The sequence below is a fragment of the Thamnophis sirtalis genome, unplaced genomic scaffold (assembly GCF_051295495.1).
Source record: "Thamnophis sirtalis isolate CommonGarterSnake01/CBP01778 unplaced genomic scaffold, rThaSir2_p1.2 scaffold_2, whole genome shotgun sequence".
Classification (NCBI taxonomy): domain Eukaryota; kingdom Metazoa; phylum Chordata; class Lepidosauria; order Squamata; family Natricidae; genus Thamnophis; species Thamnophis sirtalis.
In genome coordinates, this window is record NW_028261382.1 from 134,977,993 (window position 1) to 135,035,603 (window position 57,611).

The following is a 57,611-nucleotide window of genomic DNA, read 5'->3' on the forward strand; positions in this document are numbered from 1 at the left end:
AAGAGACTGCTTGTGCCACGCCCTTCTTGCAGAAGTCAATGCTTGGAGTAAAGAGAAACGAACTTGGCAGGCTGGATTGCTGCCAGAGTTTGTTTGCATTGCTGCCAAGGTTTGTCGGACTTGCTGCCAAAGTCCTTATCTATTTGTTTATTTGGCTTTCAGCCACCGAGAGTCTGGACTTGCTATTAAAGGACATTCTCATTAAGCGTGTCTTGGCTTTCATTACCGGATGGAGGAGGGGGTCAGAACAATTATGAAATATGCATTTTAGCTACGTGCATTAATATTTACTAAGTGTATATAAAATATAATTGTAATTCTTAAAATATAACTTCAAGAACTACAATACAGAAGTTATATACATAAACTCATGACTATCAAAATATTGTAAAGTTTCTGATTAAACAGGTATACAGGTAAGTCACTAATGTAATTCAATATGTAAACTTAGCTTCTATATTGAATTTATATGCAATCCAGAAAAGGGATTTAAGTTAGAGTCCAGATCCTTAAAATAACAAAGAGGTGGCCAGGAGCTGACTGTAGAACAGATACCAAATTGCTGATGTATAAGTTCCAAGTCAGGCTAAAATGGAAGAAGAAAACCATTCAGTTTCCACACTAAGATCTTGAATGTATACTACCATTTCAAGGAAAACATCAAATTGCTTTGAAGTACTAAGTCTCATTGACAGGAAATCAGGGGAATTATGGACTAAAATCAAACAAATCACCAAGGAGGAATGTGAAAAGGGACTACCAAAGACCAAAAGAACAGAACTGGATCTCTGAAGAGAACAGAAGAAAAGCAAAAGCCAAGATAGACAAATATCTCAGCAAGAAACTTAACGAAAGATGCTATGAACTCTTAGAAGAGATTAAGAAACAATACTACAACTTTACAATTTCTTTAAAGGCATTGCAGATAGAGACAATAATGGGAAAAGAAAAAAATCATTTAAAAGATCTCTGACCTCAAAAAGGAAGATACAATCTCAGATTGGTATGCTAAAGAAGGCCAGTGGACAGATACTGTAGCAACAGATTCAGAAAATGAAATAAAGATAGAAGAAATATACTGCAAGGAAAATATGACAGCAGCCAAGGTTCCTTCAAAGATACTATATTCCCTACCTACAAGATCCTCTAGTAATAGAAGATGAAGTTACGTACACACTCAGCTCCTTACCAAGTTAAAAGGTTAAAGGAACGGATGAATTACCACAAAATATGGCAAACAACATAGGAAAAATCATAAAGTTTCTAACCAAGCTATGCCAGCAAATCTGGAGAAAGCTTTCAATATACATTTCAATACCAAAAAAGTAGATTCATCAGAGTGTACAGACCGTCACACAATATTCTTAATTTCACATGCCAAAAAATAATGTTCATCCAATATCATCCAATGCAAATAGAGCCTACATGGAAAAGGAGATGCCAAGTATTCAATCCAGCTTTAAAGACGGCAGAAGAACATTAGGCATTGCTTCTTCTTACTGGTTAATTGAGAAAGTCAAAGTATATCAAACAGAAGCCACTCTGTTCTTCACTGATTATATAGAAATGCTTTTCGATTGTCTTGATCATGTCAATAAAAAGGTTACAAAACATTAGACAACCACAGACTGTACAAACAGATCAATCCAGAACTATATATTGAGTTGCAAATGACTAAACTGAAATTATCATATTTTGGATCAGATTTAGCTTTCTTGAGAACTCTGTAATAATACTGGGAAATTTAGAAAGAGAAGAGAAGAGGTATACCAGCAGCATGGTGGATGGACTGAATTACAGCTGCCCATTACTGCTTTATACTTTATGAATGCACAATTACGCGTGAAGAGACAATGTGTCTATCTTAATACACTCAGATAATTGATTGAAGTGATTGACATTTGCATTCAGTTAAAATAGTATAGTGTTTAAGGTTTTGAATTAAGATCAGAAATGCCTGAGTTCAAGTGTATCTATGGAAGTACCTGAATAACTTTAAGCTAATTCCTACTTGTCAATACAACATACAGGTGAAGAAAACTGCGGAAGAGTATAATTTACAATACCTACAAGCTGCTAGGTGTAGGCAGCAAATAAATATAATAAAATAAATGTTTCCTTTTTAGTGCAGTGTTTTTGCATGAAATTCGGGCTAAGTGCATTCCTCATTCAAAAATTGATCAGATCCAGAAAAGATTAATTTCATTGAGGTTTGTGAGTCTTCAATCTAAGCCCAAAATGCACTTATCTTTATTAAATGTTTTCTACTTCAATTAAATCTTGCCTATGACTTTTCAGAATCCCCAAAATTTAATACCTTATATTAAAGATAATTTTTCTTCAGTAAAATGTGCTTTTTTGGCACTTTTTCATTTATCAGCTGTGCCAAGGATATATTTCACCATTATTCTCATTTATCATTTCTTCTGATAATCAATATTCTCTCTGGTTGATTTTACTTAGACAAAATAGAGGAGAGAAATTTTAAACGTAACGTTCATCAGCCTTCTGGAGAGTATACTTTAAAAAAAACAGAAGTATCTATTAGTAAGTTAATAGAACATATTGTGTACTCACCATATTATTTAGTATTTTGAAAGCTTGCTTCCAGAAAAGGTTGCAGTTGGATAGCCTAACTCAAAAAGCACAGTTCTGGTTTTGATACATAATTATTGAACAAAAGCATTTAGCTTTATTTTATCTGATATTGTAATAACTTCTAGCTCCACAAATTTTTCCCTGCAAATTATTGAAGGTGTTCAAATGTGTATTTTTTGTAGATTAATTAATTTAACACATCAATTTTCTAATTTACTAATAAGATCATCTTAGTCATGTGGAACAGCATACAACTTTCCTTCTTAAACTGCTCACTGTATATTTTTATCATATACAAAAACTAAATTGTTCATACAGTATGAGAATGATTCCAGATGGATAGACTCTGGTGCTATCAATCAAAATACACCACTATACCATTCTTCACATTTTTCTGTGGCAGGCAATAGGGCATAAACACCAGTGGGGTGTTAAGGGTATAGAAATCAGTGACTTGAGGATCTTTGCAGGTCATTCATTCCCAGAGCTGATCGTATAAAAGTTCCTCTAGAACTTGTAGTAGCTAAAGTAGAATTCTCCTTGCTGCCAGCCCATGGATGGACAGTAAAGATAGTTTATATAACCAAGGTTATTGTATACTATAAGGTATAAATGGTTCAGTTTATACCAGGGGTGTCAAACTTGCGGCGTCACGTCATCACATGACATATTGCGACTTTCCCCCCTTTGCTAAACCAGGGATGGACGTGGCCAATGCATAACACATCCAGCTTGCAGGCTGTGAGTTTGACACTCCTGGTTTATACCACCCACAGTGATTGGATTAACACAATCAGCTATGTAAAAAATAAATTACATTTCAGTGCAACATCTGTCCCTTCCTTCATTCTTCTATCTCTTGTTCCAAATAAGAAGACTATTATTCCACAAGAAAGCATGCAAAAATAAAAAAGGCATGACTATAAGTGTAAAATTCTTCTTCCTGGTATAAGAATCCAGACTTAATTTCTAAGATGGACAGGAACTGTGAAAGTGCTTGACTAGCAAGACTATACAAAAAGAATTGCTCTTCCACACAATAAAATATTTGTCTCAAAGACAAAGTATAACTAAATAGTCTTGTGGTAGCCCATAGAATAATTGAACAGCAAAGAAGTGACTAATCCATTACAATATTTTTGGACTCATTTTAAAGAAAATGACATTACACCACAAAGTCTGAAGTGATTTTTACTAATCTCTAAGAGACAAGCAATATAATCTAATTAGAGCCACCATATTTTTTCATTACTGTACTGTTTCAGCATGCAGAAATTTCCACTCAATTCTTTACTTCATTTATAAAAAGATAATTTGAACATTTTAAATGGATCCTTTTCAATGAGATTTCATTAACAGCTTGTTGAATGCATAACAATTTAACCTCATCTCATATTCTTATAGTTTTAATACGGTATATAGGCTAAAGAATTTCTGTTTATATAAAAGGCAGTAGATATTTGAATGGACTGAAGATTGATAAATATACATAAAGCATGGTTATTTTATGAATCTAGGACATGAATATGTACATTAAAATAAATGTGGAAATAGATATAAACTAAACTTCAAAACCACTAAAGTGGCAAGATGGAATTTGGATAATTATACAAAACAAGGAAGTTCAAATAATAAAACACATCATGTTTTTCAGTTAAGCAAAATACGCATTTTTCTCTATTACGGGATGTCCTGAGAGAGAATAAGATGTTTTCTAAACATTCTTTGAAAAGTCAGTCTGAGGCTTACTCTGGATTTGAAGATCAACTTTCTGTTTACTAGAAAACATCCATCCATCAACCAAAGCCATAAGCAACATAGCGATTCTTGTGGGTGGACATTTACTAAACATTAAGAAGCAACAAGCATTGGAGAGACATTCTGCCAGGAAATAGTGATCATAACAAAGTTCACAAATTGTATACCTGCTCCATACCCCAAGCCCATGTATTATTTTTAGCAGTCTAAACTGAAAAGGACAAGATAAGCCTTTTTATTGTGATATCTACTGCAAATTCCACAGAGATCTATGAATTTCTGAACTTCTATTCATTCTATTTAGTCTGAAACCCCATGCACAATCAATGTGAATAAACCTAAATTTATAGGAATTTGTTTTTAATTTAACTTATACAGAATTGAATTGCCACCCTTTATATACATAAATATAAATATAATCATTCCCACTGATTTCAGTTAAGATTATTACCACACATGAAAGTTTAAAAATATAGCTTGAAAATTATATATATAGGCTTTTTGTAGATTTTGACGGGTGTAGCTATGCTGGTCTTGTTGTATTCGGGTCTTTTCCCGTATAAGATTGAGATTGTCTTGGCAACAGAGCCCAAAACCCAGCCTGAAGATGGTGAGTGAGACCTCGCTGAAACGTTGCCAAGACAATCTCAATCTTACACGGGAAAAGACCCGAATACAATAAGACCAGTGTGTGTGTGTGTGTGTGTGTGTGTGTGTGTGTGTGTGTGTGTGTATCTCCAATCATGAATGTTCAGAATTGAAAATAATTATCTCAAAAAGAAATTATATTTAATTATACATCATGCAGAATTGATTTACTGCATTTGGTCTCTGATTATCATAATGGATGTGATCCCATTTCCAATTAAAGATAATTAAAAGAGCTGTTGATAGGTTGTATCATTTGTTTTGCAAGTCTAAAATATAATATTTTGTTACATTTTAGCAACTTGCTTGTCTGGAAGCTAAAACTGAATTTCAATATTTAATGAAATCAGGAATTCTGAGTAAGTACATTGCTCTGCTGTACAAACAAAAAAGGGATATTTTTATAGCTTGCTATTTAATTCCACAGAGTGTAAAATGAATTTTGTCTTATTTAATGCTATTTCTTCCTAGATTCTTTAGCTGAAATCAGAACATTTGAAGTGTAGAAGCAAAGTAAGCCTGCAGCAATACTGTATGTTGTCTATATACTGCTCTCTAGTGGGTATTTGTCAGAAACAAAATAAGTCACTGGGATTATTTCAAATGCAATTTATTCATTCTTCCCTAAAAGCAACCAAAATAAAAGACATTATATAATTAGTCCTTTCCCCTAATGGATTTTTCTGTGATGGATGGGTTTTCATCATTTTTCTCAAACGTTGAGAGCGCGAAAGCTACATTTCATAACCCGGGGATAGAAAAATGCCCTCTAATGAATTAAAATGGATTCTAGCACTGGTGGCTCAGTGGCAAAGACACTGAGCTTGTCGATTAGAAAAGTTGACAGTTCGGTGGTTTGAATCCCTAGCGCCATGTAACAAAACAAGCAGTTCAAAAACATGTAAAAATGCAAGTAGAAAAATAGGGACCACTTTGGTGGGAAGGTAACAGCGTTCTGTATGCCTTCAGCATTTAGTCATGTGGGCCACATGACCACGACTTCAGACAGCACTGGCTCTTCAGCTTTGAAACAGAGATGAGCACTGCCCCCTAGAGTCAAGAACGACTAGCACATATGTGCAAGGGAAAGCTTTATCATTATGTACAGGGAGGAGGGGTTTTCCAAAGGGCCTCTTCTATCAAGCATGTAGATTTATAGTGGGTGATATCCGTCAGAAAGGCACACCCTAAGTTTTAAAGGGTTTTAAATTTTATCTTGAAGGGAACTGGCAACCCATGCAGACTTGCATCAGTTAGCAGCCTAGCCATCATATTTTGCATCAGTTGCAGTTGCAATTGCCAGACACTTTTCAAAGGCCAGCCCACACAAAGCACATTTGATAGTCACAATGAGATGTAACAAAGGCTTAGATTGCCTGGCTCAGGAACAGGCATTGTTGGCACATTACCTATAGTTGTGGAAACATACTTTTTACCACAGCTGTCAACTGTAAATCCAGTGACAGCTGCTGGTCAAGGGCCATTTCCAAAATGGCAATCTGGTCTTTACCTCATTCAAAACTGGCTTCACTTCAATCACCAAATCCATATTTCTCCTTATCAACAGGTCTGTCATACTTCTGATAACAGCCTGGATTGGAAGCAATTAATTCCAAAATTATATTAGACTAGTAACATTCTTTTTCAACTGACATTTATCTTTCACTCAATCTGATTTTACCTACTCTCTCACCTCATTAGCCTAATACATCCAGGGTTCAACCTATTCATTGATTAAATAAAGGTACATTTCATTCTGTGTGATTAATAAATCCCACAAAATGGTGGCATCATTCAAATTCACACTATTCAAAGTGATATATCTGTGAGAAATAATAATTGGCCCCAGCTTGATGCAAATAGGAAATGAAGAAAAAATAAACATAATTTTTATATGCTATTAATGGAATATGATGTAAAGTTTAAAAGAATATACTTATAACTTAAATTTATTTTTAACAATTACAAAATAGTAAACAAATAGAAAGTAAGACAGTGATCAAAACAAAGGCAGATACATATTGAGAGCATATATACCTTTTTATCATATCAAATTTACAAACGGGAAAGAAAGAAAGAAAAATTTATGAAAACAAATACACATTATTATTTGTATTCTGTTTTCTTCAAGAATCTCAAGACAGAGTGCCAAATGCTCTCTCTTCTTATTTTCTAGGTGAGTCATTCTAAGCTACAGACAGCAGACAGTCCAATTGACCAAATTATTCTTTAAGGCTGTACCAGAAGACACATTTCCTCTTTTAGAGACATAAATGTCACTTCAATCAAAGCTGATTCTAAGTGGTATAAACCCAACTTTATAAATTTAGCTTTAAAAGAAAATTGAATAGTGTAAATAATAACCATTGATCAAAACAATTGGAAAAAAATGTAAAACGGAATAACACATTCATGGATTAGCAATTAAAATGCCTTTCCTCATCAGAGGGAGTATCATAGCTTCCCCAGCCTTGCTTGTGTTCCCCACATTGAATTTTTTTCAATAGACCTCACTGACTGTTCAATGAATCATTTTACTACTAAACAGCATGACAGCAAATGGAGAGACATCAAAGGCACACACTTAACCATCAAAACAATAGTTAACATCCAAGCACTAACTGTATCTATTTGGATACTTCTATATCCTACTTAGTTTGAAAGTGACAAAACAAACAGAAAGAAGAGCTTACACTGTGGTCTGTTGAATGTAATATCCTCAAAATCTTCTCATATATATTTGCATCCTTTTCTACACAACTTTTCAAAAGCCTTAAAGAAGCCTCTGAATTGAGCTTGAATTGACTCAATTAAATTGAGACTGGCGCTGGTAAAAGAATTTAGATTTTTCTGTAAACTCCACCTAAAATTTCTCCACTTGCTCCTTAATAATATAAGTTCATTCTAACAAGGAGTGAAACAGCTGTCCTACTTTTCAAAGGACATGTAGTGCTGCTTCTTATGCTGAAATGGTGCTATAAATAAAAAGTAAAACAGTGCAAATTCTAAGGACAGCAATTCTTGGGACATCCTTCCAGATATCCTAATCAGCTGGCTTATAGTAATGCAAGTTGGAGTAAATAAACAGTAAATAAATCTTACATATCTCAAGGCTCTAAACTAGGAAACGTTCGAAGCTTGCCTAAGTCAAAAGGAATAAGATTGATCATTATGAAAATCTTACTGCAATTGTTTGCTATTAATCGTAGCTTGACTGCAAATCAATTCACTTTAAAACACTTCAGTTAAAAATGGAGTTTAAATTATATTGAAACAACACAACACATAATTATTGATAAGCACATTTTATTTAATCCAACAGGACTGATTCAGAGCAAACATTTATAAATGAACACTATTCAAAAGATAACAATGACCAATGCTCCAGTTTTCTTGCTCATTCCAGTTATCTGAGATTGCTTGTTCATAAGACCACGCAGGGCTGTCTTAACAGCATTATGCACCCCGGGCAAAGCAGTGTACTGGGGCCTACGACAACTACTCACAGAAATAAAAATGTAAATGGTCAATAAAATTAAACATATATTAATTTTATTAGCATGTTATCATTAATTTAAAAATGCAGTAAAATGTAATAAATATGTTGCTGTATTTGTATAATACAAGGTGCATTGAAGAATTTACATACACAGATTAGTATGGGGCCCCTATGTTTGTGGGGCACATGGGTAAGTGCCGATCAGGCCCATGCGTTAAGACAGCCCTGAGACCACAGTAGCAAACATTCATTCATAGAAGGAAAAGTGACAGAGATGAACAAACACAGGAGACTGGGCTAAAAACAAGAGGGTTAGAACAATGATTGAAAATGAGGGAAGAACCTTTCCCTCAAAACACATTAAAATAGTGCAGGCAGGAATTTAGTAGACAGATACAGTTGGGAAAGGGGAAAAAAACATGACAGAAGGAAGGAAATGGAATGCTTCAAATTTTTAAACCTTCATCTTGCAGTATTTATTCCACATGTTTGTTATCATGAATTGCAAGTAGTTTGAATTCAAATATGAGACTCTCAGATGTACAATTATTTCATTTACATATAATGGTTATGTCATTTAAGTATATTATCAAAATTAGAGTACCACTTAACCCTACCTTTCTATATACTCAAGAGATTTATTTTTTTTAAAATCAAACATTTAAAATTATTGTATTATTACAGACAATTTAGTAGATAAGAAAAATAAGTAAATATTTCTCTATCTTTTGTAATCTTAAATTTCTGTCAGCAGCCATCTTGAAGAATATGAACAATAAAGTTTAAGCCATTTCAGTGCAAAAAATGAATGCAAAATCAGCAATATTTTTTGTTGTTTGCATTTGTAACTGAAGATTAAGCTTGTTTTGGTATTTACTTATGAAGCCTGAAGCAAATAGAATGTGTACATACAAAAATAATAATCAAATGTATTGATGCAGATGGAGCTGTATTACTGGAAAGCTGTCATTTTTTTTCCATTAATATACATGAATTTGGGACTCACAGTGGAAGCATTATGTTAAAGTTTAGGTTTTAGATTAAGTTCACTGAGCTCACAAGTAGTTGGAAAGTTAGTACAAACTAACAAAAAAAGATGTTTATTCTTCCCTTATATATAGGATAATACTCACACTCTTGAGTTTTCCATTTAAAAAGATTGTTCCTGTAATGTAGATGTTCCATTCATCTCTGGCACATGCATCCCATTCCTGTGCATTAGTTACCAATACTTAGCAATATCATATTGACCTATATTAGAAGACACACATGGTCAAGGATGTTGAACAACAAGATCCTCCCTATTCACCAGAACATCGCACAGTCCATCACAAGACTGAAATCCCATAGACCAGCATGGAAAACAGCGAATCACTTAACATCTATCCAGTTTAACTTCCGGAATGCCTGGAGAGAGGAATGGTCCAAAGTACCTTCTTGTGGCCTGACCATTAGTGATCCCCCTACTTAAACCACCTGGTTTTGATTCACATCACTTTGTCTGGTCGAAATTGAACAGATGCTGCAGGAAGTGCCTCTGATCTGTATCAGTATAGATGGAAAGATTCCCTTCTTGTGATTGTGGTGGTCATATGCAAACTATTAAACATATTGTGCAAGATTGCCCACGATATGTGTTCTCTGATTCCCTAGAATAGTGATGGCCAACCTTTTCGTTGTCGCGTGCCGAAAGTACATCCACGAGACAGTGCACTCCCACATCCATTAGGAAATGTGCACAAGATCCCCCCCTACATGCCTCGCCCCCTGTGCATGCATGCATGACCTTCGTACATGCGCCCTGATCTCCCTTACCCAGTTTTGGCTCTCAGCTTGGTGCAGGAGGCTTTGCAGGTCCATAATTGGGCACGAGGGGCCGCATGCACCCTCCATGCACCCCATTTTGGGCCTGGAAGGCCTCCTGCACCAACCTGGAAGCCAAAATGGGGCATGGGGGTGCTGTGTGATGCCCCAAAATGCAATGCGAGTGCCCCCATGCATATGTGTGTGTGCGTCCCCTGCATGCATCCTGTGCATGCATGGCAGAGACCGAAAGACCAGGTGGCCAGTGGGAGGTGCATGAGCATGCTCAGTGTAGCTGGGCTGGGGCGACGGATGGTGTGGCCACAGAGAGGGCTCACCATAGGTTCGCCATCACAACCCTGGAAGATCTGCATGAAGCCAGAGGCGATCACCAGGATAACTGAATTGGACACCCAGTTGGATGTTTACTTCCCTTCTGTCATGTTCTCATCATACACTAAATAAATAATTCAAAGGGATTAAACAATCCATGAATCTTTATATAAAGGAAATCCTTGACTTAGAACCATTCATTTAATGACTTTTTGATGTTAAATAGTGCTGAAAAAATGACCTACATGGCCCACATTAATCACAGCATCTCTATGATCACGGTCGATGTGCAATTTGGGGGCTCCTCCTCCTACGCCTCCCAGTCTGGAAATGGGTGCAAGTTGCACACAAGATGAATCTGAGGCCTTATTACAGACCAACCTTGTATTTAAAAACAGGAGTCAGAAACTGGGACCTTTATAAAAAAAATATTCTTAAAAGCTTGTTATTTTTCACATGGTTTCTCACAAATGGTTCATTTAATCAACAGTTTACTTAAATTGATGGCTGGGGTGAAGTGTTTCCCCTAAACAAGTTTATTGATGGGTACAATTGAATATGAACTCAATTAATTGTGAAAACCCAAGAGCTTTTTTTCTGACTCTAGATTGCAGAAAATTACAGTTTCTAACTTGATTCTAATTTCATGCTTCTGAAATTAGAGAAAACTTGCTCATAATCTGCTACTGGATATAATTCAATAATGAGCAATAAACCACTGCTTAGTAAAAGAGAAGGGTTTTTTTTTCTATCCTTGCTTGGGCATATCAAATAATATTTTAAAGATATTCGTAGGACTTCATATAGAAGACCAGTAGCCTCTCATGATTTTCAACGATGAAAGCCAATTTTCAGCAAAAGAGGAACAATGAATTATATCCCCTTGTTTTTACATTACACCTTTGCTTCAATTGTGATAAAATGTGGCATGTGCTGTCAATTTATTGTATCTTAACTGCATTCATGCATAGAATTTAGCAACTAAATTCTAAAATTTAGTTAGAATTTGGTTAGCTAAAAAAACTACATTGTACTAAATAATAGTTAAAATGGAATTAATAGTTTATCTTAAATTCAAATGAGAAAAAGAGAAAAATTGATTGATTCCGAAATACTATTAACTACATTTACTATTAAAAAAACATGTGCCAAGGTCAGCAACTGGCTGATCTGTTGCTAGAAGACATGTCCTATAACATTGTCCTATAAATGAATCTTTGTTCCTCTGTGTGTGTGTGTGTTTGTGTGCGTGCATGAGCAAGCACACATATACACACCTGTGACTCAATGCTGATGCCTGGCAACTGCCTAGAATAATTTTCTTGGCATGATTCTCAAAACTGGTTTGTCAATTATTTCTTTCAAGACTGAGGGCGAATAACTTATCCTTAGAAACTCAGCTGGTTTCTAAGTTGAACCTAGAACTCTTACATCTCCCAGTTACTAGCCTGGTGTCTTAATCATTACACCAAACTGCTCTTCCTACAAATGCCCCTTATTGATTTTTCTGTAATAAATATTTTAAATGGGAAAAAGTTAAATAAATCTGAAAGGTACATCAATTATATTATCCCCATATAATTGAAACAAGAATAATATTTTGAATCAATAATTTCACTAAACTCCAATTAAATTTAGGCCACAGAAGGGGCACTGTACTTGTCTTTCTAATCCATAGCTTAATTTGAAATTCACTATCTACTATTTATTCTGCATTTCATTTTATTTTATACAGCTGCCCATCTTGTACCAAATTCTGGGCTGTGTGCAATCAAAAAATAAACATCTATTTACAATAAAAATATTAAAACTAAAAGATCTGGCACCATAGCTAAATTTACCCATGCAATCCACAATAAATTAATCTCACTCTATCCCAGCACTTGAGGGAAAAGTCAGGTCTTGAGTGCCTTTTGAAAGGTTAAAAGTGTGGGGGGCTGCCAAACATCAGGGAAGGAGTGTTCCATAGGGCAGAGTTGCCACAAAAAAGGCATGCTTATTGAGTCCCATAAGATGACAACATTAAAGGGAGGAGACTAGAAGCATGCTGCCCTATGGGCAGATGTCCTGGTAGGATGGGCAGATGTCCTTAAAGAGAGGCAGTCCAACAAATTATTGGACTTATTCCCCAAAAAACATGCCCAAAATACCTATTGTTCCATGTAAATTACACTAAAGTGCTCCTCTTCTTTTGCTTTCAATCTTTCCCAATATCAGGGTCTTTTCCAATAAGTATTCTCTTCTCATTGGTTGACCAAAATATTTGAGCTTCAGCTTTAACATCTGTCCTTCCAAAGAAGTAGTGAAGGTTGATTACCTTAAAGATTGACTTGATTTGATCTCCTTGCAGTCCAAGGGGCTCTCAAGAGTCTTCTCCAATACCACAATTCAAAAACATCATTTCTTTGGCACTTCAGCCTTCCTTATGAGTAATACACCATTTGAGAACACCTATTGCAGAAAATTTTCTATTCTCATATATAATAGTAATCCTGGGAAATAGTTAACCCCATACAAATTGGCTAAGGACTGTTAACTCCCATTTCATTTAATGTCCTATTTGCTTGGAAGTTGTTTTTATCCCCCCCCCCCCACTAAAGGAACAGCCGACTTCAGTACTAGGGTAAGAGAAATGATCTTTACTTAAATCATGGCTAAGTTATATTAAGCTTACTTTTTTGCAATACTTCAAGATTCTGAACGGATGAACTCTGTGTAATATAAATAAAAACAGTTTCATCTCTGTTGGCTGAAAAAAGATAAGAAGTTTTGCCATCCAGATTATGTTGTTTGGAAACTGAAAAAAGCCAAGATGCCATTTTTTATTGTTCTTGTTAACAGAAAGCACATTCTTTTGTTGGCCACTTGCCTCCAGCTATTTGTTATTGTTTCTCTATAAGGGCTTTGCAAAGCATGAACATGTGCTACCCTGGATTAACCCTGCCGGCACACAGGCACCCATCACATGAGGCACTGCCAATTAAACTGTCAAATGGCAAAAGAAAGCAATATGTCAGTCTGATAGTAAAGTTTTCATTTTCTTGTAATCCAGAAATCTTTATTTTCCGCTACTCTGAATACAAAAGAAATCAAGGCCCATATCTTCAGATTTTTACAGGAGTGAGCAACCATGTCTTTACTGAAGATAGATATAATCTGCATTTTTTGTAAAGACATGGAATGATTTATGCAATCACTGGTACAATTATGCTGCTCTTTGCTTCGGATAACAGGAATAACAATAGCATTTAGGTTTGTATAGTGCCCTTAGCACTTTACAGCACTCTCTGGCTGATTTACAAAGTAGAAGCATTATTTACATATTTCCCTCAACAATCTGGGTCCTCATTTTACCAACCTTGGAAGGATGAAAAACTGAATCAACTTCAAGCCCCATTAAGACTGAACTCCAGGCTGAGGGCAGTTTGCCTGCAATACTGCACTTTGAATCTTCAATCAGAATAGAGCTGGAAGAGACCGTGGAGGTCTTGTAGTCCAACCTCCTGCTGAAGCAGTAGGCTCTGTACCATTTCAGACACGAGGCTATCTAGTCTCTTCTTAAAAACCTCCAGTGATGAAGCACTCACAACTTCTGAAGGCAAGCTTTCCCCTTGGTTAATTGTCTTCATTGTTAGGAAGTTTATTCTTAATTCCAGGTTGCTTCTCTCCTTGACTAGTTTCCATCCATTGTTTCTTCTCTTGCCCTCTGAAAAATAACCATTTTGCACTTTAACCACTACACAACAAAGGCTCTTTAATCATCTTTGCTACACTGCAAAATAACCTTATACTGAATCAAACCATCAATTCATCTAGCTTTGTATTTCCTGTACATCAACTGATAACAGTCAGGGTTTTAGATCGAAGTCTTTTGCATGTATACATGTCCTAGGAATTTGTAAAAGTCTCTTTCACATACAAACTAGCTTTCTAAAAATCCATAAATATGTCATGAGCCACAAGCAAATCTAATGTGTTATGCAAGCCCAGCCAATGATTTGATGCAATCATGCAACAACCCCCCCTTCCTCATTTAAGTGAACCTTCATTCAGTTTATGATAGGTATAACATGCAAAAACTGGGGGGGGGGGGGTATTTTGGAATAAGCATGCTTAAAATAGCACATATTTGTTTTCCTGCTTTTCCTGTATTGCATATATTTGTTTTTTCCCCCAGGTCTACAACCATTCCCGAAAAGTCTTCCCCTAAATCTAAAGCAAAGCTGCAACCACACCATGAAAACCAAACTGAAAAGTCATTATCTAGGGCAATTAATGGGATATTCATCACTATGTCTAGAGTAATTAAAATAATTAATAAAATATTACTGCATCTCTTTAATTTCCTTCTAAGACCACAGTTTATAATCCAAGAAAGTTTATGAGGTAAACCACCAGCTGGTCTTTTAAATACCATAAGGTACTTTGATGGTTCAATTCTCAAAACTCAAAAAAGCAAATTCTCTTAAGAGAACCCTCCCTCTCTCCCATCCGTCCTTTTCCACAAGCTTGGTGCGTTCGTTGTTGGAGTACTTTGCCACGTAGCTTAATCAAACCTGGGAATGATGGAGTTACAGTCCTTTCTAAACTTCTCATTACTTTGATTGAATTTATTGAAAGTATCCAGCCGGCAAGACAGACAGACAGACAGACAGACAGGCGCGCGCACGCACACACACACACACGGGAAAAGAAGGAATCCCACTCCCTCCCACCCCTTCCTCCTCCCTCCCAGTTCCAAAGGTGGTCCGTCGGAGTAGCTGCTCCGTTTTACACGCAAGAGAGGCGAAGGTCTTTTTATCCCGTTTTCTCTCGGGATCCGGCGGCGGCGGCGGCGGTGGTAGCAACTATGAAACTTCCCCGGCCGATGTTTTTTTTCCTGTCCTTTGGGCTGCTCCTCGTCCAGCAGCGGGCTGAGATGCCCGGACGAACTTACCTTTACGACAACCGCTACGCTGGGTAAATCTACTTGGTTTTTGCTCCTTAATTTATCACTCAGATTTGATAACTGACGTTTAAACCCAGTTCTCGCCTATTAGAGACGTGTCCTTTGTGCTATCGGGATAAGTATAATGGAATACAGTAATATCAGGCATTTTAATGAAATAATGTTATCCTTTAGTATTACTTTTTTTTGGCACAGCATGGTCTCTCCTCCTGGGATTTAGGAAACTTTTTAAAATCTGGCTGCTCCAGAAGGACTAATGAGACAAATGTGTAAGAGGAAGTGTGCAGTGATGGTTGCATTTGTTAATAGTATTTAGAGATAATGGGGTGTGTCAGGTGTTCAGAGTTAATGTCCATTGGTATGGCATGCAAGCCTAGAAAAAGAAATAAAGGAATAAATAATAAAATAATGAGCAAGCAGAGTTGTGTTTGTGGGACTATATTAACCCAGACTGGGGGAGGTAGTTTTTCATTTTAGTGTGGTAAAAAGAAATGTGAAAAAAACAAGAAAAATAATTATTTTTGAATAATTTCTAGACTTTCAGAGTTATCATTAGTATTTTTATTCAAAGATAGCTCCCTTAAAAGTATGCAAAATTCAGAAGCAAAGCTCATCATACACACTACATTGTGACATGAATTAGGGCAAAGAAAGGTTTGGGCACTGATCATGGTATTGATCAGAATGTATTACTTAATTTTCCTTATGCTTATTTTGACTTTTTTTTTTAAAAAAAATGATGTTTTATTTATTCTCCATCATTTTCTGATTGGTTGCCATATTTTGCCATTTTTCAAACCTTAATTTTAATCCTTATGGCTTTTCAGCTACTGTATTTTTTGGACTATAAGACGCACCAGCGTATAAGATGCACCAAAATTTCGAAGAGATAAGTAAGAAAAGAAAGTTTTTGTTCTCCCAGGCCCCCAGGAGCACTCTGCAGGCTTCAGCAGGGCTGGTTTTTCACCGAAACAGGCCCATTTTTACCTTCCACCAGCCCTGCTGAAGCCTGCAGAGTGCTTCTGGGGAGTGGGAGAAGGCAAAAACGCCCCCATTTTTCACCCCTTTTTCACAGAAATGGGATGCGGGGGCAGGGCTTGGGGCTTGGGGCCAAAAATTGAGGCCTTTTGAGGCCAAAAATGGCTGTATAAGATGCACCAACATTTCCACACACTTTTAGTGGGGAAAAAGGTATGTCTTATACTCTGAAAAATCCAGTATCTTCATATAGCTTAGTTTTATGTAGTGCAGTTCTGTTAATCGCGAAAAGAAAATGGCCTGAACCTTTAATGGGTATAACAGAAACTAAAGGGACTGAAATCTAACTGAAAAAGAGTTCTCTTATGTCCACACCCCCATTATCTATATAAATCAGTTCAGGAGCTGTTAAACTAATTGAATTCTAAATATTCTGGGCAGCATACAACAAAATGTGAAATAGTTAAAATTATAAGCTGCTAGACCATTCAAAATGGGGGTTTGTATAGTATGATGCTCTAATTATGCAAAATATGTTACATGAAAGACTATACGTGCACTGACTTTTATATCAAAGAAATCACTAGAAATATATAAAGACTGTACAAGTTCAAAATAGTGGTTTGGTTTATACTTTGAAGCTTCAGGATATATAGATAGTCCTCGACTACGATCACAATCGAGCCCAACATTTCTGTTGTTAAGTGAAACATTTGTTTTGTCCTATTTTACAACCTTTGTTGCTACTGTGGTTGATGAATCACTAAAATTGTTAAGTTAGTAACATAATTGTTAAGGGGATCTGGCTTCCCCATTGACTTTGCTTGTCAGAAAGCCACAGGTCATCACATGACCCCAGGACATTGCAACCATCATAAATATGAACCAGTTGCCAAGCATCCAAATTTTGATCACATGACCACAGGAATGCTGCAATGGTCATAAGTGTGAAAAATAGTTATGTCACTTTTTTCAAACTTCAAACGATCACTAAATGAACTGTTGTAAGTCAAGTACTACCTGTATTTTAACTATTTTTTGTCATTTATGTTTCTGAATATATCCAATTTTGCTCTGTGCCCATATATTATGTAGTATTATAGTCAACTATTCACTGTATTGGAGAAGGAAGGATTTTCTAATTATTTTGTGTTTGCCAAGTACATACTTTATCCATTAATGATGATTATCAGTAGAAACCCCCCCTGTGAAATATAAACATAGTATGCAGAGGTAAGGAATATAGAGCACAAGTAAGGAATACATAGGTATACAGTGAAATGTAACTTTACCTCAATAAAAACAATATATTTGTTATATATTTTACAGAGAATGGTAAAATAGATAAATTCAATAATTTGTTCATCAGGTTATGTTAGCTACACAGATATCACTCCTTTTTTCACATTTTCATTTAATCTTGTGGAGTTCAAATTTTAGTATTATAAGACTCAGACCAAGTTTTTTGAATATTTTTCATGCATATAGTGGTGTTCAATATAGCTGACAAGCAACAGCATTATACATGGGTTGTAATGTGACATGAGTTGGTAATCCTTTTTTTAATATCTGAAATGGGCTCTGATCAATAGAAACCACAAAGCTCTCTAGTATGAGAGCATATAGGGGGAAAGGCATACCTGTATAGCAAATCTGCAGTTCACCGTCTAGTATGGGTTGTAGTTTATTAATAATGCATTTGAGTAGCTTATCAAGTATAAACATAATGGCCATTATGTTACTGAAATTGTTTTTAGAGGTTATTGCTTTGCATTTCCTTTTTAGATACAGATGAAAGCCTTCTTCAACCTGTTTTCGGCAGGTAGCAGTCAAGCCAAGGGCTATGCTGAAGAGAGAATTCTAGTGAATCAGAGCAAAGGAACACATCAAAGTGTACAGCACAGCTGAAAGATTCTTGTATTAGGGAAAAGCTCAGTGCAAATAAGTATGCTAGCAGCTGAAAGCAAGGCTGGATTTCCTGTTCCTTGCTCTCTTGTGCCAAAATGAGCTGATCTAGTTAATCCAGGTTAGCATAAATGCTTCATAATAAATAATACATGCCAGAAGAAAGCATTTCCATTGCTCAATCTGCTTCAGAACTGCTCAGCATGTGCTGAAATTCAATGCTAGTGTTTGCCTTTGATCAGGCTTGCTGGGAATTACGGTAGTTGAAGATCAAGCCATCTGGAGCATACCAGTTTAAGAAAGTTTAATATAGATTAAAGCATTTTTATTTCTGCTCCAGGGTTACATCATTTTAGTATTTTATTTTCTTGCTAAAATAGTATCCTATTTAGGATTTCATTTTAATATTATTTTACAGGCATAAGGTGATAAGGATTATACCAGAGAATGACCAAATGGCAGAGACATTGAAGATTCTTTCTCAACAACTTAAAGTGAGTGTGTGCTTTGCATTGCTATGTACTGTATCCTAAGACGTGTAGAGTTTTCTGCCTATATAAATCAAGTGATCTGAAATGAGATTTTTCAGCAGGGTTGGTTGTGGATCTGCAAACATTACAGAGGTACAACTCCCAACAGCAGTAAGCAGCATGACTGCTGATGAAGGATATTGGCAGATACAGTTTGCAAATATTTGCAGGGCTACAAGTTGTCAATACATGGTGTAAAGAATTAGTATAATATAATACCACCAAAAGCTGAAGGATTTTGAATTCTTATGGTTCTGGTTAACCAATTATAGTCTTTAACTACCGTATTTTTCAGAGTATAAGACACACCAGAGTTTAAGATGCACCAAGGTTTTGAAGAGGCAAATAATAAAAAAAAAGTTTTGGCACTCTGCAAACCTCCCAAAAATGGCCCTTTTTTTGCAAAAATGGACCTGTTTTTTTTTAAAGGGCATGAATAGCCCTTAGGAGGCTTGTAGAGTGCTCCTGGTGGGGAGGCAAAAACGAGCAAAAAAACGGCCCATTTTTGCCAAAAAAATAGGCATGGATAGCGTTTACGAAACTTATAGAGTACTCCTGGTGGCTGGGGGAGGCAAAATTGAGCAAACACCAGGCTGTTTTTGCTCATTTCTGCCCTCCCCAGCCCCCAGGAACTCTCTGAAAGCCTCCTACAAGCTGTGCACAGCCATTTTGGTGAAGGGGTGGGGTTTGGGGAGGCAAAAAATGCTGTATTCAGTGGATAAGACGCACCCAGATTTTCAGCCTCTTTTTTGAGGAAAAAGGTGTGTCTTATACTCTGAAAAATACGGTAGTTGAAAGAGATGATAAAAACAAACAACCTTTGATTAAAAGGAATCCATAGCCCCCCAAAATTATCTTAGATTATTTGTCCTGTTTAGCCTGGTGTTATACTAATTAGATTGCTCTAATCTAGGAACTATGGCTAAATAAAGTCTTCACATTATTTAAAGCATAAGTCTTTTAATGCAAAACACTATTAAAACTCTACCATTAAGCTTTGATCTCTCCAGATTTTTATTTTTACTGCAGGGTGCAAAGCACTTGGGACATTGGCAAACAGAAAACTTGGCCCTGAAGAACTGCTGTGTTTACTTGTGTTCTAAATTGTTACCATGTTTTTGAACTATTTATATTGTGATATGACAAGCCACCCCTCTAACTGTATTCCTGCTTTTTTGAGCAACTTTCTTTATGAGTAGTACCTACTACTGAGTAGTACCTATATGTAGTCATATTTTAATCTCCTAGCTAGCTTTCTAGCAGAATATTTTGTGAAATATTATCATCCACAGGTGAAAGACATACTTTTTTTGCAAAGAACTGTATTGGAACAAGAGTTGTTAGAATTACACCAGCAATGCAAACACACCTGGAGTTTGCTAAGTGGGAAAGTCTGATGTGCTAAGATTAAAACGCACTTGAAAGCTAAAACAAAGCCATGTTATGCAGTGCTTATTTACAGGATTTATTTCAGTATTTTTTAAAAAAATAAGATATAGGACTGAGTTAAAATAATTCAAATTTGGATTGGTTTTTTCCCCATTGAAAATGAAGTTATACAAACCCTAATGCTCAAAATATGTGTACTTCTCGGTGTGCAGAAAACCTCAGCAAATTGTTTACTAAAGATTCAGCAATAATCTCTGTTATTTATTGAAAATGTTAAGAGGATACTCTCTTTGATCTCTTAATATCATGGGTGTTTCCAATCTAGACTGAATAAATATGAATTACAGGTTGGTTGCTGCACTACAGGTGGACCTGTGGCAACCAAGCAGCCTGTCTCTCATCTCCAAGGGTGCAGTTACAGATGTACATCTGTCAAGAAATAGTTCACAGATTCTTCAGTTCTCCTTAGAGCAAGCAAACATCCAATATACGTAAGCATGGATTTTAGTGGCCGAAAGTCTTTTGTATTACATTTAAAAATCTTCTTCCTAAGTTTTGTTAGAAGCAATAATCAATACGCTAGCATGTCCTTGTAATTAAATAATTTGAGAATATATTTTAAGTGCAACTTGAAGAGAAGTCAGAAAGAATTCCTGTGATAAGCATCTAATTATAGAGTCTTCTTTATATTGTAGACTAGTGTCTCAGTGCAAGGGCCTCCTTTTGTTTGTTAAAAAAGCAATAATTGTCACTAGCACAAACAAGCATATTGTAACTTCAAGTATCCACATGTTTTTAAATTATGTGTGCTTGAATATATATTTATTATGGTGCACTATGCCAGCCAACACCTGTCACACTATAACAATTAGTGGCATGACTTAACAAGCATTTATCAAATTTCTCTTTTTGATGGAAAGGATAAGGATTTGTCTGTCAGGGAAATTATAATGGGTAAATGAATCTTACTTGATTCAAAAAGCTGGCATACAGGTTCTTAACTTTTCCTTAATGTACCGTATTTTTCAGAGTATAAGACGCACTGAATTATAAGACACACCAATATTTTGAAGGGGCAAATTAAAAAAAAAGTTTTGGCACTCTGCAGGCCTCCCAAAAATGGTCCTTTTTTGAGAAAATGGGTCCATTTTTTTTTCAAAAAAGGGCATGAATAGCCTTTAGGAAGCTTGTAGAGTGCTCCTGGGGGTGGGGAATTGAGCAAAACGAGCAAAAAATGACTTGTTTTTTTGCAAAAATGGATCCATTTTTTGTCAAAAAAAAAAAAGGCATGCATAGCCTTTAGGAGGTTTATAGAGTGCTCCTGGGGGCTGGAAATTGAACAAAAATGGCAAGTTGTTTGCTCATTTTTGCCCTCCCCAGCCCCCAGGAGCACTCTGGAAGCCTCCTTAACGCTATGCACGGCCATTTTTGTAAAGGGAAGGGGGTTTCAGGATGCCAAAAATGCTGTATTTAGTGTATAAAATGCACCCAGATTTTCAGCCTCTTTTGAGGGAAAAGGTTTGTCTTATACTCTGAAAAATATGGTACTTTTCTTGACATTATATATTCAAACTTTCTAAAGGTCTCATGGCTAAAAGAATCACCTTTGAGCACAAGAAATTGGCAAGATTTTAGCAAAACCATAGCAGCTAATTCTGGGATGCTTAAAAGTATTCCTGGCACACTGCTGGCACTTCTTTCTTGACAACGCCAGCAGATTTTTATATTAAGAAAAAGAAATGTTTAAAAAAATGAAACTTGTCAGCTGCAAACCAAGCAGGCTAGATGAGTATGAACCTGTCCAGTTACTTGACTGATGAAGATAACAGGAGTGACTATAGAAGGATTCAAGAAAAGGCTATGAATCCCTGTTTAAGTTTTAGGAGGGGAAATAAATTGGCAAACAGCCTTCCCAAGCAACCCAGGTAATCTTAAAATTTCAAAAGTACTCACTGTTTTCAACAGCAGTGCTGGAGTCCATCTTCAGGGAACTTCTCTCTGGGTGAAGATGGGCTCCAGCACGAGTCCAAGAGATTGGAAGACAAAAACTCTGGTCCCAGTGACCGACCCAGATTGGATCCTGTCCTGTAGTTATTGTTTCATATGAGCATGTATTTTAATTACCATTCGTAGATGAAGAAAATATCTTTTAAATGCTAGTTAATTAGTTTTTATTTGTTTTTTCAGTCAATTAAACCACATTTCTCTGTTGGTTTTTTGTTAGCTTTGGGGGTTTGTTTTTTTCAACTTACCTTTTTTTAAAAACTTATTCCAATTTGCTTTACAACATGCTATATTTATGTTCTTACAATCAATTTTCCTGGGTTTATTGAATGTCATAAATAGTCTGTATAGTGTTAAAATATTTACTTTAGCTATATACTGTAACTTTCCATTATTTTATATTACATCATGCATTTATTTAAAGTGTTCTTTTTTTTTTTTTTGATAGAGTCCTCATATCTGATTTGCAAAAAAATATAGAAAAACAAAGTGATTCAAAGCCACCCAGGAATCGTAGATCATTGCCAGAATATAGTTATGAAATATATCACTCCCTGGAAGAAGTATGTATTATATATTTTTTCACTCTTATGTTTTTTATTCTTATTTAAGAAATACCTAGAAAAATAGCAAAAATAACATTTTTCTTTAACAAAAAATTAATCTTTGATATAAGATTTTAAAATTTATATATTGGAAAACCTAGTAAGAGACAGAAAACTAAAACTGTTATTTTCTGTTGTATTTATTGCATATAATTATATTTATTTTATTCAATGACAAAAGAAAATCATACATATATGTATCTTTTTCTCTTTTTTCTCAGATTCAAAGTTGGATGTATTATTTGAACAAAACTCATTCTGATCTCATTTATATGTTCTCCATTGGCAAGTCATATGAGGGAAGACCACTTTTTGTGCTACAGGTAGATTTTGACAAAACATTATTGGTGCAAGATAAATGGATAAGAAAATATTTATAGAAGCAAAATTTGATATTGTATATCTGCCCTATATTGGAAGTCACAAGCTGAGGTCCCAGGGTGTCACTTACAATCCCTGAAAACCTTGAGTGGACATCACAGAAATCTGCCAAAATTTGCCAAAACCTTATATTATTTTTAATGTATTAGAAGAGGAAAAAATAAATGCAGAAAGAATTCATACTAACTCCACTTAAATAGACTCATCTAATTTTTGCTTATTCCAGTATTTTCCAATATGTAACCACAGCAGGTGACTTAAAGGCCAGTTGTGCTCTTTCCAAAACATAGCAACTCCTATTATGGTGATGCCCCATGTCAAGATAAGCTGGAAAAAGAGCCAAAGGAGATTGAGAAGGTGGCTCTGTAGCCTTGGAGGAAACTGAGGAAGAGCAGAGTCAGTCCAGGCAAGCCTTTTCTGAATTAGTAAGGCCTGCAGACAGGGAGAGCAGGAAGGACAGATCTCAGGAGAAGAGCAAGGACTATCCCCTCCTGATCCTAGAACAAGGAGGGAACAGAAACTGCGAGATCAACACAAATTGAGATGGCTACGAGGGAGGAGAGTGCCCCACAAGGCACATCTGGGGATTGAGATGTAAGGAGGGGCTTTTTTGGGGAACAAGTGTTGAATCTGTGGAGCCTCGGGTGCACTTGCCAACACCTGGAGATTGCTGTATTCTGTCTTGTGGGGCTTGCCCGGTTTGCCTCCTTCACTGAACTTCTTGCTCTGGTTACTGTTTGGCTAACCTGGCTTATTGGACTGTTGGCCCTGGTTGCTTTGTGGCTAACCTTGCTTACTGGACTACTCGCTGCCAGAGGCTTCTGAAGGTGTGAGTGAGAGCTTTGCTCCAGGACTTGTAGTGAACATGGGGATGTTTGTGGGGACAATTGGAACAATAAAGGGGAGTTAGACCTGTTCTCTGATTGTGTTGCTTTCGTGCCATGCCCCAGGTCATCACAATTATATATACACATATAAAAACACAGATTCATATTATTTTTTTAGAAATGTTAGCTATAAACAGTTCGTATATAAAAATCTTTTGCTTTGCTTGAAAAATAAGAATCATAGACTTGAAAATGACCTTGCAATCTAATCCTAGGCGATCAAGAGGATCTATTCAAAGAACAGTTCCAATCTATTGCTCTGACAGACATACTGCTTTTGCAAGTTGCTATGATTCCTACAGTCTTCTGTTCAGAGGAGATATTCACTAAAATTTCCTTAGTGGTAGTCAGCTTATCAGAGTTTAATTAATGAATCCTTATTATGTAAAAAGAATATTACCTTTTGTTCCCAGTTCCTTATCTTGGTGTGTGTGTGTGTGTGCATGTCTCTGTGTGTGTAATTTTTTTGAATGACATTGTGCAATTACTCCTTATAATTTATGTGTTGGTATTCAATTTAGAATTTCCAGGATAAATACCAAAGGAGATGCCTAAATGGCAACAAAATCTTGAGAAAGTTTATTAAATAAATGTCTCCAAATATACTCAAACCATGGGGGAGGTTCTTCGGCTGCAATAAGCCCAGGTGGTGAGAACAGTCTCCAGAATTTGACTCATGAAGAAGATATTTCCCCTGGACAGACATTTATCCCTCTCCCCCACCTTTAGCAATTGTTAGCCCTGGGATGGGATAATTAACTAAGAAGAAATGGACTGTGTGTATGCAGTCCTTGGTTTATGATAGCAACTGAGATTGGAATTTACATTATTAAGCAATACTATGATAAAATGTGATGCCACATATATTACTTAGCAATGGCAGCCCCCAGCAGTCTTCATTGCTGTTGTTAACAGAATCCCACTATTTGTTAGCCAATGACCCACCTTGATTCAAACCATTCCCAGCTTGGTCCTTTCCAGCCCCGAGTCTCAGAAAGCCTGACTCCTCTTAAATTGCTCTCATCCTCATCTCTGATCTTTCAACTGTCCTGCATAGTGGTTGTCCTCATCAGTTATCTCAGGCCACTAGATCTGTTGAGGACTTGCACCTCAATCCCTGTGCAGTGAATGGTCACTCTAGCACCACAGTGCAAAACCCAAGTGTTTTGCACTGTGGTAGAACATCACCCTGTGTTCTACTGGCCCTGCCACCTCAGCTGACCTTTGCCATCTGTAAGACAGATGCTGACTGCACCAAATCTTGTTGATGCTACCTGTTCAGGGTTCTTCAAATCTGGAGGGGAAAGCTGTCACTTACTAACTTACCAAGGTTGAAGCAGAGATTTGCCAGCAGCCTGAGCCAGGGTAGAGTAACTAATTTATTTATTAAGGTCATGGAATGGAGCCTGTTAGCTTCCGGTTAGTGCTTATTAGGGAGGCACCACAGAGAAAAGCCGTTGAAGAAGAGAAAGCTTGTTCAAGCAATCTCTCCACTTAGCAAGAGGGAGAAAAAATATACAAAATACAGGTCAAACATAGGTTAGTAATATAGTATGTTGTTCTCTTGAAACTATTGTAAAATGAAAGTACATATTTTTGTTAGATAACAAACTCAGAAACGAAACATATAGGAAACTACATTAAACTAATGGGGATGTACTTCTAATACAGTATTTCCACATTCTGTTTAGCATCCTTTAAAAAGGGGAACATTTCACTAAGTTGCCACCTGTCATTGGAAGAACACGTGCTTCAACTTTTTAAAATCCATCCATAATTTTCTTTTTCTCATGCATGTATTTTTACAATTGCAGCTAGGCAAAAGAACAAGGGTTTATAAGAAAGCTGTATGGATTGACTGTGGAATTCATGCAAGAGAGTGGATCACTCCAGCTTTTTGCCAATGGTTTGTGAAAGAAGTAAGGATATTTTTTAAAAAAACTATCATCATATTTTGAAATCAGGAAAGGTTCTGTCTATTATACAAAGTATGTTATCAAAGCAGAGGTGAATTGTTACGATATTTAACTAGGCTTTGGATATCTATATCTATGATATTTCAACCTTACAGTTGGTGAAAATCTTGTTAGCACTATGATACTTGCATTTAAAAAGTCTTTGCTAAATAAGAATAAAATTGTGCAACCTAGGTTATAATCTCCCTGTCTTAATGACAATTATTGATAAATCTCTAATTTGATTATTATTGACAAATTCACAGAAAATAAAGATAATAAAGAGCATAAAAATAATCTCATTAAGAATATTGTTGTTGATGAAATGAGTTCCCAACTTCAGTCAAATAAATTTATAAGCTTAATTTTCTTTGTCCAATTGCTTGGTCTGGGTTGGGCAGTGCAGAGATTTGCAGCAGCATAAATCTCTCTGTTTATTAAGGACTTCATTTACTATATTTATATCCTATATTTTCACAAAATTGAATAAATGTGGTTCAGGGTCTAACTACAGCAGATAACTATTTTTGAAGTTAGGAAATTCTAGAAGGTGTTATAATATAAATGAGAAGTTGCAAGGTGTTCTCTTGTGAAGTATGATATACACATGTTTAAAAGATTAGGAGCAATTGAGATTAAGAAGTGTCTTTTGATTTTTCCTATATTTATTTTTTACTTAGAAGAATTCCATTACTTGAGGATAGTCTGTCTGTTTTTTCTTAATATGTTTTGCATTTGGAAAGATAAAAGTTGTTGAGAACTAAGAAAAGCAGTGGCTTTGATATTGCATAGTTCAACATTATTGTCTACTCTCAATTATAAGGATTTCAATAATTGTATTATATATAAATAAATTATTTGGAAAATAATTGACTATGGCCTAAAAAGATCTCTAGCACTTAAGAAAAAATATTCATTGAAAAAAAAATAAGGTAAAGGTAAAAATTCCCCTCGCACATAAGTACTAGTTGTTCCCGACTCTAGGGGGCGGTGTTCATCTCTGTTTCAAAGCCGAAAAGCCAGCACTGTCTGAAGATGTCTCCGTGGACATGTGGCCGGCATGACTAAATGCCAAAGGCGCATGGACTGCCGGTTATCTTCCCACTAAAGGTGGTTCCTAATTGTCTATTTGTATTTTTACTTGCTTTCGAACTGCTAGGTTGGCAGAAGCTGGGACAAGTAATGGGAGCTCACTTCGTTACGCGGCACTAGGAATTCAAACCGCCGAACTGCAAATCTTTCTCATTGACAAGCTCAGCTTCTTAGCCACTGAGCCTCCATGTCCCTGATGAAAAAAATATAGATCTTACACAACTCATTTACCTGTCTTACCTAGATTCATTGTATTTCCTTTTTATAGTTTTTTTATTTTAGTTAGTTAGTAGTTTAGATCTTGTTTGTCTTTGACTTATGTGCCAATGCTTCTGCCAAGATAGGTGGGTGTTGTTTCCCGTTGTGGTCCTTTTCAGGTTTTTAGTTTAACAGTGGTATAAAGGAAATGGAGGTACACATTTCTACTGTTGACTGGTGATAATTATTTCAAAGTAATTTTAAATAATAGAGAAGGGCAGAGCCATACATATCCCCTTGATTTTCTTGATATAGACACATTATATGCTTGTCGTATGTTAATTTATTATGCATATTCTTCAAAATCAGGGTGCAGTACAACATTATCCCCACAAGGAGGCATGCTAGTCATGTTTGTCTATATAACTACAGATGCTTGCAGTGCCTTTGAGCAATAGCTTACTTAAATGAAATTTGGAGTTTGTGCAAGATGCTAATTGGATGTCTGGAATAATGAGCTCAGTTACTGTAACTAATAAGTACATTAAATTACATTATCTTCTATCAAGATAAGTGATTTGTTGGCTTTAAGGCGAGCACTGTTCTTTTAGTAAGCTAAAAGAATAAAACTGAAAATTCTTCCTCCTTAAAAATAGTTCATTCCTGTTTTTCACTGGATGAAGAATGCTGCAGTGTTAGTTTCTGCAGTTGCTATTATCAACTGAAAAGTTCAGAAAGCACCTTCACCAATTTAGTCTTTTAAAATATGCTTGCTAATGCTGCCGAGTCACTTTTTTGAGATGGGCAAACATATAAACGTGACAGACAAACAAACAAACAAACAAATCTCATGAACACACAAATACAGCAGAGGAATACCTACCTTGCTGGAAATCTATTGGCCAAAATCTTCCAGATTCCAAACAAAGTTCTGGTTATTATTCTTTAGCAATGAGTCTTTATCTTAGATCCTCATTCCATTGGGGACAGTCTGAGGCAGATGCTGTTTGTCCAGTCTGAATAAATGGGCAAATTGAGAATCCCTTCTGCATAAGAAGTAAAGGGAAGGGGAGCTGGAAACAGGCCTTCTTCATTTTGGAATAACATCTCTCCCTTCAGTTATAATTTTATAAAGCAGTGAAACCTATGGTTTCCCAACAGGCCTTAAGGTGAAGAGTGCAATTAGAAGCATGCTAAGGTAGTTTTATTTTAGTTCTGAGTTGACTTGATGTATTTTATTTATTTTGTTTGAACATCTTTGAATATAACATGTTTTATTCTGAGCTATTTGGAATTTTTAGAAAAGGCAGCATAAAAATACATGTCTAGCTATTTTTAAGAGTTCAAGAAACTGGATCCCTGTTAGTTCAAGCAAGAAACACAACCAGTAGTACTATCTTTATTACAAGCTTATGTTAATATTATAGCGCAAGACTGAAAATATTTCTCACCTCCTTTCCTTTTACTCTCCAGAATACTAGCGAGAGTCCCTTCTGAAATGTTTCCCATTTCCTCCTTTCTTCTGAGGACTAAAATATCTTTTACATGTCAGTTGTCCAGTATGCAGTTCTCCATCCTGTTTCTCCACCAGAGATTCCTAAGTGTTAGTCAGTCAGTATCATTTACTTTAAACACACTTGCTGCCATATCTCCAACTGGATGTAGGTGTTGGGGGTGGGCACCACAATAAAGAAAAATCCAAACTTTTCATTGGTTGCATTAGAAAAACACTAAGATGGACATTTAACATTATTTACATATCTCATGGATATGTAAATGATGTTAAATGATAGCAAGATATTGAAGTGGGGAATGAATCTCCCTGTGTCTTCTAGAAAGGCTTATTCAATTTCTATGCAAGAGACTACACAGTCTCCTTAAATGTATGTAATTTCAAAAGCTCTCTATTATTTGACCCAAACTGATTCTGCTCCTGCCTTGCAAAGTGCCCACAGCAACAGTTCTGACTGCAAAAAATTTGTGTAGCAATTTCTCTGGCTGTCTTCTTGGATGCTCAGTTCCTTGTCATGGACTATACAGTTCCAACTTGGCCTGTCTAAATCCAGGCTGCTTCTTCCTTCTGTTCAATTTTGAGGCTTGAGACACTCCCTAGACAAGTCAGCAATTTTCTCATTGATGAAACTGCCAGCTTCTTTCTTTTCTCATTGGCCAAGCTGCTGTGGGAGAAAGGGAGACTGGCACAGCCAGGGGGAAGACTTAAATGAGCCATCATTTTGGAATCCTCCCTCTGCCAGTCACTCTCCTACAGCTGCCAACCAATGTTCCTTTTTCTTAATAGTAACTTTATTAAAGATTTTCATAACAAAAATAAAAACTAATGCACATTTTTAGAAAAGTTAGAATTTTTTTTTAAAAGTAGATGGCCAAGAGTGGTATGCTCTGGGCTCCTTCAAATAAATAATGTTAACTCTCAGTATCTTGGAAGTGTACCTTCTCAGTGTTTAGGAACAAGGTTCTCCCTGAGATCCAGATTGTCCCTACTCTGTTATTTAGAAGAGTCATGAAGTCCTCTCTCTTTAACCTGGCCTTTAAACAAGGGAAATTGACTGGATGTGATGGTCGCTCACTGGTACCCAAGGAAGGAGATTAGCTAGTGTCAGAAGCTCAGTAGTAATCTTTTCTCACAATTAGTGCCATAAGAACAAAGAATGTTTTGAGAAATAGGAGCCTAATCAATTGATTGTTGTTTAAACTTGCATTGACAAGTTATTTTATTAGGTTAAAAATTGGCTAGGATCTCTGAAAAAAAATCACATTACAAAATTTCTGAACTACACATATTATTTCAACTATTTTTATGTACCAGGCTCTTCAGACATATCAAAATGATTCAGCCATGAGAAGAATGCTAAATCAATTGTATTTCTTTATCATGCCTATTTTTAACGTGGATGGATATCATTTTAGCTGGACTCAGGTAAGAAATAATTCAACACGAGGGTATTAATGAAAAATACTAAGAATATCAATATTAAAGAAGTGTGTTTGGGAAAAAAAGGTTTAAATATTTAACTTCTCTCTCTGTGAAAAGATTTGTTACAAGCATAGCATAGTTTTATCTGTATATATGTTGTATTTTTATATTTAAAAATCTATGCCTAGGATCGATTTTGGAGGAAAACAAGATCAAAGAATTCAAAGTTTCACTGCCATGGAGTAGATGCCAATCGTAACTGGAAAGTAAAATGGTGTGGTAAGTCTAGAAATAGATCTTTTATCATTGGCCAATTAAATTAACAATGTGTATATAATTCAGGTAAATATACAGTAAATATGTAACTTGGATTTTGATGATATTGTTGGTATTATTTCAGGATCAAATCCCTTTTTATTTTTGACTATAGTATCCCTCTTTGTCTCTTAGTTCTGGCATTGGAACTTTTACTTTTGATCAGACTGGCTTCCCAATCAAATAAACATCCAAACTTTGGCCTGTTTACAAATATTTTTTTCATATCCTACATCTCACATTGAGACTTTGAAACAGCTAAAACAATATCTAAAGAATAATAAGAATTTTAAATGCTAAAAATAGAAATGGTTAAAAATAATTCTAATTTTCAGGGAGAACAATTATTAAATCTTAAAAACAAGGTGGACTTTTGCTAGCTTCTAAAATATAGTAATGAAAACACTAGAGAAATATGACTTTGGAAATTATTCAAAATCATTCATTCTTGAGTATCCTCTCAGCAGACCAATCTGTAAGCTCCAAGAAAGAGCTTAACAAACAAGTAGATAAACTAGCAAATGTAACAAACTACTAGATAAAGTAGAAGAATGTGGGTTGGACAGCATCACAACCAGATGGATTTGTAACTGGCTGACCAACGACACTCAACGTGTAGTCCTCAATGGAACTGCATCTACATGGAAGGAAGTATGCAGTGGAGTTCCCCTGCTCTGTTTTGGGCCCAGTACTCTTCAACATCTTCATCAATGATTTGGATGAGGGATAAATGGGGAACTCATCAAATTTGCAGATGACACCAAGCTGTCAGAAATAGCCAACACTCCAGAAGACAGGCTTAAGATACAGAAGGATCTTGACAAACTTGAACATTGGGCACTATCTAATAAAATGAAATTCAATGGTGAAAAGAGTAAGGTTCTACATTTAGGCAACAAAAACGAAATGCACAGGTACAGTATAGGTGGTACCTTCCTCAATAGTAGTAACTATGAGACGGATCTTGGAGTCCTTGTGGACAACCATTTAAATATGAGCCAGCAGTGTGCAGCAGCTGCCAAAAAAGCCAACACAGTTCTAGGCGACATAAACAGAGGGATAGAATCAAGATTATGTGAAGTGTTAATACAAGTGACGTGCGGTGAGGTTTATGGCTGGTGAGGCACTGACACAGGGGTTTCAAATTTTTTTAGACTTGTGGACTTCAACTCCCAGAATTCCACAGCCAGGCATGCTCAGTTCCGATTTAAAGCGACAGCATTTTTTCTCCTTTGCGAAATACATTTTCCTTCATTCTTTTTCTTCTCCCTCTCCCTCCTTCCTCCCTCTCTTCCTCCCTCCCCCATCTCTCAAACAGACACATGCACACAGAGAAGTTAGATCCCTCTCTCACTCACTCACTCACAAACACAAACACAGAAGTTGGATTGGATATATTTTCCAATGGCTTGAAAGCAGCTCCTCTGCCATACCCCCCACATTCCCCTGCTGCCTTCCGATCCGAGCCTTTGATTGCAGGTGGAGCCACGTTGCCTTTTCAAACTTGTAATCAGTGAAGCTGGGCTTATATACTTTCATCCAGCTGTGTGTGTGTGTGTGTGTGTGTGTGTGTGTGTGTGTGTTTGAAAAGGCAACGTGGCTCTGCATGCAATCAAACTTTTTGAATTTCTCCCCCCTCCCTACACACGCACCTTTTCCAGCTGTTTCAGAGAGGATTTCAACTCTGCTCTTGCCTGCCATCATGAAAAGAAAAATAAATGTAAAAGGAAAAAGGCATGAGCTCTGAGGTCAGACTGAGCTAGCTGCTCCCAGAGCCTCTAAAAAGCCTCTAAAAATGCCCTCTACAGGAGGCAGGAGAACCACGTGCCTCATCTACATAAGGAATTTTTCGGCTTTTAACCCTTGCTTAGCTCTGCTCGAGTGATCATAGTCAGACTAAATGAGGCACCTCGTTCTCCTGCCACCCCCTGTAGAGGGCACTTTTTAGAGGCTTTTTTACACAGTTAAGCACTAAGCAGAGTCATCCACTGTGACTCTGGCAGCAACTACCTCAGCCTTTTTCCTTTTACATTTTTTTTCTTTTCATGATGACAATGGTGAGGCCCTGCCTTCCCTGACTGCACGTCCCTGGTTAATACCACTTTATAATGCCTTGGTAAAGCCACACTTGGAATACTGCATTCAATTTTTGGTCCCCATGATGTAGAAAAGATGTGGAGATTCTAGAAAGAGTGCAGAGAAGAGCAACAAAGATGATTAGGGGACTGGAGACTAAAACATATGAAGAACTGTTGCAGGAACTGGGTATGTCTAGTTTAATGAAAAGGACTAGGGGAGACATGATAGCAGTGTTCCAATATCTCATGGGTTGCCACAAAGAAGAGGGAGTCAAACTATTCTCCAAGGCAACAAGAACAAAAAGCAATGGGTGGAAACTAATCAAGTAGAGAAGCAACTTAGAACTGAGGAGAAATTTCCTGACAGTTAGAACAATTAATCAGTGGAACAGAAGTTGCCTCCAGAAGTTGTGAATGCCCCAACACTGGAAGTCTTTAAGAAGATGTTGGATAGCCATTTGTCTGGAATGGTATTGGGTTTACTGCCTAGGCAGGGGGTTGGACAAGAAGACCTCCAAGGTCCCTTCCAACTCTGCTATTGAATGAAAAGTTCATGTGGAAGACGATGGATCCAGATAAACAGATGGGGAGTTCCAAATTAATAATAAATAATTTTAGAACACAGCTTGAAATAAGTTCCAAGCTCCAATTAATTACAGTTCCTAACTTGCACAGACAAATAAGTATGAGACAGTGACATTTTAGCATAGCACAGAAACAGAAATGAGAATCCATTTCTGGAGAATTAAAGGACTCAAAACCCTGATGTTTCTTTTCTTTTCTTTTGCTTTGCATTTTTTAATTTTTAAGGCAGCACTATTTTGGCAATTCTGTTTTCTTTTTCTGTCTAGAGTAACAGAATACAAATACAAAATAAATACCTTATATATAATGGCAACCAAGGACAAACCAATTAGCAATAAATTAACAAAATATCACAGCTTTGACAAACCTCTAAATCTCCATTTCTTTTTATCAGGAAAGGAAAACTATATTTCTCCATTTATCCAGTTGGTTAGAGCTGCTGTAGACAGTAAAATCTAGAGGTCAGAGCCTCCTTATTCCTGAATAGAGCCCTTTTTTGTAAATAATACATATGGGACAGCAAATCTACATCTTTAGTTACAAGTTACTGGAGTTTCTACTGTTTCTTTTAATAGTAAATGCTGCTTAGTTGAAAAAATAAGGATCAAGCTAACTTTGTAATAATAGTTACATAATACTTCGTTATTAGGTAAATTGTGGAATGTTTCATCTCATTTTTCTAAATACTGAAGATATTATGTGAGGAATATTTTGACAAGAATAATGAACAGTTGTCAAAACACAAGAAAATTTGCTGTACTATTATGCATGTGTATTTCTCATGTGAAGCAGATCCATTACTGATTAAGGATATTCCTAAATTGTTGATCAGAAGATAGATTACATTTTTCTCATAACCAAATCATTAATAAAAAAGAATCATGTTGGCTCAAATAAAAGGTCCATCCACTTCTACTCTTAATTTACATGAGTGCTGAGGCTGTAATCAAAGTTTTAAACAATATCCAATTCAGCTTAATTTATGTCTTGGCCCACTGGGAAAATAACTTTTGACTCATACAGAATGCCTTTCTTCTGCTCAAAAAATTATATGCAAGTGAGATTTAATACTTGAATTGTATCAGCCAAATTTGTTTAATTAGAACAATGGTAGACAATTTATATAACCTTGGAGTATCTTTTTCTGGTTCCTGAATAATCTTATCAATGGAATTAGGCAATAAACTAAATAAGAAGAAAATAAGTTTCCACTTCTTTTTGGTAGGAAAATAAGAAAAATAAATGTGTTGTGCTGTAGTACAACTAATTCATCTTTAAAGGCCTTTTAAATTTCAGACAAAAAAGATTAAAATCTCTATTCCTATGAAATTGTTATTCTGCCTTATCCTGTCATCATTATCAAAACTTGCCACCTTGGAATCAAAATATTTTCTGAACTATTGGGATTATGTCCATTGTCATTGGTCCAAGATAGATTATTTTAATTCCTCAATATGTTCAAAAGACAGAACCCCAGTCTGGTATTATATGTGCGCTATGACCATGTTTTTGTTAGGTTTAACTTTGTGTAGATCATCATCATTTCTTTCCTTCTAACATATAGATGAAGGTGCTTCCCTTCATCCCTGTGATGACACATACTGTGGTCCATTCCCTGAATCTGAACCAGAAGTGAAGGCTGTTGCTCATTTTCTTCGCAAACACCATACTCAGATGAAAGCCTATTTGTCCTTTCATGCGTATGCCCAAATGCTATTGTATCCATACTCTTACAAGTATGCAGCTATTCCAAATTTTAGTTGTGTGGTAAGTATAGAATTCAAAGAATTCTGCATGTTTGCATGCCAATTATGCCTTTTGTTTTAGTGAAGATAATGTGCTTCTGAGTCCCACTCCTTTGCAAATGAATAATTAGAAACCTCATAAGAATTCAAATGTATGTTGTCCTATCCAAAATAAGGGAACAGAGTTGGTGTGGAGGAGAAGGAAAACTCAGCTATTTTTAGCTGAGCCAAAAATATTGAAAATTAGGTTTTTCAAATGACTGTATTAGTTACCAATTTTTCCAACAAATACATTCCATAATGATTTAAGGGATAGTGGTTTTGAAAGATCAAATCATATTTCAGGGAGACAGGACAAGTGAATATATTTTAATGGCAATGGCATTGACATATAATGGTTAGTTCACACATTGTTTTATGTCAATATTGTATATGGTTGGATTGATTTTGGTTGCAATACAAGACACCAAAATCCAATTACTGTATCATGGTCGATAAACTGATTTTAGCTCCAGCTTATTGTATAGTAAGCCATATTGTGGCTTACTTAAAAATAATGGCTTAACATGATATGTAAACTCAATCATTGTAAATCTGCAGTATTACAGTGAGAGGAATAAAGTGAAGGAGAAAGAGGAATCTTATTCTGTATAATAGCCAATATGTTATGGCCCATATGTGTGCATTATGCCTACCATACAGTGATCATTGGGCTGTATAAAAGATTTTCCACACAGAAGCAACTGGATCATTCTAAAACATGTAAGGGGATACCCTGCAGAAAGGAAATGTATCTTGCAAATTTGTATTATTTCATTTGTATTATTAATAAATACACACACAGTATACTCACACAAATACACAAACATCCATAATTCTGACTCTTTCCTGATGGAGAAAAAGCTCATATTATAAGAATTTACTCATAGCCACTATGATCCTTTGATCTCCTTTTCAATTGTGAAATTGGAAGAAGCAATGTATTTCTTAAATGTTCTTTCAAGCATGGAGAACTATATAGTTGGGATCTTCCATAACATGTATGGAGTAAGGAAAAAAAGGGTAAGAAAACAACATTTTTATTCCCATTTCAAGACTTTCCATGGCTTGACACAAGACCAACCTTCTCAGTGTGTAAACTGTTTTCACCTTCTTTGCAAAATCAACAGAAAATTCCCTTTCCAGAGATGGGTCTCATCAGAACAATGGGCGAACCAATGCAATCCTTATATACCAACATTTTAAAAATGTACTACTCTGCAGGAACTAAACAGTACCTCACTATGCATATGCAGCCTGCAGCAGGAAAGCAAAGCTCAAACATTAAAAAAAGTCACAAGAGCTTGTTACTCTAAGCTTTTGGGCAGACAGAAGGAACATGATAATAGAGAATAAGTCACAATCAAATATTGAGAACATTTGCACAAATAAGAAATCCCTAACTGACAATGCACTTATACAGGGAAGTCAACAAAATACAGTTTCAATTTATATACAGTATGGAGCAACCTGCATTGAATAGCAAAGCAAGATCATAAAGAAATTTTCTTTCTCTTGATTCCTTTGCGACCAATTTCACAAGGTCCTCAGATTTATCTTATGTCGATGTTGGCCAGGAGAAGAAAGCTTTTCCATGGACATTATCATCTAGCAAGGAGAGGATTCTTTAATAATTTGTGAGTTGAAGACAAACAGGCTTCTATCCAGCTTACAACACAGAATTGTGCTACCAGTCACTCTCTGAATTAATGTGTTAAATTATTTAGGTCTTGGAACTGGAGAAAGGGATATACAACTCTCATTGTACGTGTTATCTAGTGCAGACATATTCTTTTGTTTATTTCAGTTTTTAGTTATTGGGAAGTTTTCATTCAATTGCTAGTCATGTAAGATACCATGATCTATGACACACAGTGTATTACCTTATGATATAGCATCTTTGGTTTGAGCTTTAATGTGCCATATCAATGCAGTCATTGTGACTGTAAGCCAACTCAGTAAGCTATGGTTAAAATAAACCATTGCTTAGCCCAATATGTAAAGTTATTCTGTGTACTACAATTTAAAAAAGGATGCTATTAGAGCTCGTTGCAATTTGTATATACAATATTATCTGAGATAAGAGTCTGGTAAAGAATCAGCAGCAAAGGTATTTCTAAGGCCATGCAACATTAAAGTTATTCTTGTTAAATATAGCACAAAAAGCTGTTTCCTCAAAATAAAAACAGTGACAGTCAAAACTGAAAAACAAGTTTTTGTTTTTGCTATACAGTATCAGTATCACACTGTGAAGCCCAAAGCTGCATAGCTCCCATTTCCCCTTTTACAAAGACCTGGGATTCAGAACAACTGCTGAGTTCTTTTCAACTCAGCTCATATAACCACTGAAGGAATCTGTCCAAATTAAAACTGAATTTTGCATTTAGGTCAGTAATTTTTAGTGCACTTCTCATCCCACAGATGTGGAACTGCAGGCAAATCTCCATTTGGAAGCCTAGAATATATATCTTCTTGAGAACAAAAGTGTTACCCTGCAGCATAGTCAAAGCTAGTTTAAAAAAAAATCATGTGCTACTTCACTTCCCATTATAGCTACATTTTTAGTCCCCCTAATTGTTTATATAGCTGCATCAGCATATTGTACTTTATAAAGTTTAAGAACCCATAGTTTTGCCCTGAGTTTATAATTCAGTAAAAAGGAAATAGAGGAAGGGGAAAACAGAGATGAGAAATAGGGTAGCAATGTAGTTGCTATAGTTACAGGTTTATTGCTGCAGTTTTTTATTCATTGATCTTTGGGTATATGGACTGAATTCAATGATTTTTTTTTTCAGAGACAGTTTGAGGGGCTGCATTTTAAGATATAGTAGGGCAGGCTGGGAAATCTTTTTGATTCTTGAGTTAAGAGATTGTATCGACTCATTGGAATAAATGAGAATTGAACAAATGCATTTTGATTAGACACTGGTGCAGCGATTGGTTTCGCACATTTAACTAAACAATTGTACAGTATTTGATTTTTCTTAATATGGCATATGCAAATAATCCTCAGGTTTCCAAACCATGCTATATGGGTTATTTGTATGGCAACTGAGCCAATGAAGTTTACCCAACAGAATATTGTAACAAAGTGTGTATTTACCCTAATTATGTTTATTCACCCAATTATATCTTGTATCCATTCGTTTGCTGTCACATTGTTTTATGAACATTAGGAAAAGATTTTTTAACATTACCATTAACATTATGTTACCATTAACAAACATTAACATTATTAACATTTTAACATACCCAGTGGTTCAAATGTAGAAAAAATAACTTTGCTTCTAAAAACAGTAACAAAAGAACAATCTTAATAATTACTTCATAACAGTAATTACAGTGTAATAGTGCTACACACTGAACAATTTAGGAGAAAAAGTTATACAAAATAAATCGATTATCATGAATAGAAAATGTTAAGATTTATATTTTATATGCATTTGTCAGCATATTTCAAAACTATGAGCCTTCACATGACAATGTATAAATATTAAATGGATTATAATATGCACATAAAGTTACTATTCTTAAAACAGATAAATTCCCTCTAAAATGAACAGAATTAAGAATCTTTTTGACAGGAATTCATATTCAAATAAGTGTTCAAAGCTTATAAATATAAATATTATGAAACATTAATGATATTGCTTCTTCCTAATTAATTTTAGCATATGATGCAATATTTTTTTTAATTTTTAAAGGGAAGCAAATGTAAGCATCTTCTTAGATCAATACTAAGAAGTACCCTGTTTCCCTGAAAATAAGACACACACACACACACACACACACACACACACACCGGATAATAAGCCCAATTGGGCTTTTGACCACATGCGCTAAAATAAGCCTTCCCCAAAAATATTGCAACACAGCAGCAGCCATGAGGTGACCACACTCACTGCCTCCTGCACCTCAAAAATAATAAGACCTCCCTGAAAATAAGGCCTTATTTTTGGGGGGTGGAGAAAGAAAATAAGACCCTGTCTTATTTTGGGGAAAACATATTAGAAGACTGTTTAATGGGTGGTACAACCAGTTACGAAGTAAATTATCATTTTGTACAGTCTTTGCATATTTCTAGTGATTTTTTTAAATATAAAAGCCAGCATATATATTTTCACACCATTATTTTAAGTAACATATATTGCATAATTAGAGCATCATGCTGTAAAAATTACCATTTTGAATTGTCTAGCAGCTTATCATTTTAACTATTTCACATGCTTCCCAGAGTAATTTCCCCTTGAGATGGGCAGTTACATAAATTTGATACATAAAATAAAATAAAATTTTAAAAAGTAAATTCTGTAACATACCGGTATTTCTCTGCAAATCCTTTGCTTTTAAACAATTCTATTTTCTTATTTTTAAGTGTAGTCTATTATAAATACATTAAACTCTAGTAAAATAATGTTCATACCCATAATCAAAACTGAAGTATAAAAGCTAGTTTAGAAAACTCAGAAATAAGTAGCCTGAAAAATATAATAACAAGGGACAGGTAGCGAGCATCTCTATGGTCTAAAGAGGCTTTTCAAACCAAATGTACTGCATTTACAGGGGGGAAAAGATGCAAACATTTGTATCTGAAATTCACTACAAACAAGGTTTGGTTTGGATTTGATATATAGCAGTCACTGGATTTCTTTCATAAATACTTCGTTGTTTGTTTGTTTGTAATAAACCTGCATATTAAAAGACTTGTATCCTGGAATACCATGTTTGTTTGTATCCCTTTATTATTTTTATGAATAAATCAATGCAGCGAATACATCTAATACATTTTCTTCTTCCTATTTTTGCCACATCAACAATGCTTTGAGGTGGGTTAGGCTGAGACTAGTTTAAGGTCACCTACCTATAGGTGGTTTTCATGATTAAGATGGGATTTGAACTCACAGTCTTCCTGTTTCTAGACTGGTGCCTTAACCACTAAACCAAACTGGCTTTCATATTGTTTCGAGTTCTAGTGTTTGGCACAAGAAACTATCCAAAGAGTTCCTATACATAACTTTATCTATATACTATATATATATCTTCATGGCACCACAGGAAAAAAACAACAGAGGAACTGTTTTTCAGGCTTGATTGATTACTAAGGTGTATACAATATTTTGAAAACAAATTATTGCATGAGATAATACCCTAAACCTGTAGTTCTCATAGGGAGAATGATACTCTTGTTAAACTTGGTTAGGATATAACATTTAAAAGTGAGCTGGAATATTAAAACAAGTAGCCAGTCTCCCCTTTAGTCTAATTAATTGAATGTCCTTGGTATTGTGGGGCAGTCATCTTAATGTAATCTAAAAGAGGAGATAGAAAAGCTTAGACTTGCACTTAGAATAACTTTATTGTCACTTTGAATGTACACTAATTGGCATACATTAAAATGAAATTTTGTTGCATACAGCTCTCAGAGGGTCTCCACCTGCAATATACACTATATAAACATGACAAAATAAATAAATACAAAATTATGCATATATCCACATATATGCCACAGAGAAATGCCACAGTCTAATTTGGATCTAGTTGCTTCTTAATACATGACAGTAGGGCATGAGATGGCCTGTCCCAATACTATTATGCTGATGTTGAAGTAATATTCTCATATATAGATCTTCATAATGAATGATATGCATATAACCAGAAAGGTATAACTTTAAGCAAGGATATTCATGAAAAAAATCCATTTATGGTAACAAAGGTAGCAGTAGAGGGCACAAGATGCAATAAATTGTGAAGGATAAAATTAAAAAAATGGGTAATCTTTGTCCTATATCATTCATTATAAGAATATAATAAATATGCATGGGGGTGATTTTTCTTTTTTCTTCGTCATCTTCCAGGAATCTGCAGCTGTTAATGCTGTAAATGCCTTGCAGTCTGTTTATGGAATAAGGTATCGATATGGTCCTGCTTCCAGAACTTTGTGTGAGTGTCTCTGACAAATTGGATTTTTTTTTAAAAAAAAAATTTGTTGATGATACTGTAATAGAGAAAAGTATTTAAAATCTAAAATTTTATTAAATGAAGAACATAATACTGTAGTACCCCATTCCCCTGACAATAACCCCTCCCCGGATAATAAGTCCAATTGGGCTTTTGAGCGTATGTGCTAAAATAAGCCCTCCCCGAAATTATTATTTGTTTTTTTAATTGAAAATTTTAAAAAACAAGCTTTTACAAATATTTACTTCCCTCCCCCCAAAAAACCCCCATCCTTCCCCGCCCCCAGACTTCCCAGAACCAATACAAGGTATAAATCTTTAACAAAAACATGCCTAAATAAGGTTAAAAAGAAAAACAGTTAATAACATCTTTTACTTGAGCTTTAACTCCTCCTTGCTAGGCTAACTCTAAACAATTTATATCATTCCTAATTTCTTTAATCATAAGCTATCTGAAATTTATTAGTCCCGTATTTATTTTGAATATAATCAATCCATCTTTTCCAGTCCAATTTATATCTCTCGTTTGAGTGATCCTTAAGATATGCAGATATTTTAGCCATCTCAGCTAGGTTTGTTACTTTCAGTGTCCATTCTTGAATCGTAGGCAAATCTTCCTTCTTCCAGTATTGCGCCACCAAGAGTCTAGCTGCGGTTATTAAGTGCAAAATCAAGTTAATCTCTAGAACTGTACAATCAGTAATTATACCTAACAAAAATAACTGAGGGGTAAACTTTATCCTTTTTTTGAGAACATTTTGCATAATCCACCATATTTTTATCCAAAATGCTTTAAACTTTTTGCAAGTCCACCATATGTGAAAGTAAGTAGCATCAACACAGTCACATCTCCAGCATTTAGGTTGCAAATTCGGATACATAGAAGCCAGTTTTTTAGGCTCTAAATGCCATCTATAAAACATCTTGTAAAAGTTTTCTCTCATATTTTGGGCTTGTGTAAATTTTACATTTCTTACCCAAATCTTTTCCCATGTATCCAACATTATTGGTTCTTCAAAATTTTGAGCCCATTTTATCATACAGTCTTTAACTAGTTCTGTTTCCAAATCCATTTCTACTAATACATTGTATAATCTCTTTATATGCATTGGACTTTGATCTCTAATTTGTTTGAGTAAATTATCCTTGACTTGCATAAAGCTGACTTTTTGATCTATTTTCCATCTGGCCTGTAACTGCCCATACAGAAACCATGATTGAATTGCCTTTTCTTCTTTTAGTACATTCAAAGGTTTTAACTGTAATACACCTTTTTCTAAGGTAAGAAGCTATCTGTATGTAATTACATCGTTTTTGTACTATATTTATATTTTCTATCTAGGAATTGCCCACATGGGTATCTTATCACATAATTTATATTGATATTTTTTCCAGACCCGCAATAGAGCATTCCTTAAAATATGACTTTTAAAGTTTTTATCTACCTTTTTGTTATATAACAAATAAGCATGCCATCCATATACCAAATCATACCCTTCAATATTAAGTATTCTGTCATCTGTCAAATTAATCCAATCACTAATTACCGATAAAACTACTGCTTCATAATATAGTTTTAAATTGGGTAATTTCAAGCCTCCTCTCTCACGCACATCTTGCATTATTTTTAGTTTTATTCTCAGCTTCTTTCCCGCCCAAACAAATTTATTAATGCCCTTCTGCCATTCTAGCAAATTCACATCTTTTTAAAGTATTGGTATCATTTGAAAAAGAAATAAAAATTTAGGTAGAATATTCATTTTCACAGCTGCTATTCTTCCCAACAACGATAATTGTAATTTCTCCCAATTTTTCATCTCTGTCTGTATGTTTTGCCATAGTGGTTCATAATTATTCTTATATAGCTTCCCATTTGAGGTTGAAATATAAACCCATAAATATTTGACCTTTTTAACTATTTCACATCCTGTCATTCCTTCTAATTCTTCCCTTTGTTTAGTGTTCATATTCGTAACTAGCATCTTTGTTTTCCCTAAATTTATTTTAAATCCTGACACTTGACCATATTGATTAATCATATTCATTAAAACCTTACTAGATTCCCATGGTTGGGTTAATGTTATAACCAAGTCATCCGCAAAAGCACGTACTCTATATTCTTGCTGCCTAATCTTGATTCCCTGTAAATCATCTGAGCCCCGTATTTTATTCAGCAATAGTTCCAAAGTTATGATAAACAGTAATGGAGATAAGGGGCAACCCTGCCTTGTACCTTTCACAATTTTGAATGAGTCTGTTAAACTTCCATTAACTAGGATTTGAGCTGTTTGTTCCTGATATATTGCTTTAATTGATTGTAAAACATGCTTTCCTATTTGCATTTTTTGTAATATTTTCAAATTGCCAATTGACTCGATCAAAGGCTTTCTCAGCATCTAAAAATATAAGCACAGCAGGGATTTGGTTATTCTTTCCCAAATATTCCAGGGTATTAACAATTAGTCTTACATTAATTCTCATTTGTCTCCCTTGAATAAAACCTGTTTGGTCATTATGAATCAGTTGCTGAGTAACCAACATTAACCTATTCGCCAGTATTTTAGTAAAAAATTTATAATCTATATTAAGTAATGATATAGGTCTATAATTTTTTGGTAGAGTTAAGATCTAGATCCTCTTTTGGTATCAAGGATATGAAAGCTGTCTTCCAAGATGGGGGTTCCCATCCCTTCCGTTTGGATCATATTGAATAATTCCTTGAGAGGTTCTACCATTTCTAATTGTAAATTTTTGTAATAAGCTAATGTCAGGCCATCTGTACCCGGTGCTTTCCCTACCTTTAGCTGTTTGATTACCTGGAGAATTTCCCCTGAGGTTATTGGTTGGTTCAATCTTTCCCTCTGCTCATCTTTAACTATAGGTATTTTTTCTTTATCCAGGTATCTATCTATATTTAAACCTTGTATTTTATCTTTCATATTCAATCCTGTGAAAAATTCATGAAAGGCCTTTTGGATCTCATCCTGTTGATGCACTTCCTCCCCGTTATAATGTAATTTCGATATATTACGAGATTTCTGTTTTTTCCTAATCAAATATGCTAACCATCTGCCAGATTTATTTGCATTACAGAAAGTGTTATGTTTTGTATATAGCAAATTAGTGGCTACCTGGTCTGACATCAGCATATTAAATTGCCCTCTTAATAAGGCAATTGCTTCTTTAATCTTTTTGTCTCCTGGTTTTAGAATTAACTCCTGCTCTCTCTTTCTAATTTCTTCTTCAAGTTCAATTCTCTTTTCCCCGTTTATGTCTTTGTAGTCTATTTAAGTTTATCAGAACTCCTCTCATATACGCTTTACTTGCGTCTCATACCATTTCCATAGATGTACCCTTATTCATATTAAAAACAAAGTATTCTCTTAATAATTTTTTACATTCATTAATATTTTTCTCATATCCAAATAAATTTTCATTCAATCTCCAAGTCTTTCTTGCTTGCATCCCAAATCCCAACTCCATCCAAACCGGATTATGATCTGATAAGACTCTGGAACATATCTTCATCTTCTTTACCCTAGAAAGCAAATAATTGGTTGTTAGTATAAAGTCAATCCTAGAAAAGGATTGGTGTCTGTCAGAAAAAAATGTGAAGTCGTATTCTTCTGAGTTCCTTTCTCGCCAGATATCTCTCAATTCAAAATCATCTACCATGTCAAAAAAGGACTTAGGTAGTTTGCTCTCATTTGAATATTTTGCCGAGAAGCCTTCTTATCTTTCTTGGTATTCATAACGCCATTCCAGTCGCCCAGTAATATACAGGATCTATAGTCCCAATGTACTAACTTAGCATGAAGCATTTTATAAAATTTATCTTGTTGTTGATTGGGAGCATATATACCCAATAGAAGTATCCTTTTCCCTTCTATTACCAGATCTATTGCAATATATCTTCCTTGGGAGTCTGCTTCAATTAATTCGGATTTCATGTCCTTTCTTAAGTAAATAACTATACCATTTTTCTTCTCCGGAGCAGAAGCTATAAAGTGTTGTCCAAGTTTGTATTAATCAAGTATTTCTGATCAGTAGATCTAATATGAGTCTCTTGCAGGCAAATTATGTCATTCTTGAATTGTTTCAGATAATGATTTATTTTCTTCCTTTTCTGTGGGGAATTTAAACCATTAACATTCCAAGTTAAGAATTTAGTTGTCATCTTTGGCTCCCTGAAGCTTTTTAAGAGCCATCTGGAAATCCTGAAATTTAATTTTCGGCCTGGCTCCACCCACTGCTTCTAAATTAAGACTTGTAGCTTCTTGAACAGTAGCATGTTTGTTGTGAGGCTTGTTGCTTTTTTAACTCTTGTTCCATTCGTCTGGTGATCACGTGGGTTTGTCTTTGTTCCTTGGCTCCTTGTAACTCTGAGAGAGGAAGTTGATCCACCCTTGTTGATCCTTCAGTAGCTTTCTGTCTATCCTGTCCTTCTTGTTGTCTTTCTCTGGGTCCAGGAGGGGGGGATGTCCAGCCTGCAATATATTATTGTAAAAATCTCGAGCCTTCCATACTGAGTTAAGACGGTATCTTTGCCCCTGATAGGTGAGTGCAAGTCTGACTGGGGCCTCCCATCTGAACTGTAGCTGACGATTTTTGAGCTCCTCAACTAAAAAGGCATAGTCTTTTCTTGATCTCAGCATTTTAGGTGGTATTTCCTTCAAAACAGTCACCTCCTGACCCTCAATTTGAAACTTAGTTTTGTAAGACTCTTGCAATATCGCGTTCCTCATATCCCTCATAGCAAAGTACACCACCATGTCTCTTGGTAGTTGCTTTTGTCTGGCAAGCCAAGAGTTGACACGATAAATCTTTTCAATTTGCCATTCAAAATTCCCTCCTGGCCTCCCCATCAATTGATCAAAGGCTTCTGAGAAAATCTGCTTCAAATTTTCTTGATTTTTCTCTTGAAGGCCTCTTATCCTTAAGGCAAATTCCATCTGTCTATCTGCAACATTATAATTTCATTTTCTGCATCGCCAACCTTTTGTTGAATCACATCCATTTTTGTTACCAGATTAATATTAGAATCACTAAGATCTTCTAATCTGTCTTCAATTCCTGAGACGTAGCCAGATAGGCAATTAAAAGCCACCAGAATATTGCCTCTAATTTCCTGGTTCCGGGTCATAAGCTCTTCTGACAAATCTTTGTGAGCAGCAGATATCTCTTCTTTAATTTCCATCACAGCTGCATGATTTTTTAAAGCTTCGACTAATTCTTTTTGCAAAATTTCTCACATCAGGGGCTCCCCTGCAGAAGTGGGAGGGAGGAGTAGTGACTGTAATTTAGTGGTTGGGGCAGGCGAGCTTCCTGCACTTTTCGACACAATGGGGGGGGGGACTTTTGCTGCTTAGACGCCATTCCAGGTTTAACCTTATCTACCCAATTAGTAAGTCCAGGCAAGCCGATTATCCAGCAATTACTATTTAGTTTGGTAATAAATCACTTCTTGATCTTTAAATGTTCTGAGCTCCGTAAAGATGTCATCAAAGCCTGACCCCTCCTACAAAGCTATTCGGTGCCATTTTGTGTCTTTCTAGCAAGTAAATTGTCAGAAGGAATTCTTTAAAAAGATGAAGTTAAAGATTTATACATACAATTAGGAGTTCACAAGTATCAGTTCTGCCCGTTTGAAATCAATAATAAATCAGACTTTGTGCTGAGGGCGGGTGAAAGCCTTCATTCTGCAGCAAGAAGCAGAAGAAATTCTTGACACGGAGAAATGCTATGCAACCAGGCGTCTCCCACTCCCTTCCCAGATTTATGCTCTGGTGGGGTTAGTTGGAGCACTGCCCAAACATAGCTTGCTCGACTCTTCTTCTAAGCCCGAAGAAGAGGTAATCAAACTGCTAAACAGCTGATGGATACTGTTTAGACAGTTTAACGCAGCCAAGATTCCGGAGCTGTTAAAGACAACAACCCTTGTCAGGCCCCCGCCCACCAGAATTATTGTAACACAGCAACAGCCATGAGGTGACCATGATTGCCGCCTCCTGCATCTCAAAAATAATAAGACCTCCCCGAAAATAAGGGCAAGCACTTATTTTGGGGGTCAAATACAATAAGACCTTGTCTTATTTTCAGGGAAACACAGTACCAGTTTTAATGTTTGTAAGTTGTTCAGAATTATTCTTGAGAAGTTGGGCAGCATATAAATTTAATAAATAAATAAATACCAACTATAAATTACTTCTGAACTATGAGTAATTATGCTTCTAGCTTTTTGTACCAATATGTAAGGAGGTACAGGCTAATGCTGGGAAGATAAATAAGTAATTGGTATAGAATTGCAGCTCGTATATTCAATGTTTGGGGAAAATCTTTTCCCCTATCATCCACAAATTGAGCATTGCTGTTTTATGCAATATATATGACTACGGCTCACATAATTCCATATATATTCCATATATATATTTCACCTTGAGCCTGGTGAGATTCGATCTGCCAAATTACAGGTAGCCAGCAGCCAGCAGAAGTAGCATTCAGTACTGCATTTTAACCACTACACCACTGCAGCTCAAAGATGAGAGTGTGACACTTTTCTAATCGTAAAATAATAAGAAGCTAAGTGCTCTAGGTTTTTGGAATTTAAACCAACAGACACCTGCCACGTAACCTCCCAAAGCTTAACAATTGTCAATAAGAAAGACAAAAATGTCTGGATAGTGAATATGGCAATATCTTGAGAGAGCAGAATAGAAGAGAAAGAAGATAATAATATACAAAGACCTGCAAATAGACAGTGGCAAAAGAAAGCAAAGGTAGTATCAATAGTAATAAGCACCTTTAGTGCAATCCCAAAACAACTGGACACCACTTGAATACCTTCAGCATTGACAAATTCACCATCAGTCAATTGCAAAAGTCAGTTTTTACTCAGAACAGCTTACATTCTGTAACCTCTAACACCAAAATCAATATCTGCCTATCTCAGATCCTTGGGAAGGACTCGATAAGTAGATAAAAATGTTAAACCCAGACTATCCTGCTGACTATGCAATGAACCATAACAATACAAATAATTTATTACCCTCAAACATCCACACCTGCCTATTCCATTGATGGTGGGTGAAAAGGCTAAATCCAGGCTGAATATCTAGCTGACCATGGAACAAACCATAATTAAGAAGTCATTAGCCCTGCTCTTTTCAGTGCAGTTACCCCACTATGTGAGGGCCTTTTATTTTATTTATTTATAAAATGTATAGGCTGCCTATCTTATCTTTGCAGAGGTGGCGCAGTGGTTAAATGCAGCACTGCAGGCTACTGCTAGATCAGCAGTTCAGCGGTTCAAATCTCACCGGCTCAGGGTTGACTCAGCCTTCCATTCTTCCGAGGTGGGTAAAATGAGGACCCAGATTGTTGGGGGCAATATGCTGACTCTCTGTAAACCGCTTAGAGAGGGCTGAAAGCCCTATGAAGCGGTATATAAGTCTAACTGCTATTGCTATTGCTATTGCTAGATTGGGAAACTGAGATCACCCATCAAATGTTGAAGATACATGTATTAACAAATTGTTTCCTAAACCAAACATTGTTTTTCTTTTTTTCCAGATGTAAGTTCTGGAAGTTCAATGGATTGGGCCTATAAAACTGGAATCCACTATTCATTTGCCTTTGAATTGCGTGATACAGGTCATTTTGGATTTTTATTGCCTGAGAACCTAATCAAGCCAACCTGTATAGAGACCATGCTGGCTGTTAAAAATATAACCATGCACCTCCTTAAAAAGTGTCATTTAAGCGTTGCAGCCAAGTTTTAATTTTTTAATTGTTCTTAAGAATACAGCGTGAAGTCACTCAAATATAGAATATAGCATTTTCCACTAGTGGAACCCATTGAAAAAAAAATGATATTTTCTACATATAAGAGATATTCAAATGTTTGATACATATACTAGGCCATACATATGTGGTATCAGGACATATGAAGGCAGAAATCCTTGAGTGTATCTAAATGATTATTGATGAAATTATGAAAGGTGGAAATGAGAAAAAGTAAAAAGAAAAAGAAGCACCAAGACTTTATTCAAATTCATGTCTAGCAAGAAAAAGGATAAATCATGTGAAATCTTTGTTCAAATAAATTATCTGCCTAATTTATACATGAATTTATATATGAATCTCAGCTTGGCTCAAAGAAGAATCATAATTTGCTCAAAATGTTGAATTTTGAACCACTGAAAGTTAGTCATAGCTCTGATATCTATAACCTAAGCTAAACCTTTTGCAATAATAAAGCTATTTTACTGTTAGGATCATATGTTTATTAACATTGGAATAAAATACATCATGCAGCAAAAAACATTGGCAAGACCTGTGTATTAACTTCCTGGGAGGAATATGCCGAGAATAGAGGATACAGTATATTCCTCTATGAATGTCACCAAAGACCAAATTCCAAAATTAACTTTAAGATTGGAAACATCCAGATGGAATAATGTTCTATCATACCTACTGCATTCATTATATTTTTTCACGTTCCAATTGTAGAGGAATAATAGCATTTATTTTTACTATTGTGCTTTAAACTCCAGGGAACCTATTTTATTTAAATTATATTTTAGAACTCTCCTTCATAGCTAGAGATTGAATAACCTTTATTGCTATCACCTTGGAAATGTCAGTATGGTCAATTTATTCAGTGTAGAAAATGGATAGTGTAAGATGTAATCAAAGGGTCAACTCACCCAATAAGTATTGCATTTCCCCAGGCACAGTGAAATGGAAAATAAGTAAATAACAGCCAAAGCAGAGAAGGCAATTTCAACCTCTGAAACCAGGACAGAAACAGCTATTATATAAGTATATGGATAAGAATCAATTGGTTTCGCAGATCACATGTACTGAAAAAGTGTAAACTTTTAGTCATTTGCAGCATTTCACTGCGTAGCTGCAAAAATCGTAACCATTCCCCCTGCAAAATACCAAGTGATGAAGAAAGTAAGGCATCCTTGTCAGTCTGACTGCATCTTTCTTCTGGTATGCCCTTTTAGAAATTATATATATATTTCTACTATGGTGAACTATTGTTAGCTGTGCCAATTTAATCCTGGATTAGAAAAAATGTACTATATATATATATATACATACATACATACATATATATATTACATATATATATATATAAATGTGTGTGTTTGTGTGTGTGTGTAAATACATTAAACTTGGTTAATATTAACTGTGATTAGATTTTGTGTTTCAGCTGTTGTTTGAATTCCTGGTTAGTTTATGGTTCTATCTAATGGACAAACTGGAAAATAAATCAGATAGATTAACCGTGTTATATGAATACAACCAAAAGCTATCTACATAATACTAAATCTCCAGTTCCCATAAATTTTAACTGTCAAAATGGTGCATCATATGGCAACAATGTTTGAACCAAGGAACGTCAAATGGACTAACTTACAAAATTTGTCCAAAATCTGCAATCCAAGGCAAATTTTATTAATTTTTTGATTATAAAATGACTTAATATAAAATGTCATAAAACATATCCTGTGCTGATGAGCTATTTTTTAAGGCAGATAAATCATTGACTGTATCCCAACTTTTCGTGAAGGCAGTTGAACGTCAATTGATAAATTAACATTTGGAAGACAGGTTTTACCAATAAACATAATCATATTTATTTATGAGCAATATGAGATGAAGATAATTTCCAAAAGGTAAGAAAGCTGGTTAAATATATCATTTCTTAATTAGTTCATCTTTAAAAGTATTTATACTTTCTTTCTTTCCATTTAACTACCCGTCTCCCTCAGAGAATAGTCTTATTCTATAGCTATTGCAAGCAACTTAATTTATGAATTTTATAATGATTTTTTAAAAAACTGTTTAATACGGTGTGCTCTGCATATATGTTCCAATAGCACACAATCAATTAGCTAATAACGTGCATGTGCAAATGAACTGACATAGTTTATTCAAAGATCAGCAAAATGTAAAAAATATACCAAACAACAAGCTCAAATTAATAAGATAAAATAGAAGAGATTTCTACACTAAAAATGCAACTTACATTATAATAGTGAGTTGGTTACCAGTGCAAATGTATATCTAAAATATTATAATCTAGGAGGCAAGTAAATAGCTAATATGTATTAAACTTGAAGTGGTTAAAACAAAACTTTTTATGTGACCAGTTATGCCTTATTTTTATTGTGGCAACATAGAATTTGGCTTCAGTGCAAGTTTTAACGTGCTCTGAATCTGCTAGAAGATTCACATAAAAATTGCCTAGCCTTTCTGAGAATTTCCATATTAGCAGCAAAATATAGCATCCCTGTAGAATTTACAATATAATAAAGTGAGAAATGAATTCAATCACATGGGCATGTTTGGTTAATGGGGTTTCACGGTATTTGGTAAGATGTGTTTGACTTTAAAATATGCTATCTTCCATTTAGGGAAAGTTAGATTTCATAAATATCTTGCTATATCCCAAGAGTTCTTTTTATTCAATTTCTGCCATGTTGTGGCAGCCTATTAACTTCAGTTTGAAACTTCATATCTTTTTCTTTTTTGCGAGTTGCTTGGTTTGATCATACTGTAAATAAATTAGGAATGGTACAAAAAAATCCATATAATGTCAGCTTCTGCTCTACAGTCTGTTTCCAAGGGAAGAGGAAAACTTAATATTAGAAAAGCCTGGCTGGACAAAATTGGATATTCAGCCAGAGGTTTGGATTAATCTAAAAAAATTTCTGCACACTGATTCATGTTGAATAACCATATCCTGCAACTACATCAATGATAGTTGATAATCTTATCAGAAGCAATAGGTACCAATGCAATGTAGGGGAAGTCAAAGTAATTTCTTTATATATAATATACATATAGCACAGACAAAAGCAGTTATATCATCTATCCCGATACTGCCCACTTCAAATGACATAAGCTTTTCCTTGTTTCAGGCAAAGAATAGTTCTCATTATCATCCAGCAGGTGTTTAAACTAAAACTGAACTAAGGAGGCATTGTACTGAAAATATGCTTCCTACTTCAGATATCAGTTCTAAGCTAGAGCAAATGTTAGAAAACATTTTTTTTAAATCCCATCATATTCCATGTCCATCCTGCCTTATGAATAACTTTAGAATAAAAATCTATTCAAGTTTTCAAAGGATAAATAGGATTGAACAAGAAAAGCTGATCGTTGCAAAATTGTTACCTTTCCCAAACTAGTTGTTTCCCAAACAATTCCCAAACTTTTTCTTCTAGGTAAGCACAACTTAGCCAAAAAAAAAAAAAATCTCCTTCACTCTTTGTTCATAAGATTTCCAGATACAAATTGGCTATTCTGTTGCAAATAAAAGGATGCAAAGCTGCTGAGGTAGGCGGAAGCACTTTAAACATTCAAGTCGCTGTGTTAGTAATTCCACTATAGGATATAGAATTCTATCACTGTTTTGTCTTTCTATAACACAAAAGTAAACTAGCTCGAAAAACTTTACAATATGTTTAATACACAACGTTTGCATTTGAAGACAGGCATAATATTCCACAGTTTAATCAATCTGTTAATACTAAAGATGCCCACACACTCTTCTGCGTGAATCTACCCACACATACTTGAGAAAGGGCGTTGGTACTTACCTGATACGCCTCTTCTCATAGTGGGGGGGGGAGTATCCAGCATGGGTTGACTTTATCCTCTCGTTGATTGGACTGAGTCATCAGAGCTCTTGGTATAAGCCTCTGGTCCACCAGGCTCCGCCCAGTTTGTAGACGAAGAACTCTATCCGACTCGTTGAACCATCCACTCCAGACCTTGTTAAGGTTTCTACTTTTTATTGAATCCTACTTTGGTCATGTTATTACAACCTACAACCTAGTAAATGTTACCCTACCATGACAGGGGGGGTCTGGATACTCCCCCCCCCACTATGAGAAGAGGCGTATCAGGTAAGTACCAACGCCCTTTCTCCATAGTGAGGGGGAGGAGTATCCAGCATGGGACGTACCAAAGCCAACGTCCCTAGGGTGGGTAATAAGTTGAAGACCCCTGGCCAAATTAAGCCTGGTGAGATGTCTCCCTTGCCCTGTGGACAGCCTGTAGTACCCTGTGCTCAAACAAAGCCTCCACCGAGGCAAAGGTGTCCAGCTTGTAGTTCCTCACGAAGGGTGAGGAAGAAGACCCTGCGGCTGCCCTACATGTCTCCGCCAATGAGGCCTGTGTAGCCCAGGATGCCAAGGTGGCTGCACTTTGTGTGGAATGTGCTGTGATGGAGCTTGGTGCCTGCATGCCCTGGGATTGGTAGGCTGTAGCAATGCAGGTCCTCACCACCTGCCTATTGTGGTGGAAGTCACCTTTTTACCCAGAGACCACAGATGGTAGGAGACCAACCGGGCCTCGGACTTTCTTTTTGGGCAGGTTCTATCTAAGGTGTGCCACTTCTTCTCTAGGGGGTGAGCAGGGTCCAGACAGAAATTGGGCATGCCCAGGTCCTGTAATTTGTGGACACATGAACCCACCTTAGGAATGAAAGAAGGGCCCAGCCGCGGCACCTCTCTGTCCTGGTGAAAGATGCATAGGTCGTCCTCCATGGACAGGCCCTGCAGCTGTGATGTCCGCCTGGCAGATTTGATGGCCACTAGGAGCACCACCTTAAGGGTTAAAAACTATAGAGACATTGTTCGCAATGGTTCAAATGGGCCCCCTTAAAGCATCCAGCCCTTTATGCAAGACCCAGGAGGGGCACCTGTGTATCCTGAGTGGTGTGAGGTTGGATGCCTCCTTCAGAAACTGACTTGCTAAAGGTTGTTGACTGAGTGCCTGGGCTCTACCCCATAGAAGCGCTGAGAAATGGCCGAGACTTGTCTCCTAAACGTGTTAGGGTCTAACCCCTTGTCCAGGCCTGCCTGAAGAAATCTGAGCACTAAGGGCTCTATCCCCCTGATGGAAAGTCTTTCCTCCTTCAGGATGCTCCGCTCAACCACCAAGTGGTCAATTGGAGCCATAGGGGTTCCGGGTGTTCCAGTGACCCCTGCCTGAGGGAGAGCCTATCCTGAGGAATCCTCTGCACTCTGTCCCCCAATAGCGACTGAAGGTCTGCCAACCATGGCCTCCTGGGCCAATTGGGGGCAACCAGTACCAGCTCCGCCCCCTCCCACAGAATTTTTGGATGACCCTGGGAATCCGGGGCAAGGGTGAGTAAGCGTAGAGCAGACCCCGAGGCCAGGGGCCAGGAACCTTCCATCCTTCCAAGGTGGGCAAAATGAGGACCCGGATTGTTGTTGGGGGCGACATGCTGACTCTGCAAACCGCCCAGAGAGGGCTAAAAGCCCTATGAAGCGGTAGATAAGTCTAATTGCTATTGCCCCTTCTGACCCCAGGCTTTGGTACCTGGCGTAAACCTTGGGAGCTGGGTGTTGGGGGGGGGTGTGGCAAATAGCTCGACTTCCGGGTGGCTGAGGTGGTCCATCGCCTCTCTGAAGATCACCGGGTGCAATCTCCACTCCGAGTTGTCCACTTCTGCCCGGCTGAGCCATTGGCTCTGATGTTGTCCCCCCCCCCCGCTATATGCTCCGCCCTTAAGGAGAGAACATTCCATACGGCCCACTGACCCGGCCTTTTGGCCTCCCTCATGAGGGCCTTCGACTTGGTCCCCCCGTCTGTTGAAGTGGGCCTTGGGTGCAATATTGTCTGTGTGGGGGTTCACTGTCCCTGCACTATCTGGTCTTCTAGGTGGGCGCCCCCCACCCTCCGAACAGGTTGGCACCTGTGGCTACCGTCATCCGGTCTGGCGTTCTGAAGAATTCGCCCTTGGTTATCGCCGGGGACGTCCACCCGATCAGTGAGCGTGGGACTATTGCCGGGAGAAGAACCCTGGCCTGGGAGTAGCTCCTGTGCCTTTGCTGGAATGGCAAGGGAACCCTTGTAGGTCTCTGATGTAGAGACGGGCCCAAGGAATAATGCCAAAGGCTGAAACCCTGGTGCCTAACCATCTAGACCATGTGGCTAAAGGCACCCTGTCTCCCTTGATTACCTGGATGACTAGTCGTCTTAGCGAGCACTGTCTTTTGGGTGACAGGAATATCTTACCTGCCACTGAGTCTATCAGAGCCCCTAGGTGAATGAGCCTAGTGGAAGGGTAGAATTGGCTTTTAACCGGATTCCCCGAGAACCCGTGCTCCCTCAGGAATGGCAAGGTGATATCTAGATCCCCTAATGCCCCTTCAAAGGATGACTGTATGAGGAGGTCATCTAGGTGGCCTAGAATCCTAACTGGAATCTGCCTCCAGCTCGCTGCTAAGGCAGCCATTACCTTGGTGAAGTCTTGCGGGGAGGGATACCGGCCGAAGGGCAAGGCCTGGTTATGGGAGTGCTGCCCCAGGTAGCTGAGCGTGAGAAACCTCCTGTAATCCCTAGTGATGGGAATGTGTAAATAGGCCTCTGTGGGGTCTATAAAAGTGCGGAAGTCTCCCTGTCTGATTCCCTCCAAGATGGAGTGGAGGGAATGTATTTTGAACCTCCTGTAACGATTGAAGCGGTCCCGCCACTTCAGATCCAGAATTGCCCTCCATCCCCGATGTCTTGGGGATTCCGAAAGGGATGGTGTAATGCCCTTGGCCCTGCTGTCTAGAGGCACTGGCTGGATGGCTCCATGTCCAGCAGGAGTTGGATAGCTGCATCAGTAATCTCCGTGCCGGGTTATTTGAAACCGGGCAGCTCTGGAAAAACCCCAGGGGTTTAGACAGGAGTTCCAGAGCCGGACTGTGCCTCATGGTGTTCTGAACCTATTTATCTGATGAGGCACGGTCGCAGCAGTCGGTGAAGTATGCCAACCGCCCCCCTAGGGGGGGGTGACTCGGTTCTGGCCTTAGTTTTTGCGGGAGGGGCATCCCCCCCCCGCCACATCCTCCGCTCCCTCGGAAGGGCCGCTTCTGCTGCCTGCCCCTCTGCTGCCTATCTTGGCATCTCTGCCTGCCGGAAGAGCCTCCTCGTAATGCCTGGCACCTGAGTACCCCGCCCCTAAACCCCTGAAGGGATCCTAACCCCAGAAGGAGGACCCGAAGTCTTGTCCCCGGGAACAGGGCCGTCTGGAGTAAGGCACCGTCCTGAACTGTCCCCTCTTAGGGGCTGTGGGGAGATCCTTCCTCTAGTCCTTATTCTCGACCAGATAGGGGTCCAGAGCGGGTCCAAAAGGACATCTCCTGTGAAAGGAGTGGATGCCAGGCGCCACCTGTGGTGAACCTCTGCCTGCCACTGTCTCAGCCACAGCAGCCTGCGAGATGCAACAGTGGAACAATTGCCCTGGAGGCAAGCCTGGTTGCAGACAATGAGGCATCTGCCACAGATTGGATGACCGCCCCCAGCTTATTGATGTCCTGGTGCGCTCTGACCTCGGTAATGGGGATGCGTTGTTGCAGCTCCTGCAGCCAGAGCAGAGGAGACCTGTTGAACAATGAGGCGGTGATGGCGGCCTTCACCGCCCAGGCGGCTGCCTGATGCCTCTTCGGAGGGTGAGGCCCGCCTTCCTGTCTTCCCACGTCAGAGCCTGCTCAGGTTCCCCTGGCAGAATCAGGGGTGTTGCAGAGCCAAAGCCAAGGCGCCCCTGGTGGGTGGGATAGCACCCCCTCCATGTCTTGATCCACATTGAAAAGGCCTTGTCTGTGGATGTGAGCATGGGAATGGCCCCTTGGCACTTGACCGATTCAAGAAAGGCCCTGGGAGTTGGCACTGTGTCGGTCTCAATGGCCTGCTCCTCAAACCTGGTTTCTGCAGAAAACCCCCTGCTGCTGAGGCGGTGCCTCTGCTGCTCTGTTCCCAAGCCTGGCGGCTGCTTAACCCTTAAAAAGGAGTGATTTATATAACAAAGGCTGGAACCACCCGGTGAAGGTCAGCTTGGGGGGGGGGGGGGGCAAGCCTATGTCATTGGATAGGTCATCCTCCCTGACTTCCCCCTCCTCACAATCCAGCTCACTCTCCTCCCATGATAAGGCTGAGGAGCTAAGCTGTCCTTCCCCTGGGTTTCCAGCCCTTCAGGTATCCTAGGAGAGGATGCCACTGAGGCAGCATTTGAGGCTGCTGCAGCAATGTCAGGCATTGCTGGAAGCCCTTCATCATTATGTCTGAAAATTGGGGGGCCCTGTGGTGCTTGCTGTCTGGGGGCCCTTGCCTGTCTGGGGGGGGGGGGTGGCAGAGGCTGATCTCAGGGAGGCAGCATGGGGGAGGGGGATTGCCACCTCTGAGGGAGACCCCAAGGACTAGGGGTGTCAAAGGGGATTCTTGCCTGCAAATGGTTGTCTCCCCTGCAGTCCCACCTGCTGTGGGGCCTCCAGGAGCCTTTCTTTTCTTTCCCTGGCATGGGATGGATTTGAGGCCACTTGCCCTCTTGCAAATCTGTTCCAGTCTTTAATGCCTCCTCCTTTCTTATTTAGATGGCTTGGGAGGCTTGTGACTCCCCCCCCCTGCTTTCAGCTC

At 37.2% G+C, this 57,611-nt stretch overlaps 1 protein-coding gene across 1 annotated transcript; it reads left to right on the top strand.

Moving 5' to 3' along the window:
* Window positions 1-15,279: 15,279 nt before the first annotated feature.
* Window positions 15,280-50,249, top strand: CPA6 (carboxypeptidase A6). Its single transcript, XM_014055627.2, has 11 exons — window positions 15,280-15,598; window positions 18,889-18,964; window positions 20,756-20,880; window positions 22,842-22,956; window positions 23,220-23,321; window positions 26,081-26,185; window positions 30,339-30,449; window positions 30,635-30,725; window positions 34,989-35,191; window positions 41,064-41,148; window positions 48,735-50,249. The coding sequence occupies exons 1-11, from the start codon at window positions 15,489-15,491 to the stop codon at window positions 48,941-48,943; spliced, it is 1,332 nt and encodes a 443-aa protein (XP_013911102.2). The 5' UTR covers window positions 15,280-15,488; the 3' UTR covers window positions 48,944-50,249.
* Window positions 50,250-57,611: the final 7,362 nt, after the last annotated feature.

What these genes read in the sequence shown, in the direction of transcription:
- CPA6 (XM_014055627.2), top strand. Translation starts at nt 15,489, where the DNA reads ATGAAACTTCCCCGGCCGATGTTTTTTTTCCTGTCCTTTGGGCTGCTC. An exon ending in TACGACAACCGCTACGCTGG is followed by an intron (nt 15,599 to 18,888) that starts GTAAATCTACTT and finishes ATTATTTTACAG; the next exon opens with GCATAAGGTGATAAGGATTA. An exon ending in CTGGAAAGTAAAATGGTGTG is followed by an intron (nt 30,726 to 34,988) that starts GTAAGTCTAGAA and finishes TCTAACATATAG; the next exon opens with ATGAAGGTGCTTCCCTTCAT.